The sequence below is a fragment of the Vicia villosa genome, linkage group LG3 (genome assembly GCF_029867415.1).
Source record: "Vicia villosa cultivar HV-30 ecotype Madison, WI linkage group LG3, Vvil1.0, whole genome shotgun sequence".
NCBI lineage: Eukaryota > Viridiplantae > Streptophyta > Magnoliopsida > Fabales > Fabaceae > Vicia > Vicia villosa.
This window is the reverse complement of record NC_081182.1, coordinates 68959035-69031123: the sequence shown is the minus strand read 5'-3', so window position 1 is coordinate 69031123 and position 72089 is coordinate 68959035. Positions and strand designations below refer to the sequence as shown.

The following is a 72089-nucleotide window of genomic DNA, read 5'->3' as shown; positions in this document are numbered from 1 at the left end:
ATCCCTCTAGTCTTATCTAGACTCCTAGTCAGGGAGATCTTATTCCTCTATCTTGTTGTATCTATTGAGGCAGTAAGTGCAATCATCATCAAATAAGTAAACAATATCCATAATATGGTATATTTCATATTAAAGGAATTGGCTGAACCAGAGACACGCTAGAAGAAAGTTGAGAAAATCATCTTGGCTTTAGTGAAGACATCAAGGAAGTTGCCGCACTACTTTTTTTGTGTGGCACACACTATAATAGTTTGAACAAAATAACCTCTAAAGCATGTCCTCCACATACCATATTTATCAAGATGGATGACAAAGGGCCGATTGAGATATCCAAGTCTAACATCTCCTCTGAACCCATAAATACCCTTAAGGCTCAACCATTCACCAATTTCATTGCGGAAATACCACCAACAACTTCAAAACTGTGCACAAACTGGACCGTTTTCATGAACGTGTTGCCAAACAAAATTGGAAGTTGTGCATGGGCTTATCCTTGATAATGATTAATGACTATTAGTTGAAGTATCCTTGAGCTTAAAATTTATACCACTAAAGATTAGACCGAGTATGAAGCAGAGAAATTTAAATTGTACACAAACTCATAATTCTTAGTTTCTCAAGTCTAGAGGGAAGGACTGACCAAAGACCCCTAGATACAAAAATATGTCAACCTAGTAAATACAATATGAGCTCTTTTAAAGAATACAAAATCGCGTACATAAGGAAAAAACACAAGGGCGCATGTTCTGTCTAAATTAGCAAGCACGAAAGCGGCAAGAGTTATAACGCCTTGAATGATTCGATTAATTATTTAATTAATTATTTCTGAATTATTGGACGAATTATGAAGCGAATGTGAAATATCGGGCTTCGAATAATCGCATGTGTTGTGAAAAACGATACCAATAACAAAGTATAATAGGGAATTAGGGAAGAGAATAAGAACACAAGAATTGGTTATAACTGCTATTCTTTCACTTTCTCTTAAAACAAGATTACAAGTTTACAAGAATAACAAATAACATCTCTCACCCTAAATTAGGATTTGCAGCTTAGCAATGATGAGAGACTAGTATGCTATTTATAATAAAACCTAACATACTAACTAATGGCCTTTTTCAGCAAGGCCCATTACACAAGCCAACTTAATAAACAAGCTAACTTAACAAATTAGGGTTTAAACACTAAAACCTAATTTAACATGCTAACAACCCTAGCATCTTCGACATCTGCATGCTAGACCCATCTTCGACTACAGCATGAACACTTCGACACCAGCATGTGAACAATCCTTCGACTTCATGCTTAACTCTATCGAACTGTCGAACCAAGAAACTACCCTTCGACAATACTAGAGTTCGATCCAATATCTCATAAATCTCCACCTTGGACCTAACTCTACAACGTCAAGGAACAAACTAGCTTTCTTCATGCAGCTTTATCAACTGCATACAGTGGAAAAACTTGCAACTCGGCAATGTCTTGGTGATCATATCAGCAGCATTGTCTTCAGTCGAAACCTTCAGCACTTGGACTTCTCCACGCTCGATTACTCCTCTGACGAAATGCAGCCTCACATCAATGTGCTTAGTTCGCTCATGATAGGCTGAATTTTTCGACAGGTGTATTGCACTTTTACTATCACATTTAACAGTGATACCTCGACCTTGAAGTTTCAGCTCCTTCGCAAAACCTTCAAGCCACAATGCTTCTTTCACAGCTTCAGTGAGAGCAATATATTCCGCTTTAGTGGTTGATAGAGCAACAACCTTCTGAAGAGTTGCTTTCCAACTAATTGCTGTGCCAAACATAGTGAAAACATATCCAGAAATAGACTTTCTAGAATCCATACAACCTGCATAATCAGAGTCGACATATCCTTCTATTGCTGCTTTACTATCTTCACCCAAGGCTCCACCATAAATTAGGACTCTATTCAGAGACCCATTTATGTACCTTAAAATCCACTTCAATGCTTGCCAGTGAGCCTTTCCAGGATTCGCCATGTACCTGCTTACAAGACTTACTGCGTATGCTATGTCGGGTCTAGTACAGACCATAGCATACATCAAAGAACCAACTATATTAGCATATGGGATGCTATTCATATAGGCTCTTTCGACATCAGTACTGGGACACTGATCAATACTCAGCTTGAATTGAGGGTTTGTTGGAGTCACAACTGGCTTCGAATTCGACATACCAAACTTTTCAAGAATCTTCCGTAGATATGCCTCTTGAGATAGGCATAACTTCGACTTTTTTCTATCTCTCCGAATGTCAATTCCAAGAATCCTGGAAGCAGCTCCCAGATCCTTCATATCGAACTCTTTATTGAGTTCAGCCTTCACCCTCATCACATCTTCGACACTGTTGCTTGCTATGAGAATATCATCCACATAAAGCAACAAAATAACAAATGAATTACCAGGTCGAAATCTGAAGTAAACGCAGTGGTCGAACTGACTTCTAATGAAACTTATGCGTGCCATGAACTTGTCGAATCTCCTATTCCACTGTCGAGGAGATTGTTTCAGCCCATACAAAGATCTCTTTAACTTGCACACATAATCTTCCTTCCCCTTTTCGACATACCCTTCAGGTTGCCTCATCAGGATCGTTTCATCTAGATCACCATACAAGAACGCAGTCTTCACATCCATCTGTTCCAGTTCAAGATCGAACTGTGCCACCATGGCAAGCAACATTCGAATGGACCTATGCTTCACAACAGGAGAAAACACATCATTGAAGTCGACACCTTCTTTCTGAGTGAAACCCCTTGCAACTAACCTTGCCTTGTATCTTTTCGACGTCACTCCTTCAATTCCTTCCTTAACTTTGAAAATCCATTTACAGCTGACTAACCTTGCCCCAACAGGTTTCTTGATCAGTTCCCAAGTATGATTATCATGAAGAGATTTCATCTCATCATCCATGGCCTTCAGCCATTCAGTCTTATTTCGACTCCTCATAACTTCCTTATAGTCTCTAGGTTCTTCGTCTAGAACCTCACTTGCAGAGATTAAGGCATAAGCTATAAAATCTGCATATCCAAGTCTCTGAGGTGGCTTGATGACTCTTCTCGACCTATCTCTCGACAATAGGTAGTCATCGTCAGTTTCCTCAACTTCAGCATCTTCTGCTTCTTCTTCGACTTCATCTGGGATATGCAATTCAGCATCAACATGCTCCACCTCAATAGGAATCTCTACCTGTTCCAGCTCTTCGTCAGATGTTTCTGTACTTCGACCAACATCATCAATTTTCTTAAAAGCCATTTCAGCTTCATTGAAAACTACATCTCGACTGGTGATACACCTCCTGTGACCTGGCTCTAGGCACCATAGCCTATAAGCTTTGACTCCTTCAGGGTATCCCATGAACATGCATTTCAGAGCTCTAGGTTCGACCTTGTCTTGCCTAATGTGAGCATAGGCTACGCAGCCAAATACTCTCAGTTTGTCGAGATCTGGTGGATGTCCCGACCAAACTTCTTCAGGTGTCTTCATATCTAACGCTGTCGAAGGACATCTGTTTATCAGATATGTTGCTGTCGAAACAGCCTCAACCCATAACACCTTCTTTAACCCCGCACTAGTCAACATGCATCTGACTCTCTCCAAAATAGTTCGATTAAATCTTTCAGCCAAACCATTTTGCTGTGGAGTACCTGCAGTAGTTCTGTGCCTTGCAATACCAAAGGCAGCACAAAAACTGTCGAATGACTCATTGCAAAATTCAAGGCCATTGTCGGTTCTCAACCTCTTGACCTTTCTGCCAGTCTGATTTTCAACCAGAGTCTTCCAACTTTTGAAATTCTCAAAAGTTTCATCCTTAGTCTTCTGGATGAATACCCATAATTTTCTGGAATAATCATCTACTATGGATAGAAAATACCTTGCTCCTGAATGTGATGCACACCTTGCAGGCCCCCAAAGATCAGCATGGATGTAATCAAGGGATCCATGTGTTCTTTGTTTGCCTTTGTTGAACGTCATTCTGCAAGATTTTCCAAGTACATAGGGTTCACAAAACTTCAGCTTTTCGACTTTGTCTCCACCAAGAAGATTTTGTTTCCCTAATTCGACCAGACCCCTTTCACTGACATGGCCCAATCTCATGTGCCAGATTTCTGTCTTCGACAACGGTTTCGTGGATACAACATTTGTCGAACCACTTACAACTTCAGCCTCAAGGGTATACAAGCCTTGTTTCTTCACGCCTCTCAAGACTTCCTTCGACCCCTTCATGACTCTTAGGATACTTTTCTCTCCTTGGAAAACATATCCTTTCTTGTCGAATTCACCAAGAGAAAGCAAATTTCTCTTCAAATCAGGAACATACCTGACTTCAGTCAACAACCTTATTGACTCATCATGGAGCTTGAATCTCACATATCCAACACCTGCAATCTTGCAAGCCTTGTTGTTTCCCAGCAATACTGATCCACCATCTTGATCACATAATTCCTCGAACAAGTCTTTGTTTGGAGTCATGTGCCAAGTGCAACCTGAATCCATAATCCACTCCTTCTTAGAGTCACTGCTTGAAACCACAAGAACATCAGATGATTCGAAATCATCTTGAACAATGGCAGCGTTGCCATTATCCTTACCTCCATGATATTTCAGGCGTTCAGGGCACACCTTTCTTGTGTGACCCTCCTTCTTACAATGGTAGCATCGAATGCCAGATGCTTCGCCACCGTAAGACTTCGACTGGCTTTTGCCTTTCTTCTTGTCAAACTTACCATCCTTTCGTAAGAGTTTTCCTTTAACGGCCAAACCTTCGCCAACAGTCGAAGGTTTATGCTCCTTTCGTTCATTCAAGTCCTTAGAGTACAAGGCTGATTGAACTTCTTCAAACGTCAGGGACTCCCTTCCATACAAGAGAGTTTCTTTGAAGTGAGCATGTGATCGAGGCAAAGAACACAATAGTAGCAGCGCTTGATCTTCATCATCGATCTTCACATCAATATTTTCAAGATCAAGAATCAGCTTGTTGAACATATCCAACTGCTCAGCCAATACTTTGTCTTCAATCATCTTGAATGAATACAAATCTTGCTTCAGGTAGAGTCGATTTACCAGCGATTTGGTCATATACAAACTTTCAAGTTTCACCCATAACCCTGATGCCGTCGTCTCCTTTGATACCTGCCGGAGAACCTTATCACCAAGGCTCAACAGAATTGCGCTGTGTGCTTTCTTGATCATAGTTGTCTTCTCCGCTGCCGTTAATGCAGCATTCATGGCTGCCTCTCCCTTCAACGCTTCCAAACAACCCTGCTGAACCAGTAGGGCTTTCATCTTCAAGCGCCACAGACCGAAATCATTCACTCCGGTGAACTTTTCAATCTCATACTTTGTTGAAGGCATCTTCTCCACGCTCACCGCACCAATTTGTTGTGAAAAACGATACCAATAACAAAGTATAATAGGGAATTAGGGAAGAGAATAAGAACACAAGAATTGGTTATAACTGCTATTCTTTCACTTTCTCTTAAAACAAGATTACAAGTTTACAAGAATAACAAATAACCTCTCTCACCCTAAATTAGGATTTGCAGCTTAGCAATGATGAGAGACTAGTATGCTATTTATAATAAAACCTAACATACTAACTAATGGGCTTTTTCAGCAAGGCCCATTACACAAGCCAACTTAATAAACAAGCTAACTTAACAAATTAGGGTTTAAACACTAAAACCTAATTTAACATGCTAACAACCCTAGCATCTTCGACATCTGCATGCTAGACCCATCTTCGACTACAGCATGCACACTTCGACACCAGCATGTGAACAATCCTTCGACTTCATGCTTAACTCTGTCGAACTGTCGAACCAAGAAACTACCCTTCGACAATACTAGAGTTCGATCCAATATCTCACAGCATGGTAGTTAATTATTTAATTACCGATGGTGAAAGTGAAATGCTAAAGCGATTATTTATTTGAAGAAATAGTATTAGAATAATACTAATATTATTATTATGGGCTTTGAGTGGTGGGAGGTAACATTATTGGGGGTGTGAATTTTAGACTCCATAAGAGTAATGGAATTATTATCTATAATATAAGAAAATTAATCGCTCTGGAAAACACCAATATAACCTTTTGTCTTTGCCCTCCACCTCATCAAAATAGGGGCATTTTGTGTCCAAAAATTACTTTATGCAACTAATGATATCACATTGTTCAATTTTAACTACATGATTATTGAATTATGCATTTGTTTGTTTGGTTTGGATCAATTGATGATGTCACATGGTTCAAATTCTGTTTTCTTCTTTTCTCTTTTTCCAATGGCAGCTTTAATTCAAAAATATATTTTCTTTACATTTTCACGTTCTCTCTCTTCCTCCTCTTCTTCCTTCTTTCTTCTAATACATCTCTCTCTTTCTCTTCTACTTACTTTTTGTTTCTGTTGCTGGTTTTCGTTTCTGGTATTGTTGAGGTACTGGTTTCTGTTTTTTAAATAACCTAAAATGTTCAAAACAAAGTTGATTAAAATGCTTTATGTTTCAGTTTTGCAGCCAACGTGTTTCTACGGCGGAGGCGGCTATGGCGTTTTTCGGCGGTGTGCGGTGTCGCGGTGATAGATTTGTGGTGGCGGCAACGCTTTTCTGGCAGCGAGTGTGGTGGTGGTCGGATTGGAAATGGTGGTGTCAATATCATTTCTACAATGCTGGTTTTTTCAACTTCTTCTATCTTGTCTAACAAAGTATGTGCGACCCTTACGTGGGTTAAGAATACCTTCAGATATATGGTGTGTCAGGTGGGCTGAATACAACCATTTATCCTTATGGACTATCAGGTCGACATATCATTGAAAATACATGGCTACTGGTCTTACTATATTAACATATTGTTGGTATTTTGTGTGTTGTTTTTTTGCCCTGATTGTTGTTTTTTGTAAAAGGTGAAGAAAGTAACTATATATGCTATGCTTCACCTGGTCCAATCCTTGGAGAAATCAAGGTTACTGGTTGCAAACTCTAAGCTCCATGGTTATGGGTTTGTGAAATGAGCATTTATTGATTATATGATGTTCAATTTGTTCTTTACTAATCCATTGAAAATTATATCTTGTGAATGTTTCGATTCTGATAGTAATGTTTCTTTGTTCAAGCATACTATAGATTCTGATTCGGCTCAAGAGGTTCGAGAAACGTTTGAATTGGCTCTTCAGCTTCTTAAGCATAGTTTTGCATCCAAATGTCATTCTGTGTACTGTGTGGTTTCTTTCAGTGTAAATTACTGGGACACTATTTGTGGTGGTTTTTACTTATTAGGTCCTACAAACATCAACAACAGGGTAGATGGAAATCACTCTTTGTTATGCATTAGGCCTTGTAGTATTGATTTTGCTATTTTACTTGTCTTTTTACTGGACTTAATTTTGTTTTTTCATTTGTCTTTTGCTATTTTACATTGCAGATAAAAACTTTGAACCAACAAGTTCATGAATCCAAAAGACCATGAGAAACCAATTCAACATGTTATATGTGATCTAATAGATGAAGGAGTTGATTATAGCTTTGAGTGCAATGGAAATGTCTCTGTGTTGAGATCTTCTCTGAAACCAAGTCAATTTTACACTGTTGACTAATGGTTATACTCATGACATTATTTGTTGAAAATTTACAGAGCTGAAAAACATTCTTTGTAATAGTTGGTTGTTTCAACATGTTATGGTTCCTTTCTTCTTTTTTTTGGTTCTAATATGTGGTGTTTATTATACTCAGTTTGTTGGAACTTAGACATTTATTACAATTTTTACTACACTACAATATGGATATACAACTAGATTAGTTTATTGATTAATTGCATAACATTTTCGAATCTCCGTGTGATTGCTAGCTTTTGGTAAATTTTGAAGTTGTGACAGCCTATGGGAGAACCTACATGATAAAAGCGTGGAAATGGTTGAAAAACAAAACCAAAGCTTTTAATTATCAAATTTGCAAATGACATATTTCTATAGTATAATAAAGATAGTGCACACAAAAATTTCAACTGTTTGTACTTTTGCATTACTAAAACACAAATACTCAATTCTGATAAAGGATATACTGTCATGTTAGCCACCCTATTGTGTCCAAAGAAATAGACTTATTATCTATATGATTGTCTTAAACATACTATGTCAAATTAATTATAAAGATAAAAATGAATTTGCCAACTATGAAAGATTTATACATCAAAGTGGTTTAGTAAAGTACATACTATGAAAGCTTATTTTAATCAACATAGCCTATAATGTCAAAAAATCTGTGCACAAAGCGATGAAAGCTAATAACATTAATATAATATACTATGCCATTTTTTTTAGTTATTTGGTATCCTGTTAGTTGGTTATAATTTATTGGAGGACTATACAAATACATGCTATTAGTTTAGTTGATTATGATTTCTTAATTGTATATTTTTTGTTGGTTCAAATTTATTGGCTCACATATTCTTCTTATATTTTTTTTGCTGGTTGTTGATTGTTTATTTCAATTTATTGATTTATTATTTACTATTATGTTTAAACTTTAATAAAGGAAACAGGTTCATGATTGCAAGTAAATACGGATATCTTGGACAAACATTATATGATTTATATGGTTTCTTTGTTTTTTCAAGATTTGCTTTTAGTTTGATGTAAAATCTCATTATTTGTATTTTTTATTTGAACTCAGCAGAAAAAATATCATGATATTAACTAATTTATATTTTATACTCATTATTGGTCTATGTTACTTATAAATATCTTAAAAAAATTAAACAAAGCATGAAAATTGTTTAACAAAAGAGTTGTATTGATGTTTCCATCATAGCTATGTAAAATGGTTAATACACCAGTTTTGAAATACACATTTATCTATGCTATTTGCCTATATTTTTTATTATAGCTGTTGCAACACCTATTCATGTCTAACTATATAGACTGTCCTCTAAAGATGTGTAATTATATCAAATTGTTTATCACATCTTACAATAAAGAATATATTAATGTTAAAGTGTGCTTACTTACTAAGCATATCTTTGAAGAGCTATAGCTATTTCTATTATTTAAAATTGTATATGATATGAGGACCGTGTTAACTTTATTTTTTGATGAGGTATGAAATGGTTAAATGATAAATTATTGAATATTCTAATACATGTAAAAATATGTAAAGGTTGTGATAGCAAGACCAATGAATATTGATAGTTAATTAATACAAGGGTTTCTTTGGTAGTTAGAATAGAATATAATAGAGAGTTGATATAGATATAATAAATATTTATTTTTATGATATGTTTGATGGACCCATGTTAATAAACTTTAATTTCTCTGTATTTTATTTTAAGTGCTTTTAATATTTGAAAATTTAAAACTACAATTTATCAATTATATTTGTTTTTTCAATAAATATTTCTGTTTAGGCTTGAAAGAGATTTGCTTAAAAATGTTTATACTTTCGATAAAACGGATTATTAGGTGGAATAGATATACAGAAAAATAGAAAATTATTAGAGAGAATGTATCAATTGAGTATGAATTTAATTGATAAAACTAAAGTAAATGAGAGATAAAATTAGAGTATATTTAGAATAAAAACTCTAATAAATAAATGGATTCAGTGATGAATTTTAAGCATAAAATACACTTAAAAAGTAATAGAGAGCATGTGTTTGGTATATATTTGATTATAAACTTAAAAAGTGAGTTTTGCTCATTAACTTTTTGAGTAAATATATTCAAATTATAATTACTAGCTTGTAGTATTTGTTGATCTTAAGTAATATTGTTGAAAAGTGAGTTTTGCTCATTAACTTTTTGAATAAATTATAAAATATAAATTAAAAGCCAATTAGAATTACTTTTCAATTAGTTAATACAATCATTTCGAATATTTTTGTAAATAGTATTAAAATAAAAACAATATTTATTTATGAGTTAATATATATTATTGATTCAAATAATTTTATCCATGGGAATAACTTTACTATTGATTTAAATTTTTTATAAATAATGCAAAATAAAAATAGTATTTATGTACGAGAAAAAATATTATTGTTATAAATGGGAACAACTTTACAATTGATTGAAATATTGAATAATAAAAATTTGTCAATTTTTTTTTTAAATATGCGAAAATAATTAAGAGAGCCTATTAAAAAAGATTGAGTAAATATTTTAAAATTATATTCTCTTTTATAAAATGAATGTTCCAATATCTAACCCTACCTTTCAGCCTTCCAATTTTGAAAACCTATTACATATGCCACTAATGCATTATATTATTACCCCACTTTTAATATCCCTATTAATTTGTAACCACATTTATATTCTGCCTTATTTAATACAAATTTGAGCTTTTCAAAATTTATTGAATATGTAAATAATATTTTTTTAAAAATTTTTATGTTTCACCTACTAAAAATATTACTAAATATGTACTTTCATGATCTTTTTATTGTTTAAATAACAATTCATATATTGTACAACAATGCGCGTCGGAGACCTAAACCCGTGCGTATGCACGGGTTTGTTACTAGTTGATTTAAGTGAATAAAAGAAAAAGAAACTAGGTTTCAGTAAGACAGAAAAGCCTTGGAAAAAGAAGTGGAGAAAAAGGGTTGCTGATGAGGTTGCATAGGAAAGAGGCACAAGGGTTTGTGGAGAAAAGAAAAATACGAGGAATGGATGCGAAGAAGGAAATTGCAGAAGAAGCAAGAAGGTTGGTTCTACGGCGAGGCTCGAATTCAACCGGAAATTGTAGAGCGGTCTCCAATTCAAGGTAAGGATGAGGTTCAATCTCTATAACCGGGAATATGATAAATCGTATGTGGGGTTTGGGTTGTTAAGAATTACTACTATGGTTGGTTATTTTGTTGCATGTGTTGATATTGCTGTTGTGATGTTTGTTTATGGAAATCGGTGATGAGACTGTTTATGTGCTGTGTTAATTAAATATAGTGTTTGATTAAATTGATCGATGAATGAGTTTTGCATTGCTAAAATTGTTGATAAAGTTTTATCTTCGATTCTGAAATACCGTGTTGTGTCAGAGAAGATAGTAGAAGGAAGAACAAACAAAGAAAAATAATGAAGAAGTTAAGGGGCGGGCGCCCCTAAAGGAAAAGAATTCATGGTGTGGGCCACCATAAGTGAGGTGGGTGCCCCTTAACATGGGACGGGCGTCCCCCATGTGGTCATTTGATATACAGAGGTTCTTTTATGGGACGGGGGCCACTAGTGGTCAATTTTAATTATTTTTCTTTTATGCCTAAGAGTAATACTTTACATATTATAGTAGGAGAAATGATTAGGTGTAGGATTATTATTGAATTGTTAGGATGGGGTTTAGTGAATTAATTAGTGACTATGCTGATTTTCTTAGTGATAAACAAGATAGCTAAGTAATTGACAACAAGCTTGGTTAGTGGTTATGTGTAACAACTGTAGCAAGGAGAATCAATATCAGTTGTATAACCTTAGCAGAAAAAGACTGGTTAGTAGTAGAAGTATATATATCACCTAGTAGTAGAGTAAAAGGAAATTGAATAGCAGGAGATTGAATTAGCAGCAGAAGCTCTTTGGTAACAGTAGGATTATGACAGCTAATAGATTATGATAGCAGAGTGATAATGTGATAGCAAACTCAACAAAAATAGCATATTTGTAGTTGGGATTTTGACAGGAAAACAATTTGATTAGTAGCAGAATTATTTTAGGATGGCATTGTGTAGCGGGAGTAATGTAACTCGCAGAGGATTAGTAGTGATAGTAACAATTGATGAAAAAGTACCGTAAAAGGGTATTAAAAGATTTAACTGATAAAAATTACTTAACCAATTTAGGACGAGAATTTTCCGAATAATTACGCAATGTGCATAGGTGGTTTCGAGTCGAATTTGACATGTTGAATAATTGTTGAAAATGTGCGAATTGTCATGGGATTATTTGTATCGATATGTTGTGATGTTTTGCCATTGTTGTTAAATTGTTGTGATGTTTTCGATGTTGTTGTTGAATTATCATTGTGTTAAACTGTGAAGTTGCAGGTGTTGAACTATGTTATTGAAGTACTAAGTCGCGGGCTTATACCAACATTGTGTTATTTGATGTTGTGATGCCGCTATAAATTTTGCTATCGTGATGTGTTAATATTGAGTTGTAGGCCTATGGCCAATGACGCGGTGATGTTATTATTCTGTTAACCTTGTGATGTGCAGAAAATTTAGTGACGATGTGTTACCTCTAATTATTGGTAACAATGGTGATATAGGCTTATGCCTTTGCGATGAACGATGAATATTGTTATGTGATGTTGCATGTGTCGAGTCACATGCATTGCATATTTTGTGACGGCCTGGATTGGCAAAACAGAGACGAAGGCTTATGCCTGTTTTGATGTGCCTCTAATAACTGGAAATTGGTGATGGGGGCAGAAGCCCTGGGTACCACATGCACGTGCATTGTTAGTGTCACATTTTGTCTTGCATAAGTGTGATTTAACTGTGAAGTGTTGTGACTTGATTGTATGAATGTAAGTGAGGTATTGTGATTTGAATTATGATGTGAATTACTTGTTGGATATTATAATGTGGTATGCGATAATTAATACTTTGGAGTGGTGATTTTAATCCCCTGAACTCTAATGCATATTGTTTATCATACACCTGTTTATATTGTTCGATATCCCACCCCTTCTGTTTGAATGTTACCCCTATGTTGGTAAGAGCAGTTTAAGAAGATTAGTGCATCTACAGGATAACTTGGAAGATGTTAATCTTCTGTTGCTTCTGTTTAGTCGGGTCTTGCTCTGATAAGTAACACTCGGGAAGGGATGAACGTTTAGTCATTGTGTATTGATGTAAACATTGTTTGATAACATGAACAATTTCTGTTGTGTATGAAAATATGAAGTTTAATATTTATGAAGTATACTTTGGTTCATCTGAATATCAGTGTTATATATCTGTTTAATTAAAATGGGAAGTTGTTTTATGATGTATGATTTCATGTGACTTGTGACATCCTAATTGCATGATTATAATTTGTAAAAGAATTACTCTGATTTTCTTAATATTTTACGGGGTAAATTGGGGTAAAATGGGAAGCACAAAAGCGGCAGGCGTCAACCATTCTTTCATTTTGGAGACACTTGACAAAACTAGCTTCGTCACATCAGACATCATAGCATTCGTGACTGACGGGGCCACATTCCCCTAACCATAAACATTGATAGTGGGATATATCGTGAACTTAATCTTTCCTACAAACCCTATGGACGTTCTCCCAATGGAGTATGGATATATTTGTTCCTTTCCAATTGGCTTCGAGATATCTAAAGTTTTTTTTTTATTGTAGCTGTATAATATTTTACCAAGTAAATCGAAGCACAAGTCCTAAAAAATATCACATCGACCCACATTCAGAAGTTATTCAAGAGAAACATTCTAAAAATATTTGACATTCCCAAATTCATTATCACAGACAACTGAACCCAGTTAATGAATAAGAATTTGAAGAAGCTCTTCGAGGATCTTAAAGTCAACAACCATTTTATGTCGGTAGAACATCCTTAGACAAATGAACAAGATGAAGATGCCAATAAGGTACTGATGAAAAGAATAAAAAGGAGAATGGAAAGATCCAAAGGAAATTGGGTTGAAGAACTTCTTCACGTTCTTTGAGCATACCAAACTATGCCTCATTCGACAACCTGGAAGACACATTTCAGGCTCACCTACGACAATAAGGTTGTTTTTCACGTCGAGGTAGGAGAACTCAACTTGTGTAAGACACACCCATTACAAGGAAAAGATAATTCACAAGAAATCAGGGAAGAACTAGGCTTCTTAAATAAGAAAAGATGTTTATTCGCCCCCACAGACGCCGTCGTTAAACTAGCTCTTTCGTCAAGTACATCAAGAAATTTAAGTCCAGAGGTTTTTAGCTTGATGATCTTTTGTTCCAAAGGTCGAACATAGGAGATGAAATACCGAAAAGGGAATCCAACTCCCAATTGGGAAGGGTCGTATCAGGTCCGAACTAGCAGGGGAAAAATAGCTTACACCATCGAGACTCTTCACGAAAATCGTATCCCAATGATCTGAAACGCTTTTACAACCAAGTCTACATTGTTTTAAATTTAGAATACTTGAAAATCTAAAAATGTAACACTTCACAGAGCAATTTAATGAATACAATTTTCATCAAATGTTACTAGCATTAATATCTTCGTAGATAGAAGAGCAAAGTGTTAACATTGTCACCATCGGTGGCACTAATTTGCAAAAGCAAAGGAAAAAACCTAAATTTCAAACGAGATGACGGAGAACTCCTAAAAGAACCACACAAGATGAAGGTAGAGCCACACACTAGGCACACCATTTCTCTTACTAGCTACTGTAACACCCTGAATTCAATTAATTAATTAAATTTTGTTTAGTTGCTTTTGTTTGATAATTTATATGCCTTATTTTATTCAATTGGTAAATATATGTGGGTTAGGTTAGTGGGAGTGCTTGAGAATAATAGAATTATTTTAATTAATTTTAATGAGAAGTATAATTAAAATAAGAATAATAATAATATAATAATTAAATAAATAGTACAATGAGAGAAAATAGTAGAGTTGAGACTGAATTGGAAATAAGGAGAGATTGAGGATAATGATGTGGGAAGGAAAGATAAATTTGGGATATAGTAGAATAATTAGAAACCTGGCAATTGGGTTAAGATAAAATGGAGGTTAAGAGATCCTAATTGTGTCAATTCGTGAAAGTGAGAGCTTTTGGGAGAAAAGAGGCAAGAGAGGCAAAGACGTAGGAAGAACAAATTCAATAACAGAGTTGATTTGCTGGAAAATTTAGGTAAAAAGGGGAGATTATTTTGCATATAAGTGTGATTTACGAAGGGTAGAGAGGGATCCTCACCCTCCTCTAGGCAATTTTGCAATTAATACGTTATTCTTGATTTTGGCGTGTTTATGAGGATTGCATGAAGAATACCATGTTGGTGTATGATTTTTGTGCTCCCTTATATACTGATTTTTATACACGAGTTGGGTAATTGAATTATTAATTTTTTATTTCCATTGATGTATGTTTGAAGCTTTGAAAACTTAACATAAAACATTGCAATTTTTTTGATTTGGATGCGTTAAATGATGATTGGGTGTTGTTTAATTTCGTATAACTTATATGCATAATGACTCTGATCATTTTGGGTCGGTGAGCATTAAAACCGGAGTTCCGAACAGACTCTACTGCAAAAAATGCAGTTTCTGCATTCTGGTACAACGTGACGGTCGTCACGTGGGCGACAGGTAGACCATTATGCCCCTTATGCAGCTAACGATCTTCAGCGCAATGACAAGGAGACCATCATTGTTCTAATGTTAGTTTAGGGTGCCGGTCGTCGAGGGATGACACGACGCCGAGCTGGGTGACAGGCATCAACCAGGTGACAGGAAACTCGTCCTAATGTTAAAAGACACGTTTTGAGCCACTGTTTCAGAATTCGATGGGTGTTTCATCGTGCAGTCGACTTTGACTGTTGTTTGATGTATTTTGGTGAATATTAGTTGATTAAATATTATATATGTGATTATCAAGGATCAATCATTCTTTTTATGATATAGTGAGCTTTTGGAGAATAATTATATGATGTGTGCATAATTGTGATTATTGTGTTGTGATGGTAGTTCAGAACGGGACTGCATGATGCTGTTGTGCAAGATTGTTTATGGTTAGAAGTATACTATAAAAATTGTTGTTATTGTTGTTGCATTGATAATATGCCATGCATCATGTTTTGTCGTGTTATGAAAGAGGCGAGTCACAAGTTTAGAAGGGGAGGAGTGACCTGTCCGAAGCTTAGAAGGGGGACTCGGGGTTTAAAAGGGGGAATCCGGTTCGTATGAAGAACTATTGTTAAGTTGGTACCAAATGCACAACATCAAGTACTAATTCACATTGCATTACACATACGCTTTATAATGTTGGTGTGAATTATTCATTTGTGCTAAGTGAGAATACATGTCTGTGGTGTTGTGGTGTGATTAAATGATGTTTGTATTGTGTATTTTACTATACACTTGCATTTTTTACGCCATTAATATATCGAAGTTTATTTTCACCTTTTTTCTTATTTTTTGTGTGTTGCTTAAACCTTATTGTACATATAGTCACGAGGAATGATCTAGCTGCTGTGAGTGGAAAGAGAGCCTTGGAGCTTATTTTCGCTTAGTTCATTATCGTTAATTTAGTTGGTTGGAAATGCTTTGATCTGTAACATCGGAAATGAGGCGTTTGAGTTGTTTTTTTATTTAAATTATGAATTATGTTATTAATTTAGTTTTTCTTTTTAAGTGACTATTTGAAGTATAATGTTATGATTAAATTTCTGCAAGATGTTGAAATTTAAAGGATGTAAATATGCATGTTTTGTCGAGTGACATCCTAAATTTTTGTTTAATTCTTTTAAATAAAGTTTTGGAATTTATGGTGTTACAGCTAGCTAGTCTAAAGCACAGGCGGTGGAGCCCTACTCATGTCGACCTCAAAATGAATTCTTATCCAGGGGTAAGGAAAGGGAACATACTCTTGGCCAAGTGCGATCCCTAGAGATGTCTATTAAATTATAGATTGTTTTCCCAGAACGATCACAAATAATAGCGAGAATAACCATTTTCGAAAGATAATGATAAATCCATATAATGAAAGCATAATATAATCGCAAATGATGGAGTGAAATCATTCATAAAATAATTCGCAAAAGCAAGGAAAATGGCTAGTATATTACAAACTAACAACAAGTTAAACAAAGAAAGCCATCGTGATTACAAAATGAAATAAAGAAAAAAGTAATATCTAGGAAGTCAGAGCCTCGTTGAAAAGGACCAACTTCCCCTCGATGACTTCCGACTTAGCATGGAGTTTGTCCTTCGAGATCTTTACTTCAAGACAAAGTACCTATACTAGGTTTACGCAATATGAATGGAAGCTTGCATGACATTATTGCCAACATGGACAACTCTATTAAACTCACTATGACACGAGTCTCTTTCTTTCTTATATTTCTTCAACAATTCCTTCAGTTTGTAAACCTCTTCTGAGTAAGACCCCTTTGCCTCCTTCAAAGCGGTATCCACGTCTTCCACTATTTTTATGGTATTCTTGACCTTTGCATCCAGGGTGGAAGGGAACCATAGTCCATCACCTTTTTATGTGCATATTCTAAGAACTTCCTCACCTCAGCACGCTCCTTCAAAAGATCGTCTATTTTTAGAAGGACGGAGTCAAGACACTTTTGTAAGACCTCCTTATCCTTCCCAAGACTGTCTGGAGCAAATACTTCCCCTTCTTCAATGACACCATTAGACAACACAGCAGGCATTTGATGCAAGTGGTAAGCATTACCGTCATCTCTTCTCGGAAGCTTAACTAAGTCAAAGGAGCAAGAAGACTACAAGAAGACGAAGCTCGCAGGGAAGTGGCGGGGTTACGAAATTTTGGAGCAAAAAAGGGAAAAAAGCATCGTACCAGTTCCGCCGCCGCAGGGTTCAAAGGTGTCTTCTACGACAAATTCAGGGTTTCTTATTGGTGATCTTCAGTTATACACAAAGGACATCTCAGAGGATGAAAGCAAAGGGAAAGAGGTTGAAGAACCAGAATCGAGTCTTCCTTCTCAAATCGATCTGAAGGAGATGCCGCTTATTCTGAATCTCAATGGCTTTTTCATCTGCAAAGTTCATATTCTTAATTACTTCAGATGTATATTCATCCCGAGTCGTGTAATTGATTACCGATTCTTAGACATTATCCTTTTTAAGAGGCCGTCTAGTGAAGAGGTTATGAAATTCTGCTCACAAAGACTCCAAGTTGAAATCTGGTCCTCTGCAGTAAAGAAGAAGGTGCGTGGTGCTTTAATATGTGCTATAGGAGGAGATTTAGTAGATAAGCTGCTATTTATTTGGGATCAATTCTACTGTAAAAAGTATGAGGACGAGTTTAAGGGTTTCTTGAACGATTGTGTGGTTACACTAGGTAGCATTGTCTCTGGATTTGTTGACAGAGTAACATCTACTGTTGTAGTTGTTTATATCAATAGTAGTGGTTTCTCCAGGGGTACAATAATTACGGAGCACCTGGCAGATCATCATAGGCAGTCTATTCTCATGAACTCAGTATTGAAACCTGGGCATAATTTTGTTCAATTACTGGTTCTAAATTTTAAGGGGAACAATATGATTTTGTGTGCCAAAATTTCGCTTATCAAATATGCTCAGCAGATTCCTTCAGAGACGATTCAGAGGCATTCTAACTCAGTTTTACATGGTTATATATGTAACTTAATGGAGACAAGATGCTTTGTTTGTTTCCTCGGTCAATTAACTGAAGGTTTAAGGAGAAGGCCATACAATGTGGTACTTTTTGATGAAGTTGAGAAAGTGCATACATCTATATTCAACACTCTTCTCCAAGTCTTGAATGATGGAAGGCTAACTAATGGACAGGGCAGAACTGTCGATAATAGAAACACAATCATTATCAGGACTTCAAACCTTGGTGCTGAGCATCCCCTAAGTGGACATGGATTCCTTTGCAGCAGTGGATATGAAATACCCCAGCCAACCATTCCCTTATGTTATTTGAACACTATTATACTCAAAGGGATTCCGGTTTATTTCACTGATGTTCAGAGAAGGACTGTTTTGGATGCTGCGACTATTGCTGGTCTTGAAGTTCTTAGAATTATCAATGACCTGACTGCTGCGTCCATGAACCAATTGCTGATTTTTGATGTAGAGGGACATCCAGAACGGGAGAATATTGCTAGGAAAGCAGCAAGAACAGTACCTGGCAGAATGAATGGGGGAAATTGTGACATAAAGAATTTGAGCAGAGGTTCAAAGGTATACCTTCCTGTTTTTATAGAAGGAGCAAATCTCAGCACCGGTGACATGCACTTTTCACAAGGTGATGGTGAAGTCTCACTATGTGGTGCAATAGAAATGAGTGGTTTCTTAGAACTCAAATGTGATATTGTAAAGGGTGGGATGAAAGAGTACCTTACACCAATGGGTCCTACTTCCCTTCATGTGAACCCAATAATTGAGATAGGCCCTGTTGAACCAAGTTTCTCAGAGTGGTTAGTGTTTGAGGGCATTAGTGTGGATGAACATGGGAAGCAACACTACCTAGATGCAAATGTTGTATACAAAAGAGTAGTATTCAATGCTATTGACTACACGTTGGCCTGTGCAAATCCTAGTGGATCACGATATAATCCTCGACTGTCTGTCGTTGACAACAGACACCTTCCTACCACACTTTTATCCAGGTTTGATTTGATTTACTTATTACTTGACAAGGCTGATGAACAGACTGACAGACGACTTGCCAAACATATTGTTTCCCTACACTTTAAGGATCATGAGACCATGGAGCAGGATGTGTTGGATATTGCTACACTAACTGATTGTGTTAGCTATGCCCGAAAGCATATACATCCTCAGTTGTCAGATGAAGCTGTTGATGAATTAATTACTGGCTATATAAAAATATGGGGTAGGGGAAATTTTACTGGCAGTAGCAAAAAGGTAATAACAGCAACTCCGAGACAAATTGAAAGTTTGTTACGCATTAGTGAAGCATTGGCTAGGATTCACTTCTCAAAATGGGTTGAAAAGCATGATGTATTGGAGGCATTTCGGCTTCTGGAAGTTGCAATGCAGCTGTCTGCAATGGATATAAAAGCTGGAACTATTGACATTGATCTTATTACTACTGGTGTGGCTGTTTCTGAAGCTCGGAAGACTCTTACATTCTATGAGCTTGCTTTAGGTCTTAACCGTGTTTCTAGAAAGTGGTATGATCAGGTTGAAAATGGGGCTAAATTGCTTGTTACTGTTCCTGGTGGTACTGATGGTCCAAGTGGGGTTCTTGTTAGTGCTGAGAATTTTGTTATTATTAGGAATCAGGGTCATCCAGATGTTAGGACTGTGAAGAAGCATGCTGTGATTGTTCAGTCTAAACAGTGGGATCCAGGAGAGGAAAAAGAAAACTTGATTCAGCAATTTGGTTGTACAACCTTGAGGACAAGGTTGTTTTTGAAGGGGTTGGTAATGATAGAGTATGAAATTGAGCGTTAAGTTAGTTAAAATAGTTTATGTTAATTGGGGTTGTCTTAGATATTATTTAGTTGGTCTTTTAGTTATTGGGCCTTTATTTTACTACTCACTATTGTTATCACTATATATGTACTCTTATTGAGAAAGTGAAAATCAATCAAAGAAATCAAAGTTATCTTTTATTTTAATTTCCTTTACTTGTAGTGTTCTTCCCCTTTTAGTTAGAAAACCCTAATTTTATAGTCTTGATAGGAATCTTCCTATCATAGTCAGTCTTGGGCATCTGAATCTAAACCATGAGTCAACGGGTCAGCAAAAACACAATTAACAATCCAAGATCAACCTCAATTCCGTAATGAAACTCAAGTGCACTCAAGTGCTCTAATAGTGTCACCCCACCTATCCTAGACGTGTAGGTAGCCATTGAGGGCTCCCATAATGAAATATTTTAGTAACAAGACAAACATTTAACACACATGTTTTCAATACTACTTTCTCCAACTCAACTCATCATCGATGCCTTCCCCAGCCCAAATGAGTGTCTAGAGGCCTTAAAACTTTGAAGAACTTTATCAAGGTTGGTCTTAACAATTCAATGACAATCATAGCTCTATGCGTCAGATAGAAAAAGACTTGGGAGACAACTATTCTGTATTGGTCATACAGTCCAATAAGACAAACCCATTACAAAAGCCCATTCACAGCTTCACCCACTTTGATTAATGAGCATGTATACTCTCACTAAAGAGTCATACGCTGAAGCCAAACATCACACTCATCTAGGAAGTTAATAATTCTCAGCTTCACCCACTTTGATTGATGAACATGTATACTCTCACTAAAGAGCCGTACACCGAAGCCAAACATCACACTCATCTAGGAAGTTAATGTCAATCCAATAGCCTTCCGCATCTAGTGTCGCATTCAACGAGAGCAGTTCTAACCGTTGTTCATATAAGTGTGGTTTCGCGCAACACCAAAGTACAAATCACTCTATATTTATTAGTTATATCTCTCTGATTTTACTGATTTTGATGTTGTAGTGTTAACCTTGCAAATACATATATCTTTCCACCCACGAAAGACTTCCCCAACACCATCTATTTCATCTTCAACATTGGAAAAAAAATAATTTTATTTTATCTTTTATTATAAAAATATTTTATGGATAAACATTTATATGATAAACACTTAATTGAGTTGTTTATCAAGAAATAATCACATATCCAACTTAAAAGTATGAGCATAAAGATTTTCCATTTTCATTTAGTTTCGGAACATGTTTGCTAGAGGAGGTGATACTACTTCAACACTTCTAGAGTGACATTTGTCGAGTAGGGGTGTTCATTGGTCCGGGCAAACCCGAACCAAACCAAACCAATGTGTTCGGGTCGGACATTTTTTCAGTTTGGGAAAAAACCGCACCGAACCAATGAAACCCGATGTTAATTGGTTTGGGAGTAAGGATCCACTCCATTTTTTACACTCCATTTCTTTTCCATTACTATAGTTTTTTGTATATATTACACGTATTTCTAAAACATGTGACATATATTTATTATTTATTTAACTTTATGCACAAAAAACTATAGTAATGGAAAAGAAATGGAGTGTAAGAAATGGAGTGGATCCTTGCTCTTGGTTTGGGCAACGGATTTCTAATTTAGTACCCCTATGCCCAACCCAAACCAATAAAAATTAAATTAATTAATTAATATATTTATTAATTTCTATTTAATGAATGATATTAGTACTTACCAAGACAAATTGAAAAAAAAACGTATTAAATTAGTACCATGGTCCATGAGTGAGTCTTAGTACCATGTACCAAATTAGTACCCATTACCAACAATATATAATGAAAAAAAATCAAGAGTCTGAGTCTTAACATTTTTCAATAAAAGACAAAACGGCAGTCGGCGGAGATTATCAATACCAACGACATCATTCTTATTAACAACTATATGACTATGTTAGTCGTAAGTTGTTTAAAAATATGTGTCATGTCTTCAATTCTTACCTTACTTGTGTTTAAATAAATTATGTTTCAAAAATATTTTTTATATTTATTTTAAATATACCGGATTAATCCAATTCAAACCAATCTGTTGTTTTTCGAATCGGTTTGGTTTGGGTTTTATGAGAAAAATATTAAAATCCAAACCAAACCAACCTATTTTTTTTTCCATTGGTTTGAGTATCGGATTCTCTCAAAACTGAACCAAACCGGCCCACAAACACCCATACTGCCGAGCTCAAGAGGAGCAAAAACACTATGAGAAAGTCCAAGGAAAAATAAGAAGAGCGATCAAAAGTGGATGAAAATGATGTTAATCAAATGAAACTCTATCTTTAATCAATGTAACATTTTAGTTCTTTTCAACACATTTTCTCATGATTAACACAAAAACAAAAAACTTTTTTTTGAATAATGCAGCCATATATGTTAAATACTCAATTTGGGATTTTGATTCAATTTTTTCTCTATTTGAATCCGGTGCTATGGTCTGTTAGTTTTGTCATTGAACTTGTGTTAGTCTTTTTAGAAGGATAAAAAACAGTGATTTAGAAAACTGTAATAATGAAACACATTATCATATGGGAGAAATATGCCGACACACCGATTTAAAGGGGGCACTTCTACACTTCTATGTTATTCTTCTTGTAGAATCGAATCAACTATATCATTCATTCCCAACCATTCTAAGATTTGGTATTATATGAGTCTGATCAGAAGAATGGCGTCACTTCTACCACCTAAATGCAACACGTACGTTTCCTTTTTTTGTATCTTCTTACGGTACGAGGTTAATTTCTCAGTATTTAAACACACACGCATAACGAATCAACAACACACATCAAATCAAATAAACAAATAAAAGAGATATTTTCAAGTATTTCTATCCACAAGAAAACAGCATCATGTTCCAATATCTACCTTCATTTCTGAAGCACGATCTAAATACCACCCTTTTCATGTTTCTTTCCTTCTTCATCAGCATACTGCTGGTGTTGAAGTTCACAAAAATAAACAAATTAAATCAACCTCCATCTCCACCTGGATTGCCAATAATTGGCAACTACCTTCAACTAGGAACACTACCTCATCGTTCTTTTCATTCCCTATCACAAACGTATGGTCCTCTAATGCTGTTGCATCTTGGCCAGCTTCGTGTGTTGGTGGTTTCCTCAGTAGATATGGCCAAAGAAGTCATGTATACACATGACACGATATTTGCGAGCCGGCCGAACCTGATATCAACAAAAGCTTTACTCTATGGATGCAAGGACGTCGCGTTTGCAACTTATGGTGATACATGGAGACAGAAAAAGAAACTGTGTGTGATTGAGTTGTTGAGTCAGAAAAGGGTGCAATCAGTAGAGTTTATTAGAGAAGAGGAAGCCATGGCATTGGTTGATAAGATACGTAAAGCGTTGAGTTTGAGTGAAGGTTGTTGCACTGTGAACCTTAGTGAGATGTTGATAGCAACTGCAAACAACATTATCTGTAGGTGTATGTTTGGAAAAAAATATGATGATGATGATGGTTGCAGATTCGGAGAGCTTGCGAGGCAGATAATGATTCAAGTTTCAGATTTTAGTATGGGAGATTTGTTTCCTTCGTTGAGTTGGGTTGATGTTCTTACTGGCCAAATTAAAAAATTTAAGACTACTTTCAAAGAAATGGACGATTTCTTTGATCAAATAATTGTAGGGCGTAGGATGGCCAGGAGAGACCCCAACAAGAAAGATTTCCTCGACATTCTGCTTCAACTTCAGGCTGATGGTCTTTCAGAGTTCGACCTCACAGAAAATGACTTAAAAGCAGTCTTAATGGTTATCCTTTCAATCCATTTCTCCTCATGGAAAACCAAATAAATCCATTTGACAATTTCTGTTCAAATATCACGACCCTGATCTTGATGATGACATCAAGATTTTGGATGTGTGGCAATGGCAATTAAAATATTGGTTTATTTAATCTAACTAATTAAAAGCTCAAACTATATTAAAATAATAATTCATAAAACAGTGGTTGTTTTTAATTTTTATATTAGCATGAGCTAATTGTCTGACAGTGGCTAATAAGCATTATAATTTTGAAAGATTTTATTCTTTACATAATCCCAACTGTTTTCTGTTCCCATATTTTCAGGACATGTTTTTAGGAGGAAGTGACACAAGTTCAACAACAGTTGAATGGGCTATGGCAGAACTTGTAAAAAATCCAGTCATAATGAAGAAAGCACGGGAGGAGGTAAGGAGAATTGTAGGGAATAAATCAAAAATAGAGGACAGTGATGTTGATCAAATGGACTACATGAAATGTGTGATTAAAGAAACTTTGAGGCTGCACCCAGCTGCTCCTCTTTTGGCTCCTAGAGAAACAACATCTAGTGTTAAACTTGGAGGGTATGATATTCCTGAAAAAACATTGGTATATATCAATGCATGGGCAATCCAGATGGACCCTGCATTTTGGGAAATGCCAGAAGAGTTTCTACCTGAGAGATTTGAAAATAACAAGGTTAATTTCAATGGTCAAGACTTTCAATTTATCCCGTTTGGTTCTGGGAGAAGAAAATGCCCTGGTATTGGGTTTGGACTTGCTTCCGCCGAGCATACGGTTGCTAATCTTTTGTATTGGTTTGACTGGAAGCTACCTACAACTGATGATGCATCTCTTCAAGAAATAGACATGACTGAGAAATTTGGACTCACTGTCAACAAGAAAGTTCCTCTTTACCTCCAACCAATACCAAACAATAATTTCAAAGAATAATTTCACACTTCTTTTTATCCTTGTATCTTTATACTTGTTCATCTATAATCTATAATAAAATAATAGGAAAGAAAATAAAGGTTCCCATCTTTAAACACTGATCATCATAGCTTATTTTGTTTTATGCTTATTCAACGTGTAGTGAACAAGTTTATGCAAATAAATTTCCAATTAGTCGTTAATGACTTACAAAGTCAAGCAAGCAAGTTGGGCTGTCTCTAGCGTCTTCTCTTCTCTAAATCGCTTCAAGACACACCAGCATTAGAGAAACAGACTGGTTTGAATCCCTTTACAATGGCAATTAGTATTCATTTTAATGCATTTCTATCTCTATTGGAACCCGATGAGCACTCTGATGTAACCAAGACGCTTTGCATTGCCTTTATGGAAGAATGGGAAGTAACTTTGTTTAATGAAAAGAAAACTATGATGTGGTTTTTTTTTTTCAAGTTTTAATCAGTTGGCCAAATTTAATTAGAATGGAAGGGGAGGCATGATTACAACCCATGACAACTACACAGCCTATATAACTTTCTATTCTTATTCTGTAAAAAAAAAAAAAAACTTCTATCCTTATTGTGTAATCATCAAACTATACTTTGCTGTCAAAATTGGAAGGAGAAACCATCTCCAGATTTGTCTTATCAAAAGACCGATAAAGTTGTTCTCGTATGTGCCATTCACCGATGATTAAGCAAGAGCTAAGGCATTTCAGAAAAGTCTCCATGTTCTGTGGGCACATGAGTGTGATTCTCTGGGCAGCAGAGCACATTAACTCAAGACAGTAATATTTGACCTCCTAAACTAATCTGCATGAAGGTGATGCTTCCTCCTACGGCAGCGATTAATATACCAAGTGGCATGTTTCTGTAGGCACATACCCATGAGAACCTTGAGGCTTGTGAGCATAACATAGGTCATTGTTAAAAAAAGCAGAATCCAGAAAATTTTCCATGGAAGAGGATTTTGAGGTAGGTTTGCAGCATATACTGGGGTTAGAACTCGAATAACCTAAGAACAAGTAATGAAAGGAAAAAATATACAGACATCAAATTGGATGCAAACAAACAGAAAAAAACTAAACAAACATCTGCAACTCATTTATGCTTACCACACATGCTGGAGCAAGGGGGACAAAAGTTAGGTTTTTCTTTACACCCTCAGTTTGCAAATTTAGGGTCTACATAAAGCGAAATTCAAGGTCAGCCATATATTCTTAACAGACTATAAGGTTAATGCAATGTTATTGTCATAATATAAAGATCCAGAATCATACATAATTCATAATTCTCAGAATTTGGATTGGGTCTAACTCATTCCTACAAAACCGACTTGTAAGATGAGGATTGTCCCCCACTTATAAACACAATACAAGCCATATCTCTAAGCAATGTGGGACTAAATCCACCTCTTCAAAACCAACACAATGAAGGTGTTGGGGGCTGCAATGAGGCAAGCCAAAGTGCCGCAATTTAGACGACTAGCGGCGGACCGCAATTAAGACGGAAAGTCCAGCAATAATTATTAACTTACTAATAGTGGCTTTCTCAGGTGTCCACTAAATTTTTGTTTTGATACAATACACTTGTATTATATCCACTAATATGTAATACTCCCTCCGTTTTTTAATTATAAATCGCTTTGAGAAAAAAAATTATTTCAAATTATCAGTGGTTTTGCAATACCAATGAATCATTAATGTTATTTTTTCTATTATACCATAAGTATTTTTATTCTCTCTTCTTTCAATTCTTTAAAGGACAATTTTGTAAAATCTTTCATAATGTTTTCTTTTTCATTCAACGATAATTACATTTCTTAATACATGTGAAAATGTTAAAACGACTTATAATTAAAAAAATGAGGTAGTATTGTATAAGAAACTGCTACATGGTAAAAGAAAATATTTTTTTAACATTACGGAATAAACAATGTAGGTGGGGGGATAAATCAGAAAATTAAATCGAAGACACTCAAACGAATTAAGAAAAAAGGACAATTTTTTCAAATATAGAAACCTGAACAAATTACTGTGGCAAATAACTCCAAAAGGCATTTGAAATAGTTTCGTGGAGTATCTTGATGCATTGTCAGGTTTGTTGCTCAAAAACCCAATAAGGCTATCAGCTCTAAGTAGTAATTCGAAAAAAGATACCACATTATCAAAGTGGTTCAAGCAGTATATAGCTTTCAAAACAACTAATCATATAGCTTTCAAAACAACTAATCATATAGCTTTCAAAATATATGCATAAATCAGTTGAAATACCTGTTTACATAGGTCTTCAAGGAACTCAGAGTAGGCAATGGGCTTAATATCATTGAATTTAGCAATGAATGAATGCTTGATAATATCAATAACCATTTCACATACGTACACCAAGAAGATATTCTGCATCAAACAAAATATATGTCAAGAGCAAGACTAAGGCAAGGAGAGAAATTGATTCCACACAACAAACTAAACTTATTCAACAAATTGTAGGAGCTAAAATATTTCAAAATCTTACATAAAGAAAGCTTTCAAACCAGGGACCCTCTGCCTCAAGAATATTCTGAGCCAAAACGAATAAGATAAATGCTGAAATGTGAAATCTCTCCACCGAATCTGCTTTCCACCATAAGAAATAGAAGAAAATCAAAAAATTTACTTACGAGACAAAATGAGAAAAAATAAAACGTATGTTATATAAGAAAAGTAGAGAGGGTGAAGTGTTCTTCATCTAGAAACAAGAATGAGATAATTCTGTTATGAAAATTATTATAAATTTAATAGAAAATGATTCTACCATTACAAGAAATAGCCTACTGCTGTTTATAAGGACGAGTAACTGCTCGGTTAGTTACAACTATGCTGACTCGGCATAGAGTTTGTTACAATTGCAATCTAATCTGTTTTCCTCAACATAAACAAAACAATTACAGATATAACTGATACACTTGGTGCATTTACTCTAATATCTACCCTTCAAATCCAGGAAGATTTCTCTCCGAGAGAGTACTCTTGTCAACAACTCTGAGTCTATAACTGGTATGTGTCGAACTACCAGGTCTTATTGATCACCCTCTTGTAGCGACCGGCCGCTACACCTTTCAATTAGAAAAAAGATAATCAGCTCCATCTGCTTTGTTTTGGCATTTAAAACAAGGTTGTGGGACAGAGCCACAGTGCTCAAATTGTCACAAAATAGAATAGGAGTAGCAAGAGGAACATTGAGCTCAATTACAAGAGATTGGAACCAAGGAACCTCTGCTGATGTGTTAGCCAAACTTCTGTACTTAGCTTCAATACTAGATCTGGCCACCAAGGTTTGTTTCTTAGACCACCAAGAAACAAGATTTGGTCTAAGATAGATACAAGGCCCTGATGAGGACTTCCTATCATCTGGATCAGCTCCCCAATCAGCATCAAAGAATGCAGTAATGAACAGGGGTTTTGACAGCGGAGCAGGATTGAGCAGCAGTCCATAATAGACTTCAATTCAGAAAGCAATCATCATGACTTTACATTGATTTGAGTTTTCTGAAATTGATCTAAAGCAGTCCATACCTCATGTGCATGAACGCAACTTGAAGAGCAATGGATCCTCCTGCTGCCACGTCAAGTACGTAGGGATTTCAGTGTCAGAAGGGCGATCCTCAATAATGAGGTATCGAATTGGAATAACGGGATTTACGAGATGGAGATGAAGCTTTTGAATCAAGATTATTCCTTCAACTTGCTACTTCCAGGGAAGAAAAATCGAGTCAACAAGCTTGATACTAATGTGTCGAGCAAAGGTTTTGAAGATGTTCTTCGTGGAAGATCCATCTTGCAGTGTAGATGATTGTGCAGTTTCAGAACTGGAAGCCATTATTAATATTATGGATCATAAGCTCATGATACCATATTAGAAAAGTAAAGAGTTTGAAGTATTCTTCATCTAGATCAATCAAGAAACGAGAAAGACAGAATTTTGCAATTGTCATTGATAGAAAATGATTCTACTATTACAGTAAATAGCCTACTGCTACTTATAGAGACAAGTGATTAACTCAGTTACAACTATGCTGACTCAACATATAGTTTGTTACAACTGCATTCTAATCTGTTTTGCTTAAAGTAAACAAAACAGTTACAGATATAACTAATACACTTGGTGCATAAATGACAAATGAAAAACAAATATTCTGTTAAACACTTACTCATTTAGCCCATTTCAATATAAAAAAAAATGAAAGTCTGTATTTAATACTAGAAGCACTTCCAATGTTTTGAAATAAATTTTAACTATAAAAATTGGCCAACCTTTATATTAAGATAATTTGAGTGTGACCAGTAGGATGCCTGAACTAATGAATTTTAATGCAATATTTAAAATATCTATACAAGTGAGCTTTAGTTGAATCATATTTTAAAAAGGTTTTCAAACATTTAAGTTTCTTCATACAATTTAAAGCAGCTATTATTCACATATCTATACTTTGATAGCAAAACAAAAGTCAAACCTTAACTAAATTCAAACTAGAAGATTTAAAAATAATTAGAGTGACATTCATTCATTTCATTTGTCACTTCTTCAAAATAAGGAAGACAAATAAGTTCTGCAAAAGCATGTTTGGAAAGACAAACTCAGGTTCCAACTTTTGATTGCGTGGGAGACAAAACCTGAATCCTCAAATTGCTGGGAGCAAACTAATGCTCTTCATTATCAACCCTCATTATTTTTAAGTTATTCCATGACAGATGACCAAACCTATTATATAGACTAAAATACAATTACATTCCTGAGTATCCATATATTTGTCATTTCCATTAAAAGACTTTGCATTTTTCTGATTCCGCAAAAGTAGACTCTGTTTCGAACATGCTCTTAGAATTATACAGTGAAAATAAAAGGAGTCAAACAACTTAAAGCAGAAGTTTTTTCTGATACTAAATGGCATACGAGCAATGTGCCAAAGAAGGCAAAACAAAGTCTAGGCACTACTGCAAAACTAATAGACGAAAAGCTACAATTATTAAAACTCCTATTGACAAGACTAGCTCAAACAGTAATATTACAGTGGGGCTGTAACAACTTAGAGAAACTGTTTTCCATGTTTTAATGTAGAAGCATATATATCTACCACAAATAAGCTGAAATCAAAGAACATAAACTGTAGTAAGAAAGATAACTTACCAAAGTAAACCAAACTGTGAACATTATCTCTGCTGTACCGCTTAAATACATTTCCTTTAATCTCAGCAAAATTATTTGACACCAGCAAAGCTAACAACGCATTATTGTGAGCAACTATACAGGTAGATAGAGTGATTGCCTGAGCTAATAAGATAAAAGAATGAACAAGTAAGACTGGTTAAGGAACCCAATAACCAACCCTGAAGTTCTTTTTTTGTTTTGTTTTTACAAAAGAAAATAGTTATCTAAACAACTGGGGAGAAAAGTCATCCCAATGAAAAAGGATATTTGAAGCTACCACAGCTAAAGCTTGGTCACAAACAAATCTCCAAAGCCAGAATCTCATATTTTCTGGGGGGCAACTTGCAAGTCCTTCAGCAGAATGAAATGATGTTTGCAACACATCCCCATTAAAACTTTGACACAGTTTATCAAATATCTGCAAGAATTTCAATTATCAGTTACAAGCATACAGAATAAATTTCATTATGGATATTATGATTTTTGGCACTTATGAAATAAGTAGAACGTAGGTAACCACAAGTAATATCTCTAGCTGCATATGTTACAATTTAAGTACTTGTGAACTGATGAACTGTTTAAACACCAAAAGGCAACGAAATACCCATATGGATGTTTCAAAAAACTATCATTAGATCATTACTATCATCCATTAATCCCACTCCTATTGTTAAATTTCCCTTTGGGTTTGGGACTGTCCCAAATCTTAGGCAGTATGAATCAGCTTTTTTTTCCTTCAGTTTACTACTTCATATGATCAAATAATGGGTGTGATGACAAATTAAACAAGTTGGAGATGACACTAAGAATTTTCAGATACATCAGATTTTGATCCCATCAAATGTTATAATTTCAAGATTTACAGGTAAAAGACAAAATTTTGTTCTTTCAATTACTGTAAAATTCCCTTTGTCCCTCGAAGATCTTGCTCACAAACTCAATAATATAGATATACAATATGGTTAAATTTTGCAATATGGGGGAGCTAGTAACTCCCTGTAATCCAGATTTGCAAATGAATTTATGCTCACCTCTAAAACATTGTAGACCACATACAATTTTATTGTTCCTTGACCACGGATCATATGATATATTAAGCTGATGTCTGAGGAAGCAAGTTTGAAAGACAGAGTAGCACAGAATTAGTATAACATGGAACCCGATCAACACAAAAAAATACAATTAGGGTAGTAGAGAATCACTGTACCTGTTCTCTGCAAAAGAACAACTCCACAGCTCATAATAATAAAACATCCGAAATCTGACAATTCCATTGTTGAGAGCCTCTTGAACTGTCTGTCACAAGCATGATTAGGTCATATATTGTAACACTGGAAACCATGATAGAGATAGACTATCACAAATTTTAATAACAGAATACTAATTGGACGGACCAACTAATGGGAATACTAATCAAAGCCCAAGAACAAGTATTAAGGAAAGATTTGTCAGCTACAAGAAAATCATTGACTAACTAAGTCTGTATATAAACTAACAAGTTCTAAACATGTATCTTATATTTTGAACTAACACACTAGTTTGGGAGGACACGGTCCAAGGAAAACCATTTTGTTTCATCGTTCCATGATTTACAATGATATCCAAAGCCCTAGTACGATTGTACTCGATGAGCACGGCATAAAGACAAGTCTAAATTACAGAAGCTGGTGCTGTAAGATTAATCTATCACCTAAATCCTCACATTATGCCCAACTAACATTTTATTTCAAGGGAAGAAAAATTAAGAAAGGAGGCATACCTTGTCTTTAGAAGCCTCCAAATGGTCATCAAGATCCTTGTTGGCATAATAGTTAATAACGAAAGAAATGAATCGAAGCAGACAAAGAAGCCAACATCTATAAGCTGCAATTGCAATCCATGTTTAAGATACCACAATACAAAATGTAGAATGCCTTGATAGAAATATGCAATATAAGTTGGCTATTATGCATTTGGTGAAAGGTCTAAATTTTACTTTTTTCACCTATCATCTGAATTTATTTTCATTACTCTGGAGGAAAAGTACATGAAAATAAACAAAGAGAAGAGGTCCATAGATGATATATCAAGAATATAACCACAAATCATATTTATTTATTATTTTGAGAAAAAGATGTGTACCAATTCGCATCTCCATGGCAAGCGGAAGATAGTGTCATAAACTCTCTCTCTTTCTGTTTCATTGCCGAGAGTAGTTGTGCTTCGTAAAGAATTCCCATTGTACATTTCCTCCAAGAAGTATGCTACAGGAGACCTATCTACTGTGAACACATCTGATATCAAACCATATCACCAAAAGGTTAATTGAGCCAAAAAGCACACACAATGAGTAAATGAAAATGACAGAGAGTTGAACAAAAAAATGCTTCACATAAACTAATCACAGAGACCGTTTTACTAAGATTGAGTCATAAATGAGCTGCTGGAGCATAATCAAAAACCGGCAAAGAAATTTAGCCCCGTAAAAACTGCCAATTATTTATCACAGCCATGCCACCAAGCACATTACATATAGAGACACGGGGACAACCAAACTTTCATCACCAAGCCTATATGTAATTTTGTGGTAACATAGATTGAAAAGAAAATTTGTAGCAGAATATGCAATGTAAGAAAAACCTGTAGAGCTAGGTAGTAACTAATTGGATGCCGGCATGAACTAGAAAAGCTGCACTTGCAAACTACTAAAGAATTTAGATCCCAAACAAACTCTACCGCAATTAAAGATAGAATTCTAGAATGGTATTTGAAAAATGATTAGCATACGCAACTTTTTTTTACCCATTGGCTGTTTCTGAAACTAATTTCTAGGTCCTAACATGGATCCAGTTTGCTCATCTAAAGTAGTATTGATTAGTTTAATTTCCATCAAATAGCAAGTTACAGTTTGATCACAAACTGAATTCCAAGAAAACTTTACAGAAAAGTACAAGATGCAATGTTGCATGCAAAGCAGAGCAAAGAACGTGTTCTACTCACAATTCGGATCTTCTTCCATTATCCGCTTCCAGTCAACCGATTCTACGGTTTCCGATTTCGTAAGGACACTCCTTTCAGGTTCTTTTCTCGGTGTCTCGACCTCGACCGTACTCGCCTTCACACTATCATCGCCCTTCCCAATTTCACCGTCATCGCCCATCACAGAGGCAACTAAATCCTCAGAACTGCTATTCACATTCCTTTGCCTCAATTCACCGAAATTAAACCCATCCATACTCCCACGCACGGTCTTCGGAAACGAAGAACCAACCTCCGGCGCCGCAGTAACAGCACAGACACTCGTTTCACTAGCTTCCTCATACACAACGCTTCCTCCATTACCACAATACCTCATTGCGTCAATCCCGAAACCGTTACACGCTCGTCCGTTTACAATCGGCAATTCATTCTCCCGGTTCGGATCGCCGGAATCAGCGACGGAATCAACGGGATCGAGAAGTTTCTTCTTCTTCTTGGATGCTCGGTGCTTACGTTTCTTGCGATCGGGGAGAGTTGTTGGATCCGATTTGGTACGATGGAGGAAAGAATCTTCTTCTACGATTGGATTGCGGCGGAGAACCTCGAAGGAGAGCTTTGTGTGGCCGGTTCTCGACGCCATGGAAGAAAGAATGAGATTGAGTATGAACGTTGAGAATGTGAAGAGAGGGGTTTTGGTTTTTGATTACATGTGATTGGAGAATTGAGTTAGAATTGGGGCGTGGCGTGATTGATTCGTTTCACTATAATCAATCACTGTTTTTGTTTGTGACTCCAGCTTTCATTTCCGCTCTACCATTCCACTGTTTTTTACCCCTTTCAGTTATCGTCACTTGTCACTGTGATGCATGTATTTTTTTTTATTATTATAAGTTTCCCGGTGAAATTTTTGTATTTTATGATGTTTTTAGAAAAAATTGGTTAATAGTATTATTATATTAATTAAAAAGTTTAATTATTAGTATATAGGTTTAAATATATGTTAAGAAATTATATATATTTTATCTTATATATAATCTTATATGCTAAGAAACTTTTTGTATTTTATTGTATTATCTTATGTTTTATATATAAAAGTTGTTAAGTCTTTTATGTAATTTTTATAATTAAAATTAAGATTATTTTAGTAATTATTTATTATTTATAATCATTTTATTTTAATTTAGTTAATTATTTAATAAAAATTAATTTTTTTTACTAATCCACTAACTCTAATATTCATTTAGTTTTCTATTTTTAATAATTTAATAAAAACTATTTTATTTTTTTACCTCTCATATTCATTTGATTATTATTTTAAAATGGGTTTAACGGATATGCACTAAAATAGTTTTACACTCTCATCCAATAGAAAACAAACAATTTATTATGTCATTAAAATTTTTTTAAAATAAAAGTGTGATGTAATTGGATGCATGTGTGTGATTGGTTGACGTACATCACTCATTTTCTCTTTTAAAATTATAACATAACCACGAATATTTTAAACACTTAATTTTACCAATTAATTAATAAAAAATAAAAAATTGTTGATAATAAATTAATAATTAATAATAAAATGGTATTATATCATCTAAACCAATTAAAAAATATGACATCCATTAATTTCTTAACTACCCAAAACTCTATTATTATTATTATTATTATTATTATTATTATTATTATTATTATTATTATTATTATTATTATTATTATTATTATTATTATTATTATTAAATAACACATAAAACTAAAACAAACAAAAATACATTATACCAAAACAGAGAAAACAATGCACATTTGATCTATACCAAAACACATTAGTGGTGTATACCACCAATATTCTGCATTACAACATAGGTTCAAAATCCATAACATATTTTGCATAAGAACATATCTTCAAAACACATTACATATCGAAAACGCACTGCATAAGAACACAGGTTCAAACTTAAACTAAATTATAACTTAAACTTAGTTCAACAGACAACAGACACCAGACAACATACAGTTCTAACTTAAACTAAATTTTCTTCTTTGATGTGGTTCTTTTTGTTGGTGTAGTCCTTCTTATGGTTGGCCCAACTCCACTCTTGGCTGCACCCAATCTAGTTGTAGGTCCTGGTAGTACAAATGGCATTGATGGCCTCCTAACAGTTATCTTATTTGCCCTCCAATGAGTTGATTGTTGAGATGTTTGAGTAGCTGGTTGAGATGCCTTCTTGATAGTTATCTTCTTTGCTTTTCCGTGAGTTGATTGTTGAGATGCTTGTTGAGTAGTTGGTTGAGTAGCTAAATTCCTTCAACATCTTTTTAGGAAACTTCTTCCTAAAGTTACTCTACATGTGCCTGACACAAAATCTCTGTTCAACATTAGGCAGAAGCTCATCCATTGCAGGTAAAAGACTCAGCAATAAAAAATGATAACAACACAAACAAAAAATATAACATAAATCAGAAATGATAACATCAAACATAAACATAACAACACAATCAGAAATGATAACACACCTTTTGTTGATCATAAATAAATGTATATGTGAGATACTAATTTCTACCTCCAAGGTCATCAATAAAAAACTCTAAAAACCATGTCCAGTTATCCTTATTTTCACACTTCACAACTGCAAAAGCTACCGGGAGCCTTTGATCTTTGGGATCTCTGCCTATGGTTGCCAGAATTTTTCCTCCACAAAGACTTTTTAAAAAGCAACCATAAAGCCCTATGAAATGTCTACATAACTTGAAGCTCTCCTTACATGCTACATGGCATATGTATAGCCTTCTAAAATGGAATCTTTGATCATCCATACCTTCTTGAACAAGTTGAACATTTAGTTTTACTGTTGACCCTGGGTTTTTTTATTAATATCTCTTGACAATAGTCATAAATTATTGTATAATCCCCAAGAAAAGAACCATCAACCATGTCTCTAGCTGCAAATACAGCTCTTATGGCCTTAGTCTTGTTGACCCCTGCATTTCACATCTTTTGTGTATTTTCAGTTATATCCTTAATCTTCATCCTATGATTGTTTTTCAAGGAATTTTGAATCATTTTTCTCAACTACTTAGTACTCATCATCTTCACATTATACTCTATACTACAACTATGAATGTCAACTACCATCCTTAGTTGCCAATAATCTTCATTTCGCAACTTAGCATAATATGTTTTCCACTCACATCCATCTTTACTTCTAACCTTACCTTTATTTTGTCATTTTTAGTGAACTTCAATTTTCTACTAGATTGGACTGCATATGAGGTTATTGCTTCTTTAAAATCACCTTTAGTACTAAAATACATCCCTACCTCCCATTTGTAATTGGACATGTCTTTTGCAACTTGAAAATGAGGAACTTCCTTTTTCTAACTCCACTGCTATCATCACTTTTCCATCCACTTTCTAGGTCTTCAATCTTATTACCACTCCCTTTAAATTCTTCCTTGTATTCTTCCCATTTTTCTTTCCCTTTTTTGCGTTTTTCCTCTTGATCATCTTTATGTTCATAGTCAATTAGATAATCAATTTCATCTTCCTCAAATTCATCATACTCATCAGAATCATCATCAAAAGCTATCTCCAAAGCACTATGATACTTAAAGCTCTCATCCTCAGTATCATCATAACTAACATCATCATGCACCTCATGAATCCCATGCATATTATCATGATTTGCCTCAGCTTCCTTCAACTCATATTCCTTTGCCTCAACTTCCTTCAACTCCCCACTAATTACTTCTTCATACATTTCAGAAAGCACTTATTCACCCTCATCTACAATGTCATCATTATTTACTTCTATTTCATCAAAGGGATCATCATTATACTCAAGCTGAGACAAACAATGTTGAATATAGATATTAACACTTATATTCACCCTAAAAAGATCAACAATCTCTAAGGCACCTTTGTCATCAACCAACACATTCATCCCAAATGTGGGGTCCCTATAATATATTGTCTTTTCACTATAACCTAACAATTCAAAATAACTCCACCTATCAACCACCACTTTCAAATTAACAACTTTTCCTCCTTCGTACACACTAAATTCCTCATCAATGAATTCACAATTGTGACGGATTCTAAGATGTAAATATTTTTCCATTTCAAACTAAACCCTAAAATCAAAAGGAAGGCAACATTAAAAACTTGAGCCCTAACAACAAAAAGATTTTTAGAAACCATAAACATCTAAACTTAAACCCTAAAACTATAACGGTTTAGAATTGCATAAAGATAATGTGAAATAAACCTATAATCAACAATGGTGACTTCACCTGCAAACAAGCTTTTGATTTTTCCTACTCTCCTCCTTTCGCAAATCGCAGCAGAATCCTCCTTTCTGAGTCTGAGTTAGTTTCTCTGCTAGGGTTCATATGCCTTTAGTGTGATTTATGAACAAAAGCCTTTCAGTTTTTTTTAATGTAACCTCATATCAACCTCAGTGATACGTTTGCGCCACCTATACCCTAAATTTTACTTTGACTAATAGAGCAAATAGAAAGGACTAGCGTGACACTGTTTGAATAATTAAAGGATCAAATTGGCCTCTTTTAAAATTGAGGGACGAAAATGGACCCAGAGGTAAAGTTAAAGGACTAAAAAGAGTATTTTTTTCATTCTTTTTCAATATCGCTCAACTTGTAAAACTCTTCCATCTTATCCAAAAAAGTAATCGACCAAGTTTCAGCTTTTTTATAATGAGATGTCCACTTTGGGGATATTGTGGTATAGGAAATCTTGATTTCAACTAAACATGAACAAAATATTGTGATTTTGAAAGTCATCCCATACATATAATGCATTAGAATGGATTTTAAGGTGGACCATTTTAAAATGGGAAAAATGTTATTGAGAAATCATATATTTTCAGATCGATACACACTCGATTATATGCATTTGCTATAAGATGACTCATTTCAGGGAAACAAAATCATTTTACCTCTGGTGTTGCATTGTTAAGACAAGGAATAAAAGCATCGAAAATTTCATCATATTGTTCTTTTTCCTATATATCATCGTGTATGATTCTTGTAGGACCTTTAACTCTTTGATAAGATGTTGACGGACAAGTGTATGATTTTCCTCTTCGTTACCTAGAAAAACATAAACAGTGTGATAATCGTAGTTACCATCACTTTTAACATTTACAATCCGGACAATGAGTATATGCGTAAAAAAAACATCTCTTCAATGTACTAATCGTTAGTTGGTCTAGTGGTGATTGGCGTTGGACTTGATAGGGAGAACCACGGTTCGATCCCCCGCAACGTCGATCGGGAGGGGACTGAACCCACTTGATGCCAGAACTAACCCCCGAACCAGACTATACCGGTGGTGATAAGCAAAAAAACACATCTTCAATGTGTATCTTTTTTGGTAAAAGTGATGAAGATGATAGTTTGCTTATGCGAGCACCTTCAATAGAACTTTTTTTGGATTGTGAAATTGGAGAATATGGATAAAGTGAGTGACATGTGCAAAATAGGATCGAGAAAGCTTGATTTAATTGTCACTCAATTTTGGTTTGACCTTCTTAGGAGCACCCTTAATTTTTACCAGTTATGTGGGTGGTCTCATATTTGTGGTTTTTGGATAGACTATTTTTCGCACGTGCTCTTTAATGTGTAGTTTCATGTTATAATCAGCTTTCAAAAATCTTTCTTGAATCTCCTCTCATTATGTCATAATAGATATATCTGATTTGCCCTCCTTGATCACACAATCATCATCAAACTACAACATTTTTCAGTGTGTGTGAACCTCATCCATATGTGTGGATGTATCAAATTTCATCTTTTTCGAAATTAAACAAACACATAGAATACCATATGTTCTTCTAAATTTACAACCATTCTTGGAGCTATCTGGACTTGTTTTATCGACTCACACAACTTCGTGATAAATAAAGTTCAATCTCGCCCGAGATATATTGTCAATCTCGACTCAAACTACTATCTTTGAATTTATATTCTAGTACTGTGATGCTGCAATCAAATGATGTTTGTATCACGCTATGCTGATTTTGATACTATAATATTGTGACATTGATGTTTTAATTGCGAAATAAGACAATTTCAATCACTGTTCAACAAATAGGTTTTGACCAATCCTTATAGAATCCGGATTTCAATTTCTAGACCGATGTTTTAATATTGTATTATTGCGAAATAAGACAATTTCAATCACTGTTCAACAAATAGGGTTTGACCAATCCTTATAGAATCCGGATTTCAATTTCTAGACTCTAAGTTCATGTTTTGCCGAAACTAAACCAGATTACTCATTTGATGATTAATTATATAAATGTACATTACCTATAATTCCAACTAATTTTCTACCTTTTGATGTCGAAATATAATATAATGCTGTTTGCAAGTGAAAATCTTGATTAAAAATGCAAAGAAATTTGTTTTTGTGTTATGATAATGAAGAGTACTACACATGCAAGTTAATCCAAAATTAGTTTTCCTATTTAACATTTCTAGATTCCAAAATCCGAAAGGTGTATCCGAATTCCAAAATCCGGACATATTTTTTCATTTGTGGGGGTGTGTTTCTAATGAAAAAAAATTGTTGAATTGTTGTATTGTAATGCATCCGGAGTTCAATTTCAGGAGGGTGAGAAAGGGCAGGTACTAACTTTAAGTGTCGTAGTACACCCCATGAATTACTCAGTTCTCTAACCCTAAAACAAACCAAGTTGATGATAAGAATCATTCCTTAAATATGACATAAAATAAACTCCACTACATACTTTGTTTTGACCAAATAATTTTTTTCATAGTCTATTAAAAGGAAAGCAAGATTACAATGCTATATATACAACTGCTGCATGTTCTTCTGTTTAGCCATATTAACATCCCAAAATGTGAAATGGGTAAGGATACAGAGATGTCTCAATTATCTTTAAGAAAACTATTTTCTCAAGCTATTTTCATTGTACACATGTAATTTTTAGCATGACATCTCTTGCTAAAAACTATTTTAGCAAGGGATTTCAGTAATAACTCAGTCTCAGTTGACACAAGTGACATTGAACACAAGAACACAGCAATGAGTGGTGAGTTGTGACTCATGGGCAGATGAGCATTCTGATTATCCGACATCAGACCAGATTTCAACACTTTTAACAGTTAAGAGAGTGAATCCGGTTTTGACAGGCTTCACTGCATAAGATCGAATCCGACTATGATACCATTCAACCTTTAGCACTGATACGAGGATGGGAACCATTTGGATAAGAAATAATGTTTCATTTCTAGAATCAGCATAAAGAAGCCATAACATGGAATATGCATTAATGCCAGCATCAAGTACCTAAAGTTCACAAAACACAAAGAACAAATTGGATTAAGCATTTATTAATACGAAATATTCAAAAGTGAAGAGAAAAATGAGGACTAGGATAAAGTCCAAGATTCCACGACACGAAAGCCATATTTTGCTAGCTAAGGTAATGACCTCAAAATTGATTTTAAACCAAGTTTTCATTCTGTTTTTCATGATTCTTCACTTCCATATTGCACTTACAAAATCACCAGAATAAAACCTTGCACGGAAAGGAAAATCCTTTTTCTCATAATGCCTTAAGTTCCACAAGAGTTAAAATGTAGAGCATCAGGCAATATTTTTTCCACTTCATCGTTTAATTTGAAAACTTAATAAGTATAAAGAATGAAATGGTTTACCAGAAGGGTGCATAAGGTGATGCCAAATCAAGAAATGGGTAAGGCCACCTGCAAGAACAACAAGAGTTGCCATTGTTAGATAAACCATTGTGCTGCAAAATCTGACATGAATAAATTTAGCATACGTTACCAAATTGAGATGCAGGCATGAACTATCCACTGAAAAATTACGTAAACACCTGTCCATAACACAAAGAAAGACATCCCATACCAAGGTATTCGCTGAAACGTGTAGGTTAAAAAACAAATTAACATTGACTTTTGCAATTACTCTAAATGAGGATTCTAAAAAGTTCATGAAAACATTCACCATGCAATTTAAAACAGCATCGCCAAAGAGCAATACAAAATTTACTGTATGCATGTTCACTGTCATCTGCACAGGGAGGAAACAATGATGAGACAAAATCATTAGAACATGTAGTAGAAGTGAGGGGAGAAAAAAAGAAGAAGACACTCTTATAGAAATCAATTAAATTAAGACCATAATACCAATTGGATGAATCTACTTAATATGTAGTTAAATTTTAAATTTATAATACTGAGACGGAGGGCCACGTTGGGGGTCAAGTTGGGAAAGACTTTGATTATCCTCAAGGACGATATGTCGATATCCAATGTTACAAGTATCCTAATAATATTGATTATTCTTAGAATTCGGGCACATGTGTTAACTCGTCCCTGGAAATTCGGTGAAGGTGAGGACTTCAAAGACCATATATATATAGATGATATTGGACTAACTTACCAGCACACTAAAGGTGGTTTCCCACTGCCATGAAGGCAAATAAACAATCTCACTAGCAGGGTGGTCGCAATAAAGGCTAATTTTCCATCACACTCTGTCATGTTTAGGCCCAATGTTCCTAGAGCATGGACGATGAGGGAAGCTCGACAAAAATCTATGATAGACTCTAAAACTATCTTAGAATTGAAGTTTTTTTCCCAGCTCAACCACAAAAGTTAGATCAATGAGTAAGGGTAACCCATAATTTAAGATATAGGAATTACAATCTTCCTTTCCAAATTAGTGATCCTGAAGAAAGAGAAAAAAATGTATCTTGATGTAAGAATTCAAATTCATTTCAAATCAGATCATATATATTGAACCAATAACCTCATTTTGATGTTTCCAGTCAAAGTAGAACATATTAATTTGAGATTCACCAAAGATTGCCATAGCATAGCGTGAAGCAAGAAATATAAGATGAAAATATTTAAAGTCGCTACTCACAAAGTTGAAATCATAATCTCTCAGGGTAAGGAATGGAAATATAATGAGCCAATAAATGCAATCCGTAAACATGACGGCTCCTGCACTAATCTGTTTAAATACATAATGAAACATATTAAATTCAAGATACAGTAATGCAACCTTGTAATCATCGTGGACAGAGGTTAAACTCTATAAATTGTAATATGTAAAGTTCAGGTATTCAGTTGAACTTCATTAACATGCAAAATTATCCGATTTTTCATGCAAATAGGTCCAAAATACCCAGATTAGTCTGCTAGACTTAGCTCAATAAATTATTCCCTGTGTCCTGTTCTTTGATCCCTTAAGGTATGACGGGCACATACATTGCGAAATAATAGATTTAGACATATATAGACTCATTTACCCTTAATTTATTTAATGTATGAGTTTGATTTTTGAAATGATACAAGGAGAAAAACATGCTTAATTGTATCTTGGTTTCATAAAGCAAACAAAGTTTTGGGAAAGAAATAAAAAGCTTAAACAACCAAAGATTAGGAATGCAAGGAGTAGTTATTGTGTGTAGTCGTGAGTTGGCATGATAAATTATAGGGATATTGTTTTCCTTATTTAATATAATTACATAGGGTAAGGGATTCCATATAATATGATTGCATATTATATATTATGTGGGATTGTGTTTGAATATTAACTGACTGTCATAATTTCCTATAATTACATATTAAAGGCTATATATATGTAGTCTATGTAACAGAAAAATATACAGAAATATAGAGAAACATGTTTATATGTTTTCCATGTTTTAACATGGTATCAAAGCGAAGGTTTTTATAAGTTTCTCTCTTTAAGAAACCTAGCTGCAAACATACCATGGAGTCCCCCGTTGAAACTACACCACCAACTGGTGGGTCCTCTACCAGCAATCTATTTGAGGAGCTAACCTCCAAATTGACTCAAATACTAACCCAAACACCACCTCAAACACATACCCAAATACAAACAAATGATTCTTCCGCTGCACAAATCGGCATCAAGTTGGACGATACCAACTATGCTCTGTGGTCCCAAGTTGTTGAGATGTTTATCTCTGGCAAAGACAAATTGGGTTACATCAACGGAGACCTTCCACAACCAGAATTGACGGATCCCTTGTATCGGCGATGGAGGACAGAAAATTCCATTGTCAAGGGATGGCTTATCAACTCCATGGAACCGGGATTGATCAGCAATTTTATCCGATTTTCTACCGCAAAAGCAGTATGGGATGCGATTGCTACGACTTACTTTGACGGCACAGACACCTCCCAGGTGTATGATCTGAAACGAAAAGTCACAAGACTTAGACAAGAACAAGGATCGATTGAGACATACTACAACAACCTCCAAGGTCTGTGGAGAGAAATTGATTTCCGCCGACCAAACCCTATGACATGTGAATCTGATATTAAAAGATTCAATTTGATTACTCAAGAGGATCGAGTCTACACCTTCCTTGATGGCCTAGATGATCGGTTGGACAAGGTTCGAAGCGATGTGCTGCAGATTAAGCCGTTTCCGACAGTTGAACATGCATACGCGTTTGTTAGAAGAGAAGATATACGACAAACAGTAATGATGACTGAGTCGGTAGGTATCTCCTCAGGTACGGTGCTTGCTTCAAAGGGAGTGTTACGACATGCTGGACAAAGTGGAGGGCAAATCCGCGGACAAAGCCGCTCTGACCAGCCACTGTCTCTCAAATTAATGTCGCACGGGCGTAGTCAGAATGCAAGTGGTGATCACACTGCAAGTCAAAAGGCAACACCCTCTAATATGAAGTTTAGCAAGCTAAAGTCTCAACCTGAAGGTGAGGGTTGTACGCATTGTGGGAATGCTAAGCACACTCACGAAACATGCTTTAAATTACACGGATATCCCGATTGGTGGGATGAATACAAGGCCAAGAAACCACGCGAAGCTGCTGCCAAAAGTGGGCTGGGACGTGCTGCCATTGCACATGCAGAACCACAGCTATCATTGTTGCCACAACTTGAATCTTTTAATGTACCGGCACAAAATTATGGCTCCTCAACTCAGAATTCAGGTAACCTCGGTTTATCATTAATCAGTGCAACTGAACGTGACTATGATGGATGGATAATTGATTCAGGTGCAACCGATCATATGACCTATGATCCTAATGACTTTATCAATTCTACACCACCAAGGAGAACTAATATTGCTAATGCCAATGGGGTTACATATCCAGTTACTGGAGCTGGAACTGTAGCTCTTTCACCTTCTCTTTCGTTGTCACATACCTTACTTGTTCCATCGTTGTCACACAAATTGATGTCTATTGGCCAGGTTACTGAAGAATTAGATTGTTGTGCACTAATATACCCTCATTTTTGTCTTCTTCAGGATATTCTCACCAAGGAGATCATTGGTCGTGGTACTAAAAAGGGGGGGTTGTATTACATGGAAGATTTCAACACGGGCAGAGCAAACCATATGCGACATTCTTTGGGGGCCAAGTATAAGCAAATTTTGTTGTGGCATTGTCGGTTGGGGCATCCATCATTCAATTATTTAAAGCACTTGTTACCGGATTTATTTTCTGATTTTGATGTATTTGAGTTGAAATGTGACACTTGCATTCTTGCTAAGAGTCATCATGTATCTTATTCTTCTAGTTCAAATAAAAGTGATACTCCTTTCGCATTAATACATTCTGATGTTTGGGGGCCGTCCCCTATTTCTACTATACATGGTATTCGGTGGTTTGTCACTTTTGTAGATGACTGTACGCGTCTGACTTGGCTTTATGTCATGAAACATAAGCATGATGTATTCAATATTTTTCGGATGTTTCATGCTTTAATTCAAACTCAATTTTCTGCCAAGGTTCGAATTCTCCGATCTGACAATGGAGGAGAATACGTAAATCAAGAATTTAATCATTACTTTCAAACTCATGGAATTGTACATGAAACTACATGTCCTCAAACACCACAACAAAATGGTGTAGCCGAAAGAAAGAACCGACATATTTTAGAGACAGCTCGTGCTCTCCTTATTGGCTCCCATGTGCCACGTCATTTTTGGGCGGATGCTGTTGTTACTGCAGTATATCTTATGAATCGAATGCCATCTCGAGTGTTAAATTTTCAGACTCCACTTCAAGTGCTCTCAACACATGGTCCTTTGCCTTCTATTATGATGTTGCCTCCTCGTGTATTTGGATGTGTAGCCTTCGTCCATCTACATAAAAATCAGCGGACAAAACTCGATCCATGTGCTCTCCGGTGTATATTTTTAGGTTATGCTACTCACCAAAAAGGTTACCATTGTTACAATCCGTCTACAAAACGGACATATGTTACCATGGATGTTACTTTCTTGGAGTCCGAATCTTTTTTTCCTACACCAACATCAAATTCTCCTCTTCAGAGGGAGATATGTAGTCAAGAGAAGAATTGGAAAAGTTTGTTTACTTTAGACAGCCAGCAGAGTCATGATACTTCTGTTGAATCTAATGATAATGTTGTTGAGAACCAAGATGATTCAATTGCTCCTGTTAATAATACAGTTGAAACTCATGGAGCTTCGGTTGAAAGTAGCGATAATGTAACGGAAGGTATTAATCTAGAAGACTCGGAAGAACCCCCTTCTACAGTACCAAATGACCGATCTCTTGAGAATATTCTTGAGGTAAGCTCGTCCAATAATCATGTAAATATGATCAATACTCCTTCTGGTTATAATTTACCTTCCAGGAAAAATCGAGGACAACCACCAAATTGGTACTCTCCAGATTATGAGGCAAAAGGATCGAAACATCCAATTGCAAATCATGTTTCTTCGCAAAGATTATCAAACCCACTAAAGGCATTTGTATACCAATTGTCCTCTGATCATATTCCTACAAAAATTGACGAAGCTTTAAAGGATCCCAAATGGGTTCAGGCAATAAAAGAAGAGATGGACTCACTCCTGGACAACAAGACATGGAACCTTGTTCCGCTGCCAAAAGAGAAGAAAATAGTAGGTTGCAAATGGGTTTTCTCAATCAAACATAAAGCAGATGGTTCCATTGAAAGATACAAGGCGAGACTTGTAGCAAAGGGGTACACACAAACTTATGGCATTGACTATCAAGAGACTTTCTCTCCAGTGGCTAAACTAAACACTGTTAGGGTACTACTTTCTCTAGCAGCTAATTTAGATTGGCCATTGCACCAATTTGATGTGAAGAATGCCTTCCTCCATGGCAGCCTGAAAGAGGAAGTATATATGGATATCCCACCTGGGTACACTGTTCCTTCACAAACCAAGATCGTGTGTAAACTACAAAAGGCGTTGTATGGTTTAAAACAGTCACCCCGTGCATGGTTTGGACGGTTCAACATAGCAATGAAGAAGTTTGGTTTCAAACAGAGCCACTCAGACCATACCTTATTTTTGAAACATCAGAATAAAAAGATAACAGCGTTGATAATTTATGTTGATGATATGATAATTACAGGGGATGACGAGGAAGAAATATCTAAACTTCAAAAGCATTTGGCAAATGAATTTGAGATGAAAAACCTTGGAGGACTCAAATATTTTCTTGGCATAGAGGTGGCTAGATCAAAACGAGGAATATTTCTATCCCAAAGAAAATACGTATTAGATTTGCTTTCAGAAATTGGCATGCTTGATTGTAAGCCTGCTGACACTCCTATTGTTCAGAACCACCATTTAGGAGAATACCCAGACCAAAAACCCACTAATAAGGAGAGATATCAAAGGTTAGTTGGTAAATTGATTTATTTGTCACACACACGACCAGATATCGCCTATGCAGTGAGTGTGGTGAGTCAATTTATGCATTGTCCAAGTGAAGATCATATGGATGCAGTAATGCGAATCATCCGGTATTTGAAATCAGCTCCTGGAAAGGGACTTATGTTCTCTAAAAATAATCACTTGGAGGTCAATGGTTATACCGATGCTGACTGGGCAGGGAGTGCAACTAATAGGAGATCTACGTCGGGTTATTTTACCTTTGTTGGTGGGAATCTAGTCACATGGAGAAGTAAAAAGCAAAAAGTAGTAGCATTATCCAGTGCAGAATCTGAATTTAGAGGTATGGCCAAAGGGTTGTGTGAACTTATTTGGCTAAAGAAATTGCTTACAGAGGTCGGCTTTCCACCTATTTCAGTGATGAATTTATTTTGTGACAATAAAGCAGCCATTGCTATTGCCCAAAACCCAGTTCAACATGACCGCACAAAGCATGTCGAAGTGGACCGTCATTTTATCAAACAAAAACTTGAGGCAAAGATAGTGCAGTTTCCATTTGTCAAGTCTGGAGACCAATTGGCAGATATACTCACAAAGGCTGTAGCTGGCAGGGATTTTCATAACTCACTCAACAAGTTGGGCATTGGAGACATACGCACCAACTTGAGAGGGAGTGTTGTCGTGAGTTGGCATGATAAATTATAGGGATATTGTTTTCCTTATTTAATATAATTACATAGGGTAAGGGATTCCATATAATATGATTGCATATTATGTGGGATTGTGTTTGAATATTAACTGACTGTCATAATTTCCTATAATTACATATTAAAGGCTATATATATGTAGTCTATGTAACAGAAAAATATACAGAAATATAGAGAAACATGTTTATATGTTTTCCATGTTTTAACATTGTGCACATGGAATTCACACAAGATTAAAAACACGACAAAACCATGCAGTTGAAGGAGCTAAGAAAATGCAAGATGAAAAACATAAAAAGAAAAAGAAGAATAAACGACGGATCACACTTAAAAAGAGAACAATAATGCATAGAACACTAAAAAAGGTAAGGGAAAGCAAATAACTCAATTTCTCAACATACATTAAGCCCAAGTTTGTTTTTTTCTATTCAATACTTGTTGATACCTGGAATAAAATATGAAAAATGTAACTCCAGACGGGTGCAATTTGATTCTTTTGTATGTTATTGTGAGAATCAGCTAGGCGCTCCGTTCTAGATACATTTGTGGCATCCTGGTATAAGAGAGGCAATTCTGGACCTTGCTCTGCATCGATTCTAGTAATATTATCATTAATATTGGTGTCTGTTGATTTTCTATACATATAACACCCATAAACTGATAGCATAGATCCACACTACAAAAGGAAAGTTCAAATTGTGAGACATAAATATGTCAAGACTTCAGAAATTAAAATTCTTGTAGACAACGAAGGTGCAAATGAGGTATATGAATAGGATTGGCTCAATTAAAGACTTCCAAGGAAAATCAAGAGCCATACCCCAAAATAAATTGTAATCAGAGTGAAGGTCCACCTGGAAGAAATAAAAAATAAGACAGTTTACAATCACAATTTATGAATTAAATAGCAAAGAAATCCAAAATACTCACTGAGTGTAATAGTGAAATGTTACGCCACGGGTGACATGAAGTTTGGCAATTAGGCACGCCAAAAGATAAGAGAATGAAACAACTCGAAAAGCTAGCAAACAAACAGGATGAATGTTTTTAAGGCATGGCTTCCATACTTCATCACCACACAAATCCCTGTCGTGCTGGTTTTCTCGTTTGTCAAATGTGAGGTTCCTTGAACTCTCACGCTTCCAGATGGTAAAAGATGCAAGAACCATACATAGCAAAACAGATAATACACATAGATAAACCCTCCAATTTAACCAATAACTCAGGGTGGTTGAATTGGTTGCAATTGCATCACTCAGTTGCATCATCCTGATAAATAAAAACAAGATTGCTAAATGAAAAGCATCATCATCATAAAAATCCAATTTCACTAAATTACAGAATTCCCCTCAAATGTTCACTCTTTTACTTGCACACTACTATCAAATTATTCTACTTCTGGTAAAATTTTCAAACAACCAACAAAAACCCTAATTCAGTTATTTCCAGTAACAAATAACAGATTTAGAAAACACCACAATAAAGCATGGTAAAAAAGGAAATGATAATGCAAACTTGAATGGTGATTGAAGATTGGTGGAAACATACGCTAAGGAGGAATGTGAGCGATGAAGAAACTGGAAATGGCGCGTTCGGGATATTTCTCTTTTGGGAAAATAAACTAAATGAAAAAAAAAAAAAATAGAGTGGTTTTTGTTGAATGAAGCGGTTACAGGTTTGTCATCAGTCTTTATGAATCTGTCACTATAAGGAAGAAAAATGTGTTGTCGAAATATAAAAAAAATAATGGAAGAAAAGAAACGTGTGTTTTTAAAAGATATTTTGTATTGGATGTGAAATTATGAAATTGATTGGTCCAAGTTAGAGTTGAAGCCTTGATGGGATGTCCTAAAGTAATCAACACGTATTGCTTGGTTGGAACATGGTGTGGGACGTGGAAATTTATTCACATGCAATATTATTCTATGCACCGGAAACTTAGGTAGACTATGCTATTCATCACAATTAAGATGGAAAATGGGAAATAACCGAGTTGACTGGGGTTATGACCGAGTTGATTGGGGTTTTTTACGGGGTATGTTGGGCCGGTTGGGTTATGCGAAGAATTGGATCCGGTGGTTGATGATGTGTGTCACGTCAGTGAGTTATTCTGTGCTGGTAAACGCATATAGTGTTGGACCTATTCAACCAAGAAGAGGTTTAAGGCAAGGGGATCCCCTTTCCCCTTACCTTTTTATTCTTATCACGGAAGGACTCTCGGTCCTAATCAGAGGAGCTGTCGCTCGTGGGGATATCCATGGGGTTCAAATTTGCAGAGGAGCACGTAGTGTGTCTCATCTGCTTTTTGCTGACGATTGTTTTCTGTATTGCAGGGCTAATATCACTCAAGTTCATAATATCATGGAGGTCCTTAATTTGTATGCTGATGCGTCTGGGCAAGATATAAATCTCTCTAAATCTGAGGATTTCTTTAGCATGAATACCAGTTTATCTGCTCAGGAGGATCTGGCCAACATTATGGGGGTTCGTCATGTTCTTGGTAAGGGCACCTATCTGGGGCTCCCGTCACTAATAGGTCGAAGTAAGAAGGCTGATTTTGGTTATGTGAAGGATCATATTTGGAAGAAGATTAATTCGTGGAGGGGGGGCCGATTTCTAAAGCTGGAAAAGAAGTCATGATAAAATCGGTGCTTTAAGCAATCCCTTCTTACATTATGAGTCTTTTCATTCTTTCTGAAGGAATTGCGAGCGATATTGAGAAAATGCTTAATTCCTTTTGGTGAGGAGGTGGTAGTAATCAAAATGGTATCCGATGGATGAAGTGGGGGTATTTGACAGGATCAAAGGAAGAAGGAGGTATAGGCTTTCGGGATCTTAGAACCTTTAATCTTGCTATGGTGGCGAAGAGAGAGTGGCATCTCTTATCTAACCCGCATTCTTTAGTTTCGAGAATATATAAAGCAAGGTATTTTCCTCAATCGTCCTTTTTCGATGCTAATATTAGTTCTAATCCTAGTTTTGTGTGGAGAAGCATTTGGTAAGCTAGGGATATGTTAATCCTTGGGTGTAGGTGGAGTACTGGTGATGGGAGGAACATTCCAGTTATGGGGACACCGTGGATCCGAGGGTTGAACGAAGGAAAGGTGAGAGGGCCCCAGCAACAAAGTGTGTATAATATGTCGGTAAATGATCTAATGTCGCCAACCGGTAAATTTTGGAATGCCCATATTATATCGCATTTGTTTGATTGTGGGATTGCGGAGGATATACTCCAAACTCCGTTAGTGGAGGATGTTGTGGAAGACAAATGGATTTGGAAAGAGGAGAAAGATGGTTGTTACAGTGTGCGGTCGGGGTATAGATTGTGGATAAAGGAGCACGGTATACCAGGTTTCAAACGAGTTGAAGGTGATTGGGCTAGTTTGTGGAGTATTAAGGCACCTCCTAGAGTTAAGCATCTCATTTGGAGGATTTGTAGAGATTGTCTACCCACAAGAAGAAGGTTACTACAGTATCACGTCTCTTGTCCGGCCACATGTCCTTTTTGTCATCATCAAGTGGAAGATTCGTGGCATATTTTCTTTGGGTGTACGGTTACTAATCAGTGTTGGCACACGACAGGTTTGTCTAATATTATTGCTCCCCGTATTATTAATTATCATGATGATGCTTCTTCCTTGATTCTGGATATCTGTAGACGGGAGGATAATATGCTGGCGGGGAGAGTTGCGGTTATGATTGACATTTTATGGAGAAACCGTAATAATATGATTTGGAATAATGAGAGTGAGGCATATTCTAAGCTTGGTTTGCATGCTTTTTGTAGTTGGAAAGAGTGGCTCTTGGCGCAGGAAAGCACTTCCCGGGAACAAGTGCATCCACATTCTCTGAGTTGGATCCCGCCTATGGAGGGTAGTCTAAAATGCAATGTCAATGCAGGTTTTAATATCAGACGGGGAACTACAAATAGGGGTTGGTGTCTTCGTGACCATTTGGGGAATTTCATCTATGCTGGGACTGCCTGGGATTTTGGTTCCTACCCAATTCTGGAAGCGGAAGCTTTGGCCCTCAAAGAAGCTATCCTTAGTGCTATAGATTTGCATCTGGAGAAGCTCATTTTCGAGTGTGATTCTCAAAATACGACTCAAGCCATTCGGTCGGATTTAAATGGTTTCTCCGAGTTTAGTTCTATTATTTCAGCTATTCGTAGTTTATTGTTTAATTTTCCCAACTTTGAGATTAAGTTTGTTAAGCGCCAAGCGAATTCGGCGGCTCACGCTTTAGCTAAGGCAACCGATTCTTGGACTATGCGTAGTTTCTTTAATAAGAGTCCTCCTTGTATTGAACACTTGCTTATTAATGATATGAGTTGATTTTCTTTTGCTAAAAAAAGATGGAAAATGGGATAGTCCCTCTATTTAGCATTCGATAAAAATATAAGGTTGGGAATATCTAACGTAGTTGAGAGTGTGAATATAAAAATTTTAATTAGTTTTTTTTTATATAAAAAGTTGAAATGGACATGCAGGTCTTGCACCTCAAAAAGTTTATATTATTTCTCACATTTAGGGTTGGTTAAATATTCGTCTTATTCACTATGTGGTGAACCATATTCTCGTCCCAAAGATTGTGAAATAAGTGTGAAAGTTCACATGTTCCGTGTATGAGTGGTCAAAATAATAAAAATATTAAAATATTTCTTAAATTACTAAGGCGATACATAAACTTACCTAAAAGTGTTTAAAGCTCTCTAACTTTTCTAAAACACCTTAAAACATTTAACGTAACCATTAAGGTGCTTGGGGGATTGATAAAGGATGTTCATAAACATTTAGGAAGTTTGTATACACTGCCTAATTGATTAAGACCCTTAGTTATTAAATTATAGCAAGGCATACAAATTCTTAGCCAATTAAGAACACTCATAATTGATTAAGACACTAGGAGTTGTAGGTTTTCCTTTTTGGGAATTAGCGCTTCCGTTTTGTGAAGCTCATAATCGATTAAACCTATGATGTAATCGATTATTACATTTAAAGGTCCATAGATCATTTTCTTTTTTGAACCAGATTTTTCACCTATAAAAAGAGGGCTTATCCTCACTTTCAAAACACACTAGAAAACATATTTTTATATACTATATCACTTTCTACTCTCTCTTTTCCCATTTTTTTCGTTTTCAGTAAATTTCCTTAGTGATTTGAGTGTGAATAATATCAGTGAGATTTTTTTATTTGTTTCAATGTTGAGGTATAATTATAGTTTACGCGGGAGTAATTTATCTCTTTCCTAATATCTCTTATGTGAAGTTGGTGTTTGGTTTTTGAGGTTAGCCAATAAAAGCTTTCATTTGATTTGTGAGATTGTCTATTAAAATCTCTGTTTGGTTTGCGAGCTTCGTCTGATGTAAAAGCTCTCACTTGGTTCATGAGATTATCCATCAAAATCTCCATTTGATTCGTGATTTTAGTCCGAACTAAAAGCTCTCTTTTGGTTCCAAGTTTAGCATGATGTAAATCTCCTTTTTGGTTTTAAAGATAGTCAATTTAAAACTCCCGTTTGATTTTAAGGAGGTTTGTGGGCATAACCTATGAAAAGCTTATATTCATATCGGAAACTCTCAAGAAGAAATCTTTAGAAAATGAGTAGGTCAAGTGGTTAGGTTGAACATCTATAAATCTATGGTGTGATTCTCTCAACCCTTATCTCTTTAAATTTATGTTCTTATTTTATTTCCTTTGTGCTTAAATCTATTCCAAACTCTAATTTCACTTTTTTTATTTATTTTGCTGCCTACTTTTTTTTATTTACAAATTTGTAATTTGGATATTGTACTTGTTGAAAGTACAAATGCGTGACAACCCCTAGCTAGTGATTGAGGGCCATTAAAGGATTTAAGGGTTGCGTGGATCTATGTGTTTGCAGGTACATAAGCTTTTGGATAATCAAACTGCAAATTAATTAGTAGTTGCTTAGTTTTGATGATGACAACACTAGAAGTCAAGCAACTGCTCAAGATAGCTCAAGTCGTTATAGATGTAAAAGATTGTGGATTAAGATATCCTCCCAAATTAAGCATGATAAGTGAACATTGTAGTCCAACAAATTTCAAGTGAAAACTTAGGAACACCGACAATCCAACCTTCCAAGCTCTCAGATGATGGTAATAAACACGACGACATATTAAGCCTCGTCAAGAATATTCATGGTTCTTGTTTGATTATAAAGTAAAAGATAATGATGGCAAGACGTGAAGATTCAGGGTATGAAAGAAAAGAAGTGTGAAAGCTCGTTCGGTCGTGTCTTCTTGACTTATCAGTGGCTTATAAAGAAACACTAGTTTTTCTAGAAACATTATAGCTAAATCACAAACACACACATACACACACAAACCCTTGATATGCCTATCATGTTTTTAATAAAGTCACCAAATAATGTTTTTGGGGCCTAATTAGTTGATTAGGCGAATATCAACTTGATTATGAAATTTTTTCTAAAATTTCTAATCGATTAGATTTATATCCTAATCGATTATATAATTCCTAAGTGAGTGTATAATGGATTATAACAGTCTCTTAGTGAATGTCTCTCTATCCAAACCTTCCATTTTGGGAATTAACAATCGATTTTTTAAGTGCCTAGTCAATTAGATCATTCATTTGGACCATGGATTATTTCCAAATTTACACCATGTCTTGGCCTATAAAAAGAGAGCTTCTTTATCCATTTTCATCATCCATAAGTTGGGAAAAACCTTACTTTTTATTTTTCTCATCGGGGGAGATAAACTATTTAAAAAGCTCTTGTTTGTATTTATGGAATTTGTTTAAGTCTCCATTTGGTTCGTGAGATCCGCAATTTAAAAAACTCTCTGTTGGTTCGTGAAGATCATCCAATAAAAATATCCACAATGGTTGTTGATCTCAGCTCGATTAAAATCTCTATGTGTTCGAGATCAGACCTGTTTAAAATCTCTCTTAGTTTCTAAGTTCAGCATGGTGTAAAAACTTAATAGGTTCGAGATCATCCTGATATAAATCTCAACTCAGTCTGTGGGCAGTCTGTATAAAGCCATGGTTCAATTCAGAGGATAGCCAACTCAAAACTCATTCACGGTTCGAGATCAACTTGTACAAAATCTCTGTTTGGTTTGGAGACTAACCGCTTCAAGCTTTGTTCATTGTTTGCTTTGGAGACTAACCGCTTCAAGCGTTGTCCGTTTAAGTTATCCTGAAAACTTCATTTCCTTGTATAAACGGGTTCTTGGAAATAACCTTCTAAAAACTCTCAAGATTAGTGGATAATCTCAAAAATAATTCTCGGGGACAAGATTAAGTCTTCTTGAATTTATGCTGCATATTTGTTCAAACATTTTAAAAATATTTTAAAACTTTGATTTATCAAATGATTTTCTTTTAAATGAACGTTTTTCAAACCTCCACAATTTACCTCTCTCTCTCTCTCACTCTCTCTCTCTCTCTCTCTCGTATGGAGTAACATGTTCAATAAATTGTTGTGAGGTTGAGAGCAAACTAACGTAGGAATAAGAAGCTATGTATGTGTCTATTTATGTCTCCGAGTTAAATTGTTCTTCTAAACTATGATATCGAGATATTTATAGCCACATTGGACAAGGATCCAAGGCTTCATTGGAAATAGCAACCACTAAGGGAATTGCCAGTTTATCTCTTGAAATTCAGGGAGCGTGATCCACCTATCCACCAACTTCTTCTGTGTCGTTACAGGATAAGGACACATCACTCACAAAGTCTCTTGTTGGACGACTTATCCTAGACGAAGGTGGGGTATCCAATAAAAGGGAGATACATCTAATAAATAGACTATTGATCTGATAAAGAGGCGACTGAGAACCCCACACTGCTTCTGAAGACCTTCATACAAATATACTAATTCAAATATCCAAAAACAGATTCAAATAAACCACATGAAATTAGATTAGATCAGTGGATTTTATTAACCAAACATTCAAAATCGAAAGGAACGGATTGAATGATTTTTTGTTTCATAACCGATTCAAACCGCACCACAAACACTCATACTTATGCATTCAACTGTGAGGTCTCAAACTTCAAATAAAAAACAAGATGTCCACCTTAACAATATCGATCTTTGACATATGAGTCGAAATTCAGGAGCAACTAACTGTCTTTTAAAAAATAAATAGATTCAAAATATTTCCTCTGATCTTTTTTTATACCAAAGAATTTACTTTTTAAATTCATTCTTTCAATGAATCTTATAAATAAATTACCTCATAAAAAATAAAATAACTATATGATCTAAATCCGGCCAATCAAATAAGCTACCACATGGTTGGGTTCTTGTCATGGAATCCAAATCATAAACCCAACCAACCACCTTACTCCCGGTTAACTTACACATGATCAGTCGAAGTGGGTAACATGTCTCCGACAACTACCTTTAACCACTCCCAATTTCATTTCTCTTAATTAAGCTCTCACAATCCAGAATCCCCACTCTCTTTCTCTCGCCGATTCCCCACTACTACCAGAAATTCAATCCGGTACATCTATGCTTCTCTTTTCCCTCTTCTGAACTCTTGTTATAAATTCTTTCAATTTTCTGTTTGCCAAATTGATTTCTCTATTCCCTTTTCACATAACTGTAGTTTTTTTATTTTTTATTTTGAAGGCTAACTGTTTGTTTTATTGTCTAACACACTTCACCCAGCTATACTGTTTGATCAATGATGCTAATTCCATCAAGTGGGAAAAAAACAATTTTTATTTATTTTTTGCTCATTTTTACAATGTGTTTGTAAATATAGCTGTTGTGTTGTTTACATGTAGATTTGGTTTGGATAGCTCAGTTATAGGGTAAAGGAAACTTAATTTTAATTTAATAAATTCCTCTTTTTAATTTAACCGCGTGTCTGTGTGTGCAAATGATACCATTGGTATGTAGATAAAACAATAGGATGTAGAATCCAAGGTAAAGATTTGTCAAGATTTGTTTAATGGTGATTTTGTAATCTTTAAATTAAACAGCATATCTATGTTTTCATCACCTTAATTTTTCGCCGTGGCCCTTCATCCGTCTTCCCCAGAACAGATAGTAAGTTCCTAAACTTGCTCCAAGACTCCCCTAACTAATGTCTTACTGGAACACCCCACCCTAAAAAAAAATCCTTATTCTTAATTTCACTGAATGCCAATGTTTTGTGTTTATAAGTTCTACTATCCTCGTACCTGGTAATGGAAAATGAATTCTCAAATAACTCACTCGCTAGTATGTCAAACTTCTAATTATATTACCTATGTATATTTGATTTGTACAAATTGGAAAAAACATGCTGAATGGAAATTGCATTTGACTAGCTCAGATTGATGCACTTGACCCCAAGTAGGCTGTTATGCAGTAAAAGGAAACTACTTTCTGGTTAGAAAATGCCAGGACTCAGATAATCCAAATAGAGGCCAAGTTAACTACCCCACAGTTTGTTCTCTGTATATTTTCTTCATTAATCCCTTATCTATCTCTGAATATATGTTCCGAGGTTAAGAATGAAATGATTGGGTTCTGTTAGTTTTTCTTTAGATTGTGTTTGGAAAGTACTACTTTGCTGACGTTTTAAGTGTTGTTTGTATAGTAGGTGCTCATAGAGAGAGACGCCATGGTGCCTGCTGCCGGGGTTGGCGCTGCACAGCCTCTTTTTTCATTTGGATTGATTTCTGATGTCCAATATGCTGACATTCCTGATGGTCGCTCATTCCTTGGTGTTCCTCGGTATTATAAGCATAGTATTCTTATTTTGCAGAGAGCAGTTAAAGAATGGAATACTCATCAGAAGCATAAGTTTGTGATTAATTTTGGAGATATTGTTGATGGGTTTTGTCCCAAAGATCAATCTATTAATGCTGTAAAAAAAGTTGTGGATGAATTTGAAATGTTTAGGGGACCCGTGTATCATATGATTGGAAATCACTGTTTGTACAATCTTCCTCGAAGCAAGTTACTTCCATTATTGAAGATCCAAACCCTTGATGGTTGTGCTTACTATGATTTCTCACCAGTGCCGGAATATAGATTTGTAGTTCTGGATAGCTATGACATCAGTGCCATTGGGTGGCCTCAAGATCATCCAAAAACATTAGAGGCCTTGAAATTGCTAAGAGAGAAGAATCCAAATGAAGATAAGAACAGTCCAACAAACTTGGAGGGGCTTGACAGAAGGTTTCTTATGTTTAATGGAGGTATCGGAAAGGAACAAATGGAATGGTTTGACGGTGTTCTCCAAAATGCAACCGAATTGAAACAGAAGGTTGTTGTCTCTTCCCATCTGCCTCTAGATCCTTGTGCTACATCCAAGGAGGCGCTGTTGTGGAATTGTGATGAAGTGATGAATTTGATACACAAATACAAATGTGTTAAGGTCATTTTTGCTGGACATGATCATAAAGGTGGGTACTCCATTGATTCTCACGGGGTACACCATCGAGTTTTTGAAGCTGCGCTTGAATGTCCTCCGGGTACAGATGCATTTGGAAGCGTTTATGTCTATGATGACAGGATATCACTTGTAGGAACTGACAGAATGGCGAGCACAGACATGCATTTTAATCCTCAATAATTTTAATTTGTATGACATGATGTGTTGATGTTTGGAAGACACACATTCTTTGATCAATAATTAATATGATCTCTAGAGTACTACCCAAGTTGGAATAACGCTGTTGCGACTGGTACCGGGAACTTGCAAGTTCTTGAATCAACATGCTCCTCCCTGTTGAGAGAGGCAAGAATGCAACGTGCAGCATTATTGGAGTCACACATGTATGTGATTTGTAAAACTGTTGTGCAATTTTGCTTAATTGCTTTGCATTGTTTAGTGAAAACCTTGTTGTGATCATGTAACTGATATGTATTGTTAGAGTTATTTACATATATTTATCACTTTTCCATACTAAATCACTGCTTATTAGAGTGTTTTCTATGTACTTTCAGACCTTCCACTTACTTATGGCCAGTGCTATAGGGATTCTATTATATTTTTCAAACAAAAATAAATATTTATACAAGTGGTGTAAGGTGTGAAGTTAATGAGATATTTTTAAGAGGTGAAAAGATGTATCTAGATGCTTGAAAAATGAGATAATTAATATCCAGTATATACTATTTCATGAACTGAAGTCACTTTTCTCTCTTATAAACAGGAAGATTCCAGCTATTAGGCTATTAAACCAACAAAAATAAAAATAAAATAGGAAGATATTTGAAGAGTTAAAGCGTTTTCCATTTTGGGTGATCACTTGATCAAAATTTGTAAATGGATGTTGGAGTGATAGCTAGGGATGGAAATATGTTGCAATTCAATAAGAGTGTGTTTGGATGGAACATTTTAACGAGGGAAAGTAATGTTTTGAGGGAATTTAAAATGATTTGACCAAAATCCATTGTTTGGATACAAAAATGAAGAATTGTTAAAATGATGGAAATTTATGGAGTATTTCATCTAAGTTAAATTTAATCATTTTAAAATGACACTAAAAACCAAAGAATTTGAAACTCCTCTCATGTTCCATAGAATGTATTTGTTATTATTATTTCTTCAAATTTTACAAATTGGTCCTCATATTTTCTAAAATTATAAAAGTGACCCCAAAAATTTTAAAAAATTGCAAATTGGTCCTTAATAATTTTTAAAATTTACAATTTGGTCCTTCAAATTTTTAAAAATTGCAATTTGGTCCCTACTTTTCAATTTTTTTATTTGGTCCAAAAATTTTATATTTTATAAAAAAATACCCAAAAAATCTAACAATGAATTACCTTAATACTTCATCCAAACAAAATAATTTAAAATGAATGGATTTCAATTGTTTTGAATTGCTTTGAATTTTAAATTCCTTTAAAATTTCTAATTACCTCATCCAAACACACTCTAAATGTTTATATAGTATAAAAAAAAGCAATGATACTAAAAGTTTGTTTGAAATGACTTATTTGACCTAACCTAGTATCATAAGTTTTGTCATTGTATTTTAATTTAAAGTACATAATAGAATATAATTATTTTCACTCCTAATCATAACTATGGAGCATTTAACCGGGCGCCCGCACACTTATACCTGACTGAACACCCCAAGTGTATGAAAAGACCAAAAGAGCCCATTCCAAAATTTTCACCATTTCACAAAATTTTCAATTAAATATCGAAAATTTCAAATTTCAGGGGCGGTACCGGAAATTTCATAGAATAGTAAGAATTTGTGTTAGAAAATCACGAAAATTTCAGGATTTTTTATCGGAAAATTTCAAAATTTCTGGTGGTTGAGAAACTATTTGTACTAGAATTTTCAGAATTTTTGGTAGTTTAATTTTTTTTTTAAATCTCGGAAAATTTTAGAATTTTTGGTAGTTCATTTTTTAAATAATTTTTTTGCCTTTTTTATTTGTATCAGTGAAGACCAGGGGTAAAGACGGTACCGTTGTGGGCATATTGTCTGATAGAGCAGAAGTTCAGGTCCGAAGGAATGAGGTAGAGACTTCCCAGCTACATGTGGAGGAGCCAGCTGTAGACCCGTTGTGAAGGAATCAGCTATGGAGGTGGAGGTACCTGTTGTGGAGGCGGTTGTTGAGGAAGTTCATGCGGTGGTTGAGCAAGTTCTTGTGGAGGTTAATGAGGTGTCTCCTGCTGATACAGACGCCATGACACGTGCGTGTACAAAGCCATCTGTTCATATTGATGGAGCCTTTTCAGGAGGACCTAGTGACAAGTCCACGCTCACAGGGTATGATGACCATGTCGCATTCCGAATATGGCAGCGTGAGGTATATATGTTATATTTTTTACTTAAATGCACTTTTGTTACCTCTATTGTTATGTTTTTTAAGTTTTAGTCTCTCCATGTAAAAGCCAACTTTCTAGTCTCTAAACTTTACCTCACTTGAAATTTCCATGGCCCCTCCAATTTTACATACGTGACATAATGATTAGGATAAAAAATTATTTTTAATGATATGACATTGTTGATATTTATTTTTTTAAAAATTAATTAATTACCTTTTAACTAAGGTTTTTTTTTTAATATTTAGAAAATTATTAAAAAAGTAATTTAACTAATATAAAATTTAAAAGATATATTTTGGGCCTTAAGCCCATACCAGGCCAGCTCTCTTCAATCCAATACAAGAAAATAATTAAAATATGTGTGGGTTATATAAATTTTAAAATTGTTTTAAAAAACGATGTGGGATTTTCTCTTACTATTTTTATCAGTTGCAGGGGATTGAAACCACTTGATGTCAGTATTGATCTCCGAATTAGACTAAACTGGTGGTGATAAAAAAAGAAAAAAAGCTTTGAGTTCCATAAAAGCTTGCCACTAATATAGAAGCGTTAGCTATTTCTAAAGTTTTTTCATATCACTTTGTATATAACAAATCGTAGAATTGTAATGTGTTTGGTACGTATGTATACCAACAGTGAGATTATAATTGGCACTTGGAACATCTTTCATAATGCACTTGGCACTCCGTGGAAACTTCATTTGTAAGTGCAAAACTTTAAGAAGCATGTCTGTGTAACACAAGTAACATGAGATTTAACAAGTCAATCCAAATACTTTGTCGTCAATTTGAGTTAGACCCTCCACTGAAAACTAATAATGAAATTCACCAAATACCCACAGCAATTATTGATCAATAACATGAACACAACATGAATATTAATATGAAATTTCTTGCCTGCAAAACCAAAAAGCAGAAGGTTTCAATGTCAATCCATGAATGAAGGCTATAAACGTCGGCAATGTTTCGCATATTATGGAACTTGAAAACTGCACCTACATAGACAAACACAAACCCAAGTTGTTTAATTTGTAGTTTAATATTGCAGTATGCGAAGTAGAAAAGAAAAAAGAATGTAGTTTAACTTGAAAACTTGAAAACGTCGACAATGTTAAGAATGTAGTTTAATTTGTTTTGATATTGTAGTATGCCAAGTAGAAATAAAACCAGGAGTCGAAAGAAGCCATGGAAGGAAAAAGAAGCTATAATGGAGGATTGTTTGTTGTTTTGAGAAATATAAGAGTTATGTTTTGTCCCACATCAAAAATTTAGACAATATTACAAGTCTTTATATACCTTATACATGCATACTTTATGTTTTGAAAAACATAAGTTATGTTTTGTCCCACATCAAAAAGTTAGACAATATTACAAGTCTTTATATACCTTATACATGTCTAGTAGGTTGTCAATGAGTACTAGGTTGATATTGGAATAGAATGGGCTTGGGCCTAAAAGTTTTAAACATTAACAAATATTTAAAAATAACTTAACTACCCTAACCTTAATAACTTAAACATAAAAATAGGGGGACCAAAAATGTATTTAAACCTATATTTTTTTAATGCAAATTATTTATTATGGCTTGATTGACTATATGAAAGTTTATTGATTCTTTTTTAATTTTGTTTCTTACAGATGCGCTTGACGCTGAAGGTCGCATCCCATGGCTCAAAGTTGAAGAACTTCCCAGAGGGGCCGATGCCTGAGCAGGTCAGGCATATTGTTGCTGAGTTTAGCCTGTTGGAGTTCGTCGAGTGCTCACTTACCATGCTTGACGCCTCCCTCGTGTCAATTTTTCTTGAGCGGTGGCACCCTGAGACTTCATCCTTTCATCTTCCATTTGGGGAGATTCACATTAGATGATGTCTCCTCATTGTTTCAACTTCCCATAGCTAGTACATTCTTTGTCGATCCTCGTATTAACTAGGTGACGACGCTGACATGGGTTGTAGAGGATCTGCAGGTTGATGGGGGTGTGTTGCTTGATGAGTTTGCCTTTAATAGAGGCTTGCACATTCAGATGTCTTGTCTAAAGGATAGGTACGAGGAGCACGTCCATGCGCAGAGGTATGAGGTTGCTGCTAAGGCGTACATGTTACAACTAATAACATGTACTCTTTTTGCGGAGAACTCAGGTGTTTATATAGATGTTCGATACCTTTGGATGTTCATTAGCCTAAACACTCCAAACTGGGCCTAGGGAGTGGCGGTGTTGACTATGCTCTACACGACACTTGGAGTTGCTTCCCAGTATGAGACCATACAGCTAGCGGGTTATTTGATCCTATTACAAGTATACTAACATTTCTTTTTTGATTTTTACTTTTTTATTTGAGTCTATTAGTTATTTGTTCGGTGTCATGTTAATCATTTTATTTATCTATTCAGTGTTGGATATACGAGCATTTTCCCTGCATCTATGATAGAAGACAGTAGCGTGTTCCAGCGAGTGGTCCACTGGCGATGAGATGGAAGGGCAGGCAGGCGGTTGATGGTAGTGTTATGGAGTACAAGAGGAGGCTTGATGATCTGACAATAGATGATATCCTCTGGACACCATACTCTGCGCATTCATATCGTAGATTGCAAAAGGCTTTTAATGGAGAATAAGAGTTTGATATTGCTCATAATCCCTTAATCGAGAAAGAAATTTATAAACGTCAACAACATATTAATGTTGTCTTCGGAAAGAACCAAAAATGGCCCGCAGAAAAAATATGTAAAGAAAGAGGTCGGTGTTCTTTAATCTTTCATATTAGTTTAGCCTCAATGTAAGACATTATCTTGATGTGATGCATGTAGAGAAAAATGTGTGTGATAGTTTAATTGAAACACTTCTCAATATTAAAGGAAAGACAAAAGATGGTAAGAATTCCCGTATAGATATGATGGTGATGGGTATAGGACAAGAGTTAGCCCCAAAATAAATAGGAAAAAGAACAAATTTGTCCCCAACACGTCACACTCTATCTAGAAAAGAAAAAAAATGAGTGTTTGCATGGTATCAAAGTTCCTCAAGAGTATTCCCAAAAAAAAAAACAAGTTCCTCAAGGGTATTCTTCAAATGTCAAGAAACTTGTATCAATGAAAGATCTAAAAGGAATTAGCTTAAAATCTCATAATTGTGATGTCTTGATGCAACAACTTCAACTAGTGGCAATCTTTGTCATCTTACAAAAAATGTAAGGATAACTATAACCAGATTGTACTTATTCTTCAATGCTATATGTAATAAATTATTTAATTTAGAAAAATTATATTAGTTAGAACATGAGACTGCAATTATCTTGTATCAATTGAAGATGTATTTCTCTCTATTATATTTTGACATTATGGTTCATTTGATTGTTCATCTAGTTAGGGATATCAAATTTTAATTTGTTGCCTAGTTTATTTAAGTTGGATGTATCTAATAATGCGATACATGCAGATTTTTAAGGGTATTCAAAGAATCATCACTGCCCAGAACCTTTGATCATTGAAAGGTACATATATAATAGAAGAAGCTATTGAATTTTGTTCAAACTATTTGTCAAAAACATATTCTATAAGAATTTCCAAGTCTCATCATGATGGAAGGTATGAGTACTCAAGGTTTAAATGTTAAGCAAATGACTTAGGATGTAGTTATTCAGTCACATTTGCATATATTGAATAACATTGATGAAGTTTAACCTTACTTATCCGCTCATAGAAGACTTATCAAAAAAATATTCTCCCAGATGAGTGACAAGTGATTATTGATAGAGCATAACAAGAGTTTCATAAATTGACTTATTGAAAGGATTTTAATTGATTGAACTACATTCAAGACAATTAAATGGATGTCATACATGGTTAAATTTAATGTAATAACTTGACTACATACAATATTAGTAAATATTCCTTTTATATAAAATCAAAGGATGACTATAGTACAATGCAAAACAGTGGGGTTAAGGTTGAGGTTGAATCCACACTGCTACAAATACTACTTTTCCTAACAAAATTTATCTCATTATCTTACTAATCAAGGTAAAATAACTTCTATTATGGTCCTTAATTTAATTTTTAACTTTTAATTAAAAAATATATCATCTATTCCCTCAGTTTTGACATTATGGCTAGGGATCACGTTTTCAATCCCAGCTCTTGCGTTTTTTTACTTTTTTTTATAATGTATCTATTTTACTTTCACAAGATGTTTTTCTCCTTTTTTTTTAAATTTTAAATTTATCCTTTATTTATTTAATATTGGCGCCTTTTTTTAATGTATATATTCCCTCTGTTGGTATATCCAACTGAGAGGAAATATTAGTTATCTATTTAAAAAAGTGTTTCTCTATTTTTTATTTTATTTTAAATGTATTTATTTTCTCTGATGGATTGTCCAACCGAGAGGAAATATCTTTTGCATGTATTTTTCAAAACTAGACTCTAACTATTCATTTACTTTTAAACACTCATTCTTTTTCATTCTCCTGCAAAATCGAACTGTTTTTTTTTTACGAAAATAAACCCTACGCAATTTTCATCCTCATCTTCTCCATCTAAACTCATATTCCATAATTTTTTTTGAAATTTCATCCCTTCCAACACACACGTAAGTGTCCGAACACTAACTCTTCCAACACATGTGTGTTTCGTCTCTTCAAATGTCATAAAATCATTGAAGCTTAAGTGTAGCTTAAAATAAAGAAAAGACAAACAAACATAAATGGAGCTTCCTCCACAATTGTTTATGTTCTTCCTCACAAATTCAATACATAACTCACTCGCTTTTTCAATACACGTAACTTATAAATGTTAGTTTTTGTTTTTGTGGATTACCCATTACTTATAGATTCTGTTAATAAAAATGAAAATATATTTTTCCTTTTTTTTTGATATTGACAAAATAGATTTTTCACATATGTACCATGAGCTAAGTAAAGTTCACGTGTACAAAGAGTAGGGGTGTTCAAAAAAACTGTGAACCAAACCGTCGAATTGAACCGAACCAAACTGAAAATAACTGAATCAATTATAATAGTTCAAGAACCAAACCATTATTAATTCAATCATAGTTCTCGAATTGAAACTTGTGAGATTTTGGATCGAACTCTAGTATGGCCGAAGGGTAGCTTCTTGGTTCGACAGGGTTAAGCATGAAGTCGAAGGTTGTTCACATGCTTGTGTCGAAGATGCTAGGGTTGTTAGCATGTTAAATTAGGTTTTAGTGTTTAAACCCTAATTTGTTAAGTTAGCTTGTTTATTAAGTTGACTTGTGTAATGGGCCTTGTGGAAAAAGCCCATTAGTTAGTATGTTAGGTTTTATTATAAATAGCATACTAGTCTCTCATCATTGCTAAGCTGCAAATCCTAATTTAGGGTGAGAGAGGTTATTTGTTATTCTTGTAAACTTGTAATCTTGTTTTAAGAGAAAGTAAAAGAATAACGGTTATAACCAATTATTGTGTTCTTCTTCTCCCCTATAATTCCCTATTATACTTTGTTATTGGTATCGTTTTTCACAATAAATTGGTGCGGTGAGCGTGGAGAAGATGCCGTCAACAAAGTATGAGATTGAAAAATTCACCGGAGTGAATGATTTCGGTCTGTGGCGCTTGAAGATGAAAGCCCTACTGGTTCAGCAGGGTTGTTTGGAAGCGTTGAAGGGAGAGGCAGCCATGAATGCTGCATTAACGGCAGCGGAGAAGACAACTATGATCGAGAAAGCACACAGCGCAATTTTGTTGAGCCTTGGTGATAAGGTTCTCCGACAGGTATCAAAGGAGACGACGACATCAGGGTTATGGGTGAAACTTGAAAGTTTGTATATGACCAAATCGCTGGTAAATCGACTCTACCTGAAGCAAGCTTTGTATTCATTCAAGATGATTGAAGACAAAGTATTGGCTGAGCAGTTGGATATGTTCAACAAGCTGATTCTTGATCTTGAAAATATTGATGTGAAGATCGATGATGAAGATCAAGCGCTGTTACTATTGTGTTCTTTGCCTAGATCACATGCTCACTTCAAAGAAACTCTCTTGTATGGAAGGGAGTCCCTGACGTTTGAAGAAGTTCAATCAGCCTTGTACTCTAAGGACTTGAATGAACGAAAGGAGCATAAACCTTCGACTGTTGGCGAAGGTTTGGCCGTTAAAGGAAAACTCTTACGAAAGGATGGTAAGTTCGACAAGAAGAAAGGCAAAAGCCAGTCGAAGTCTTACAGTGGCGAAGCATCTGGCATTCGATGCTACCATTGTAAAAAGGAGGGTCACACAAGAAAGGTGTGCCCTGAACGCCTGAAATATCATGGAGGTAAGGATAATGGCAACGCTGCCATTGTTCAAGATGATTTCGAATCATCTGATGTTCTTGTGGTTTCAAGCAGTGACTCTAAGAGAGAGTGGATTATGGATTCAGGTTGCACTTGGCACATGACTCCAAACAAAGACTTGTTCGAGGAATTATGTGATCAAGATGGTGGATCAGTATTGCTGGGAAACAACAAGGCTTGCAAGATTGCAGGTATTGGATCTGTTAGATTCAAGCTCCATGATGAGTCAATAAGGTTGTTGACTGAAGTCAGGTATGTTCCTGATTTGAAGAGAAATCTGCTTTCTCTTGGTGAATTCGACAAGAAAGGATATGTTTTCCAAGGAGAGAAAAGTATCCTAAGAGTCATGAAGGGTTTGAAGGAAGTCTTGAGAGGCGTGAAGAAACAAGGCTTGTATACCCTTGAGGCTGAAGTTGTAAGTGGTTCGACAAATGTTGCATCCACGAAACCTTTGTCGAAAACTGAAATCTGGCACATGAGATTGGGCCATGTCAGTGAAAGGGGTCTGGTCGAATTAGGGAAACAAAATCTGCTTGGTGGAGACAAAGTCGAAAAGCTGAAGTTTTGTGAACCCTGTGTACTTGGAAAATCTTGCAGAGTGAAGTTCAACAAAGGCAAACAAAGAACACATGGATCCCTTGATTACATCCATGCTGATCTTTGGGGGCCTGCAAGGTGTGCATCACATTCAGGAGCAAGGTATTTTCTATCCATAGTAGATGATTATTCCAGAAAATTATGGGTATTCATCCAGAAGACTAAGGATGAAACTTTTGAGAATTTCAAAAGTTGGAAGACTCTGGTTGAAAATCAGACTGGCAGGAAGGTCAAGAGGTTGAGAACCGACAATGGCCTTGAATTTTGCAATGAGGCATTCGATAACTTTTGTGCTGCCTTTGGTATTGCAAGGCACAGAACTACTGCAGGTACTCCACAGCAAAATGGTTTGGCTGAAAGATTTAATCGAACTATTTTGGAGAGAGTCAGATGCATGTTGACTAGTGCGGGGTTAAAGAATGTGTTCTGGGCTGAGGCTGTTTCGACAGCAACATATCTGATAAACAGATGTCCTTCGACAGCGTTAGATATGAAGACACCTGAAGAAGTTTGGTCGGGACATCCACCAGATCTCGACAAACTGAGAGTATTTGGCTGTGTAGCCTATGCTCACATTAGGCAAGACAAGGTCGAACCTAGAGCTCTGAAATGCATGTTCATGGGATACCCTGAAGGAGTCAAAGCTTATAGGCTATGGTGCCTAGAGCCAGGTCACAGGAGGTGTATCACCAGTCGAGATGTAGTTTTCAATGAAGCTGAAATGGCTTTTAAGAAAACTGATGATGTTGGTCGAAGTACAGAAACATCTGACGAAGAGCTGGAACAGGTAGAAATTCCTGTTGAGGTGGAGCATGTTGATGCTGAATTGCATATCCCAGATGAAGTCGAAGAAGAAGCAGAAGATGCCGAGGAAGTTGAGGAAACTGACGATGACTACCTATTGTCGAGAGATAGGTCGAGAAGAGTCATCAAACCACCTCAGAGACTTGGGTATGCAGATCTTATAGCTTATGCATTAATCTCTGCCAGTGAGGTTCTTGATGATGAACCTAGAGATTATAAGGAAGTTATGAGGAGTCAAAATAAGACTGAATGGCTGAAGGCCATGGATGATGAGATGAAATCTCTTCATGATAATCACACTTGGGAACTGATCAAGAAACCTGCTGGGGCAAGGTTAGTCAGCTGTAAATGGATTTTCAAAGTTAAGGAAGGAATTGAAGGAGTGACGTCGAAAAGATATAAGGCAAGGTTAGTCGCAAGGGGTTTCACTCAGAAAGAAGGTGTCGACTTCAATGATGTGTTTTCTCCTGTTGTGAAACATAGGTCCATTCGAATGCTGCTTGCCATGGTGGCACAGTTCGATCTTGAACTGGAACAGATGGATGTGAAAACTGCGTTCTTGTATGGTGATCTAGATGAAACGATCCTGATGAGGCAACCTGAAGGGTATGTCGAAAAGGGGAAGGATGATTATGTGTGTAAGTTAAAGAGATCCTTGTATGGGCTGAAACAATCTCCTCGACAGTGGAATAGGAGATTCGACAAGTTCATGGCACGCATAAGTTTCATTAGAAGTCAGTTCGACCACTGTGTTTACTTCAGATTTCGACCTGGTAATTCATTTGTTATTTTGTTGCTTTATGTGGATGATATTCTCATAGCAAGCAACAGTGTCGAAGATGTGATGAGGGTGAAGGCTGAACTCAATAAGGAGTTCGATATGAAGGATCTGGGAGCTGCTTCCAGGATTCTTGGAATTGACATTCGAAGAGATAGAAAGAAGTCGAAGTTATGCCTATCTCAAGAGGCATATCTACGGAAGATTCTTGAAAAGTTTGGTATGTCGAATTCGAAGCCAGTTGTGACTCCAACAAACCCTCAATTCAAGCTGAGTATTGATCAGTGTCCCAGTACTGATGTGGAAAGAGCCTATATGAATAGCATCCCATATGCTAATATAGTTGGTTCTTTGATGTATGCTATGGTTTGTACTAGACCCGACATAGCATACGCAGTAAGTCTTGTAAGCAGGTACATGGCGAATCCTGGAAAGGCTCACTGGCAAGCATTGAAGTGGATTTTAAGGTACATAAATGGGTCTCTGAATAGAGTCCTAATTTATGGTGGAGCCTTGGGTGAAGATGGTAAAGCAGTAATCGAAGGATATGTCGACTCTGATTATGCAGGTTGTATGGATTCCAGGAAATCTATTTCTGGATATGTTTTCACTATGTTTGGCACAGCAATTAGTTGGAAAGCAACACTTCAGAAGGTTGTTGCTCTATCAACCACTGAAGCGGAGTACATTGCATTAACTGAAGCTGTGAAAGAAGCATTGTGGCTTGAAGGTTTTGCGAAGGAGCTGAAACTTCAAGGTCGAGGTATCACTGTTAAATGTGATAGTCAAAGTGCAATACACCTGTCGAAGAATTCAGCCTATCATGAGCGAACTAAGCACATTGATGTGAGGCTGCATTTCGTCAGAGGAGTAATCGAGCGTGGAGAAGTCCAAGTGCTGAAGGTTTCGACTGAAGACAATGCTGCTGATATGATCACCAAGACATTGTCGAGTTGCAAGTTTTTCCACTGTATGCAGTTGATAAAGCTGCATGAAGAAAGCTAGTTTGTTCCCTTGATGTTGTAGAGTTAGATCCAAGGTGGAGATTTGTGAGATTTTGGATCGAACTCTAGTATGGCCGAAGGGTAGCTTCTTGGTTCGACAGGGTTAAGCATGAAGTCGAAGGTTGTTCACATGCTTGTGTCGAAGATGCTAGGGTTGTTAGCATGTTAAATTAGGTTTTAGTGTTTAAACCCTAATTTGTTAAGTTAGCTTGTTTATTAAGTTGACTTGTGTAATGGGCCTTGTGGAAAAAGCCCATTAGTTAGTATGTTAGGTTTTATTATAAATAGCATACTAGTCTCTCATCATTGCTAAGCTGCAAATCCTAATTTAGGGTGAGAGAGGTTATTTGTTATTCTTGTAAACTTGTAATCTTGTTTTAAGAGAAAGTAAAAGAATAACGGTTATAACCAATTATTGTGTTCTTCTTCTCCCCTATAATTCCCTATTATACTTTGTTATTGGTATCGTTTTTCACAACAAAACTGAACCATGAAAAACTAAACCAAATTGGTTAGAACCAATCCGCAGAGGTTAGAGTTAAACACTCAAAATGTCTCGAATAATCAGTTCACCCAAAATCATGAACTGTTTGAAACTTTGTTGGTTTGAAAGATATTGTGAGAGAAGAGCTTAATTCTAGTTGTGGTTGTGATTGTGTTTCTATTTAGATTGGAATTTTCAAGCATGGATTCCACAAAATCAAAGATATTGTGATATCTTGAAACAGTGTTGGAGGTGAAGTAAGGACTTGTTTGGTTATGCTGTGCCGCTACCATTATTATAGTTCAGTACTAATCTATTGTTCTGGTTCATTTTGCTGGGTAATTGTTTTAATTTTTTTATAAGTAATTTCATAGAACTGGTATTTAAAATTATTTGTGCATTGGGGCTGTATTTCAATTTTTTAACCAATTTTCTTTGTTCCAGTAATTTTTCATTATAACTTTTTTTGGTTTTTTTAAAAGGCAAGTACTAATTAAAATCTATAATTTTTCTTTTCTGAATTATTTTTAAGTTAGTGTTAATCCGAATCTAATTGATTTGATAAATAAAATAGTTATGCTGGAAATATAATATTAAAATGTGCCTATTAAATTGGTTTGAAAAAATGTTATAATTTAACTGTTTGATTTATTGTATATGGTTTGGTTTGAAAAAAATGACTGGTTCAAAGTAATGGTTCATTTTGGTTCTAAATTAAAAACAGGTTCACCAAACCAATTAAATTGGTTTGATACAGTTTGATAAAAAATTTAACTGTTCAGTTTGGTTCTTTTGAATCTTTATTATATAAAAAAACTGAACAGTTAAATTTAAAAGAACCAAACTGAACAGTTAAATTTAACTGTTCAGTTTTTAAAATTTAACTGAACAATTTGATAAAAAAAATTTATCTGTTCAGTTGGTACAATTAATGTTGTGTTAAGTAAAATGATTATGAGGCTATACTTATGAAGTGCTCTTAGAGATTGTTAATGTTGTGTTAAGTAAAATATTTATCGTCGACGTTGTTGTTTAAATAAAGATTGATGATTTAATCACCACCTCTCCTACAACCACCGCCTCTCTTACAATCACATATACTAAGACTAAAAGTAAAATAAATTTTAGAGATATCACGATCATGACTAGGTTGAAAAAAACCCGCAACACCGGTGATAAGTGTTATGGTGAAAACACTACAACTTTTAGGAGTTACGTGGCATTATTTGGTGGAAGAAAAGTGAGCCTCTTATTAGATGATTGGAATCAGGTTGATGGTAACTTGAAAGGAAGTGTATGGGAAGATTTTGGGGTATTTATTTTAGCTTTCGTGATTTATTTTGCAAGTATATGATTTATTTAATACTAATACCAAATTTATCATGTAAATATAGATTTTTTCATTATTTCAAATGATGATAAGCAGACAAAGAAATGAATATCATATATTGGTGAACGTTGGAGGGACTTTAAGACATAGTTCACAATTGATTATATTACAAATCTAAAGAGTACCGACTTAACACCTCAATATGTGACTTATAGTTTTATTGATAAAAGGCATTTGGGAGAGCTTGTCGAGTCTCGCAATATTGTTGAGTTCTTGGTTAATAATAAAAAAGGAAAGGAGAATAGAACAAAAAATATATATCCTCATAGATTATCTCGTGGAGGATTTAATAAAGTGGATGAGACAATGAAAAAAGAAAACAAAGAGAGCAAGAGTTGAGAGATCCTTCTATAAGCCTTGATATTTGCCCATCTCTACCATCACGCCATGAGAAATGAAAGAGAGCATGTCAAAAACCGAGAGACGAGTCCACATCAAAGGCTACACATGCAGTTAGTGATAAGATTGTAAGTAGATTCTTTTTTCAA

At 35.3% G+C, this 72089-nt stretch overlaps 5 protein-coding genes across 10 annotated transcripts; 2 read left to right on the top strand and 3 right to left on the bottom strand.

Moving 5' to 3' along the window:
• The first annotated feature begins 22977 nt into the window (after positions 1–22977).
• On the top strand, positions 22978–25005 carry LOC131661791 (phenylacetaldehyde oxime monooxygenase CYP71AN24-like). Its single transcript, XM_058931421.1, has 2 exons — positions 22978–23964; positions 24284–25005. Exons 1-2 carry the CDS (start codon positions 23050–23052, stop codon positions 24908–24910), a joined length of 1542 nt encoding a protein of 513 aa, XP_058787404.1. The 5' UTR covers positions 22978–23049; the 3' UTR covers positions 24911–25005.
• A 263-nt stretch (positions 25006–25268) lies between these two features.
• LOC131661790 (protein POLLEN DEFECTIVE IN GUIDANCE 1-like) lies at positions 25269–33895 on the bottom strand. Of its 2 annotated transcripts, XM_058931419.1 has the most exons (11): positions 33073–33894; positions 32215–32366; positions 31853–31956; positions 31301–31389; positions 31125–31198; positions 30361–30511; positions 30073–30240; positions 27421–27518; positions 27180–27302; positions 26022–26090; positions 25269–25921 (listed from the first exon to the last, which is right to left on the bottom strand). In XM_058931419.1, the coding sequence occupies exons 1-11, from the start codon at positions 33689–33691 to the stop codon at positions 25715–25717; spliced, it is 1854 nt and encodes a 617-aa protein (XP_058787402.1). In that variant the 5' UTR covers positions 33692–33894; the 3' UTR covers positions 25269–25714. The 2 variants fall into 2 exon arrangements, with proteins under 2 accessions (XP_058787402.1, XP_058787403.1); XM_058931420.1 differs by lacking the exons at positions 25269–25921; positions 26022–26090; positions 27180–27302; positions 27421–27518 and adding an exon at positions 27540–28753 and having other exon boundaries at positions 33073–33895.
• A 2464-nt stretch (positions 33896–36359) lies between these two features.
• On the bottom strand, positions 36360–36803 carry LOC131658268 (uncharacterized). Its single transcript, XM_058927580.1, has one exon. It carries the CDS (start codon positions 36801–36803, stop codon positions 36360–36362), a length of 444 nt encoding a protein of 147 aa, XP_058783563.1.
• Positions 36804–39849: 3046 nt separating this feature from the next.
• LOC131656044 (uncharacterized) lies at positions 39850–49122 on the bottom strand. Of its 2 annotated transcripts, XM_058925827.1 has the most exons (9): positions 48994–49103; positions 48376–48714; positions 48266–48299; positions 47891–48121; positions 41984–42073; positions 41060–41125; positions 40880–40971; positions 40750–40797; positions 39850–40378 (listed from the first exon to the last, which is right to left on the bottom strand). In XM_058925827.1, the coding sequence occupies exons 2-9, from the start codon at positions 48711–48713 to the stop codon at positions 40267–40269; spliced, it is 1011 nt and encodes a 336-aa protein (XP_058781810.1). In that variant the 5' UTR covers position 48714; positions 48994–49103; the 3' UTR covers positions 39850–40266. The 2 variants fall into 2 exon arrangements, with proteins under 2 accessions (XP_058781810.1, XP_058781811.1); XM_058925828.1 differs by lacking the exon at positions 41984–42073 and having other exon boundaries at positions 48994–49122.
• A 6602-nt stretch (positions 49123–55724) lies between these two features.
• LOC131656043 (manganese-dependent ADP-ribose/CDP-alcohol diphosphatase) lies at positions 55725–58328 on the top strand. Of its 4 annotated transcripts, none has more exons than XM_058925825.1 (3): positions 55725–55951; positions 56771–56848; positions 57041–58328. In XM_058925825.1, the coding sequence occupies exon 3, from the start codon at positions 57062–57064 to the stop codon at positions 58016–58018; it is 957 nt and encodes a 318-aa protein (XP_058781808.1). In that variant the 5' UTR covers positions 55725–55951; positions 56771–56848; positions 57041–57061; the 3' UTR covers positions 58019–58328. The 4 variants fall into 4 exon arrangements, with proteins under 4 accessions (XP_058781808.1, XP_058781807.1, XP_058781806.1 ...); XM_058925826.1 differs by lacking the exon at positions 55725–55951 and adding an exon at positions 55997–56676; XM_058925824.1 differs by lacking the exon at positions 56771–56848.
• Positions 58329–72089: the final 13761 nt, after the last annotated feature.

Coding starts and splice junctions, on each gene's coding strand:
- LOC131661791 (XM_058931421.1), top strand. CDS start 23,050: ATGTTCCAATATCTACCTTCATTTCTGAAGCACGATCTAAATACCACC. Junction 23,965..24,283: donor ACTTAAAAGCAGTCTTAATG/GTTATCCTTTCA, acceptor CCATATTTTCAG/GACATGTTTTTAGGAGGAAG.
- LOC131661790 (XM_058931419.1), bottom strand. CDS start 33,691: ATGGCGTCGAGAACCGGCCACACAAAGCTCTCCTTCGAGGTTCTCCGC. Junction 31,957..32,214: donor TGCCATGGAGATGCGAATTG/GTACACATCTTT, acceptor TTGCAATTGCAG/CTTATAGATGTTGGCTTCTT. Junction 25,922..26,021: donor CCCTTGCTCCAGCATGTGTG/GTAAGCATAAAT, acceptor ACTTGTTCTTAG/GTTATTCGAGTTCTAACCCC.
- LOC131658268 (XM_058927580.1), bottom strand. CDS start 36,803: ATGTATGAAGAAGTAATTAGTGGGGAGTTGAAGGAAGTTGAGGCAAAG.
- LOC131656044 (XM_058925827.1), bottom strand. CDS start 48,713: ATGATGCAACTGAGTGATGCAATTGCAACCAATTCAACCACCCTGAGT. Junction 42,074..47,890: donor TTTTTCATATTTTATTCCAG/GTATCAACAAGT, acceptor GTATTTAAACAG/ATTAGTGCAGGAGCCGTCAT. Junction 40,972..41,059: donor ATGCTGTTTTAAATTGCATG/GTGAATGTTTTC, acceptor TACACGTTTCAG/CGAATACCTTGGTATGGGAT.
- LOC131656043 (XM_058925824.1), top strand. CDS start 57,062: ATGGTGCCTGCTGCCGGGGTTGGCGCTGCACAGCCTCTTTTTTCATTT.